Source organism: Crinia signifera, chromosome 3, assembly GCF_055691185.1.
Source record: "Crinia signifera chromosome 3, ASM5569118v1, whole genome shotgun sequence".
NCBI classification, from domain to species: Eukaryota; Metazoa; Chordata; class Amphibia; order Anura; family Myobatrachidae; genus Crinia; species Crinia signifera.
The window spans coordinates 182378155-182450243 of record NC_139219.1 but is presented as its reverse complement, the minus strand read 5'-3'; the positions used below and the strand labels follow the sequence as shown (position 1 = coordinate 182450243).

General features: G+C 42.8%; 2 protein-coding genes and 1 long non-coding RNA gene across 4 annotated transcripts; all 3 read left to right on the top strand.

The window, feature by feature from the left end:
• Positions 1–38652: 38652 nt before the first annotated feature.
• LOC146062945 (uncharacterized) lies at positions 38653–47993 on the top strand. Its single transcript, XM_083174956.1, has 5 exons — positions 38653–40261; positions 45496–46024; positions 46304–46381; positions 47680–47748; positions 47881–47993. The coding sequence occupies exons 2-5, from the start codon at positions 45511–45513 to the stop codon at positions 47991–47993; spliced, it is 774 nt and encodes a 257-aa protein (XP_083031082.1). The 5' UTR covers positions 38653–40261; positions 45496–45510.
• Positions 47994–48754: 761 nt separating this feature from the next.
• On the top strand, positions 48755–51675 carry LOC146064022 (uncharacterized). Its single transcript, XM_083177029.1, has 6 exons — positions 48755–48843; positions 48972–49040; positions 49119–49199; positions 49285–49428; positions 49508–51466; positions 51577–51675. Exons 2-5 carry the CDS (start codon positions 48980–48982, stop codon positions 51457–51459), a joined length of 2238 nt encoding a protein of 745 aa, XP_083033155.1. The 5' UTR covers positions 48755–48843; positions 48972–48979; the 3' UTR covers positions 51460–51466; positions 51577–51675.
• Positions 51676–57504: 5829 nt separating this feature from the next.
• LOC146062621 (uncharacterized) lies at positions 57505–60155 on the top strand. 2 transcript variants are annotated; one of them, XR_014471424.1, is made up of 5 exons: positions 57505–57739; positions 57906–58008; positions 58175–58288; positions 58735–58838; positions 59836–60155. It is a non-coding gene; the product is annotated as an uncharacterized LOC146062621 (long non-coding RNA). The 2 variants fall into 2 exon arrangements; XR_014471425.1 differs by lacking the exons at positions 57505–57739; positions 57906–58008; positions 58175–58288 and adding an exon at positions 58513–58570.
• The last annotated feature ends 11934 nt before the right edge of the window (positions 60156–72089 follow it).

Below are 72089 nucleotides of genomic sequence, written 5' to 3'. Positions count from 1 at the left end.
CGTGATGCGATCCAACCAATGGCTGTGTCTTTACAGGGAGATTGTAGTGTTGCCAAGCAATCTGAAACCTAATATATACACAAAAAACGTCAATACATTTAAAACATTGATCCGTATAAAATATATAAAACACAATGATTATCGAAAGAAAGGGTAGGGATTGTCAAAGGTGTGGTGCACCAAATAGAAAAAATAATTTTAACACATAAAATATACCTTTTATTGGTTTCTTTTAAAACTGCGAAATATACAAACTAACATGTAACATGAAACAGTGAATACAGTGATTTAAAAACTGCACGTGCGGTGTCAACATGCAATGCCTTCTACTTTAAGGAATCACTCTCCTAATATTTTGTACACATATGTATCCCTTTAAAGTATCTGATGACTTATATTGGTCTTATTGCAGATATCCGCGGGTAGGTGTATTAATAAAAAGAATATTGAGTGATCTATATGATTGTCACTGGTGTCTCTTATGTTAATAAAGTAATGTCCCTGGATCCGTGTGTGGGATATATGGTTATGGGTGTTATCCGGTTGAGCCAATCTCCAAATCTCTTGATGTGTATGATATTTTTAATAAATGCGGTGTTTGGTATACACTCAGATAGGGGATCTGGTGCTGGTCTTAGGTAAGTATGATAGACCAGTATTATTAGGGGGGATAGTGTCCCTATTGGGTCTGTGGTGGCACACCTCTGCACCCCCAAGTGTTACATAAACACACACTAATACCTGCAGAGGGCCTATGTAAAAACTATTACAGATTTGTAATTTTCTAAATCTTGTGCGATTGAACCACCCAAAACCCTATCTCGTAAAACACAATGATGTCTGCTGGTGTTATCGCTTATTTTTTAACCTAAATACATGCTGCAAGAAAATACTAAACATGTATATGCTGTCAGCGACGGACTTTGTAATAACTGCAAAATATACAATATTTAATAATCAATAATCTATAATTGCAATGCTCACAGCTAAAGGAATAAGTTCACCCATAAAGCCACAAAGGCAGAGACAAATGACAATACATGAAAAAGCATGAAAAAACATGAAAAAACATGAACCATAAAAAAACATGAAAAATCATGAAAAAGTTGAAACCAATTTGACACAGAATGAAAAAGGGTAGCTAACACTTGTAACACACGCTGAAAAGATACACAATACTTAGCGGTGGTAAGCAGAATAACAGCACACATACATAGTGGTTACAGAAAGCACTGAAGACCCAAATTCTCGTTCAGGCCATTAGGCGCCACTGTCCCCAAATAATGGATCCAGCGGCTTTCTTTCATCAATAGGGCTTTATTCCTATCACCACCCCTAAGATTGGCAGGGACATGGTCTATTATTATGGATTTCATACTGGCTACACTGTGTCACATCTTTAAGCAATGTCAGGGGACTGGTTGTTCTGCACTCCCCTGATTTAAAGCTATGTGTATCCCTGACCTATGTGCAGCCATGCGTTCTTTAAAGGTCCGTTGGGTTTTCCCCACATAACTTAAGCCACAGGGGCAAGTTAACAGATATATAACATAAGATGAACTACATGTTAGTGGAAAATTAATGGGGACCCTTTTCCCTGACTGAGGATGGCTGAATGAACTACCGGTGCTCATGGCGCGACAAGTAGTGCACCCCAAGCACCGGTAACATCCATTTTTCCTAGTCAGGAAATGACTGCTCTGTTTATTGTCCCAACCTGTAATGTCGTATTTCACTACTGAGTCTTTAATATTACGACCCCGTGTGAAACTGGGCAAAATCCTAGAATTTAACAGCAAGGGGAGGTCAGTATCAGAGGATATTATTGGCCAATATCCCTTTACTTGCTTAGTGTTACGTGTGGAATAAGTCGAATACCGATTCACCCATGGGATGACTTTGTCACCCAATGGTTCTTTAGATTTGTAACATAGAAGTTTCTCGCGTGGAATCGCCAATGCTTTTTCCTTAGCCGCCTGTAGCTCAATCACAGGATATCCCCTCTGTTGAAATTTAGTGACTATAGTATTCAGAGTGGGTTCAACCTGTTTAGGATCTGAAGTAATCCTTCTAGCCCTTATTAGCTGCCTTTGTGGCTTTATGGGTGAACTTATTCCTTTAGCTGTGAGCATTGCAATTATTGATTATTGATTATTAAATATTGTATATTTTGCAGTTATTACAAAGTCCGTCGCTGACAGCATATACATGTTTAGTATTTTCTTGCAGCATGTATTTAGGTTAAAAAATAAGCGATAACACCAGCAGACATCATTGTGTTTTATATATTTTATACGGATCAATGTTTTAAATGTATTGACGTTTTTTGTGTATATATTAGGTTTCAGATTGCTTGGCAACACTACAATCTCCCTGTAAAGACACAGCCATTGGTTGGATCGCATCACGTGGCTGAAACCCCGGACGTGTGCGCTGTGCAGTGAAGTACCCGGAACCATTATACAGCTTTTAGGTTCCGTGGGGAGGCATTGCGGTGCTGCACCTCTGGATGATGGTTGACAGCAGTGATGGACGCCAGCGGTGATTGTCTGGACAGGTGAGTAAGGCGTGTCCACGCCAGTTCTGGGTGTTTGGTGGCGGGAATTTTATGTATAAATATGTTATGCAGTTGTATTTTGAGTGTCTGTCCTTGAAAACGGGGGTTGTTACCTCGAAACGCCGTTGGAGAATAAAGGCTATTTTATTTCACACTGGAGTCCAAGTCTGATTGAGTGCCGCCCACCACACTGGTATATATATATATTTTTTTTTTTTTTTCTTTTCTTGAAGATGGGATTTCCGAGGATGCCTGGCCGGTTGCCCTGGTAATGGGAGGCACCTGACGTCATCTGCAGTATGGCCTAACAGGTCTGAATCTGACTCTTTCAATGGAAAACACTACCCCTGACACCTCGCCCAGCACACAGTGCTGTGCAATGCTGTGTGCTGGGAGACCTGAGCATTCAAAAACAATGTCCCTACACACGTCGGTACGTGTTTAAGGCCTATTACCGCATTAAGTTGGCACTGTACATACAGTATAGCCTGCTATGAATAGATATAATAATAATAATTATATTATTATTATTATTATTATTATTATTAATAAATCCTTATAGCAGCTAATTGCTCCAGCGACATAATCCTTACCTATAAGTTTCCTATAGATATCAGTCCCACATTCTTTCTCCTTCTTTATAACTTGTTTGCAACTATATAATCAAACCAGACTTACGTGCTTCTAAAATAATTTTTACGGTTCTTAAAGTTTTTTTCTTTAGATAATAAAAAACTGTCTTACAAAAGAAATGTTTTAAATGCCAAATGCAAGTAAATATCACATGAATGTGTAGAAGCCATTTCAATGTTTTGCTGGTACAGTCTGTTTAAATAAGATGTAATGATTAAAAAATAAAGCTAAAGCAAGGGGTTAAAGGCATATCTGAGGGAACTGATTACCATAAAACTGTTTATCGAGTGAAATAGAAATTTACAAAATAGAGCTAATCTGTTTAAGATGGTGGTTTATGTCCTAGAGGCTTCTAAATGTATTCAGACAACAAAATGCAATTAAATCACACAAGGCAGGTGAAATAGCATTTCAACAGATTGTTACCTAACTGTGGGTAAACAGGGAGGTTTTACAAATCCTATAATTTGTTTAAAACTTTTTTTTATTACATTGATGCAATTTGTATCCTGCCAGTAAGAAATTTAAGTTTGTGATGTGATTGTGCTTCAACTAAAAATACATTGGTTTAATGCACTTATTATACAAAAAACTGTAACATCAGCTTTGGAGAATTGAGATAAGAAAATTAAAGTGCACTCTGAAATAATACTTGTTTTTAATTGGCTACACAAAAATACTGTCTAAGGACTATACTTAACATCTGTTCTCGAAATGATTACTCTTTTAAAATTTGGGATGTAATGCAGAGTTTGACCCATCATGATCTGATACTGCCTGTGCATGAAAAAAGTACATATATGGGTGTAATATAGGGTGTCATCCCCTTACAGTGGCCTTTATTCAGATCTGATCGCAGTACAAATTTGTTTGGAAAATGGGAAAAACCATGCAGGTTGGGCAGATCTAACATGTGCAGAGAGAGCTAAATTTGGGTGGGGTGTGTTGAAACTGAAATCTAAATTGCAGCGTAAAATTAAAGCAGTCAGTGTTTACCCTGCACAGAAACAAAATAATTCACACAAATCTAACTCTCTCTGCATATGTTACATCTGCCCCACCTGCAGTGCACATGGTTTTGCCCATTTTCCAAACAAATTTGTACTGCGATCAGATCTGAATAAAGGCCAGTATGTGTACTCTTGGTTTGCTAAGAGTAAGCATGGTTATACTTGTTGTAAATAATGAACCTACAAAAAGGCATGTACAGTATCATATGCATACAACTCTGTTTTGTCTGAACTCATGTATGTTCAGTTCATGCAAAATGCCTTCCACAAACAGACACATTCTACTCATCATTAGTCCGTTAATCTGTTTCATCCCTTTTTGGTGTGGTGTTACTATAAGGAGAACGTCTGTCCTCTGATTAAATTACTTGTTTTGACCTACTACTATTGGACAGTTGATAGCTGTACATTAATGCTTAATACATTGCTAGTTTGCTAGATAATAGGCTACAGAAGTAATGGCCATTTTTATCCTGTTGGTGTTCATGAAGGAGCAGTGACATATGCAAACAAAGTAAAGAAACCCCTGATTCTAACATTTACTTCACAATACTTAATTTGTAATTTGTTAATCTTTTCCCGTTTTTTTACCCAGGTTGGAGACTCTGGTATGCTTCACCCGGTAATTTGCCTAGCAGTGGGAACAGGTGTCCGATGCTGCAGTTCCTTGCATTTAAATGCTGGATAAAAGCCGTGTTGTTCACACTGGCAGTGAGAACATGGCATTATTTTTTACCTGAAGCTAGTAGTAGGATTAATTTGATAGTGAATGTGCAGTGATACTAATACAATGTTCTCCAACCAGGGTCTCCAACCAGGGTAAAAATTAGGGTTGAAGACCCAGGAATTTTGACCTGGTTTGTGCCATTCACAATAGAAAAAAAACCCTGTTGGAGAGACAATTACCGGGTCGACATGATTGACCCGTTAATTTCCTTGGCAATGAAAATGTGGTATTAGAGATACTCAGTGGAGTTATTCAGGACAAGGTAACTGAACAGTGTGGTATAAATATCTGGGTAGAGGGGTAAGAATTTTACTTGCAGAAATACATTTCTGGAGATGAAGCAAAACCTTTACCAGAAGTAGTATGCGGCTGAAGATGAAACAATCTATTTGAAAATGAGGAATCAGAAACATTTTGAAAATACAATACTATGATCAGAATCGGGGGCACAAAATGCTGTAAGGAAGACCAGAGGTACTTTGGAAGTGCAGACACAAGATACTGTGAGCAGCATGAGAGACACTTTGGACATGTAGAATTAAAATAGGTTAGGTCAGAATATTAACTGCTCTAAGTAATTAGTGAGACCTGGCATTAAAGTCCTTAATTATAACACCTGGCTCATTGCCATCTGTCTCTGTGCTGGGGTTGGGGTATCTGGTGTTAGCTGGAGGGAGGGACAACCAATGTTAGGTTAGCTAGCATGGCCCTTGAGTATGCAAGTGATCTGGTATGTGATTTGGCATTATAATGATCAGCCCCTATGTTCTTACCTCCTGACGCAGCCACAAAGGGTTTTTGCAGGTGGTGAATGCATGATGTTGCAGCTGTCAGCACAGTTGGCATCTTCATGGAGGTAATCTCATGATGTTGTAGTCGATGGTATTTATGGCTGAATCAGTGTTCAGTACCTTTGACCATCTCCTTAGTCCTCATTATCCTGCTGCACATAATTCAGGGCAGTAGCTGTACAATATCCTGGGAGCCTCAAAATGGCACCAACAGGAAGCTAGGGTCAACAGGTGGAGCAGCATCCAGGAGAGGTAGAGTTGGATGCTGCTCAGTGTTGGGAAGAGAGGAGAGGTTTACAGAATGGGGCTCTGGTGACTGGAGAACTGACAGCAGAGGACATCGGTAACAGCGTACATAGCAGTTCAATCAGGTGTTCAGAACAGTTGCCAGGAGAGGGGAAGCCAGAGGCTGGGCTGAGGTATTAAAAGCTTCTGGGACTGTAGCTCAGGTGCTTCTTGGAAAGTCTGCAGTCAAGGTCAGCAGTGGTGGGAGGCAAGGGCACTTTAAGAAAGAACAGGGGTTGTGTGCAGATTTTGATTGGGCGCCCTCCTCTGTGGTGGTGCAAAGACTTTGGCATTGTGCATTGTGCTAGAGTCTATGGTACATGTGCATATCTCTGAGGAAAATGGCACCCACGTCATGTTCCTGAAGGCACCTCTATTGCATATGCATGAATCACTGGAAAATGGTCACAGTAGCCATTTTACCATTGCTTTTTGTGCTGAGGAGCCAGTGCCAGACCATTGGAGAGGTGGTCTGGGGGAAGGGTGTGTAGTGTGTGGGCCACCCCTGGACCCAGGGGTCCAAGTGCACCGCACACCTTGCACCCATTATAGATGCACCCTTGGTGGGATGACAGTGTGTGCTTTAGGGTTCGTAAGATCCATAAGAAGTAAATAAAACTCCACCAGATATCATAAATTCAGACTGCAGTTTATACTGTATATATACTGTAATTCAGCCCAGAATCCATTGTATTTACCTGCAATGAAAGGAGGATAATACAAAGTCACATAACAGAACAGCCTATCAATACATAGCCACTATGTTTATCCTGAAAAACCCTGACCAGCCTAACAGGTTTTCTTAAGAAGCTGATTGCTTTCTATGGGCCATTTCTCTACTTTATTGCTTTCAAAGATTTGAGACGTTTCCCCCAAAGTGTAATCGATTCATTACACAATATAAATCAAGCAATCTTTTTCCTTTTATAGCGGCTTGGACATTTTTAACAGTCATAAAACATTTATGCACCAGAACTTCTTCCAAGAATGTGGTCACCTATGTAGGACAAAAAAGTAATTTGATGAGACTCGAGTGCTTGGAAGTCAGCCAGTAAAGTGCTCAAATAAGACTAAACATATCATTTTAACCCTGAGGCTTTTTACAGCAGAATAAATACATCTTATTTTAAATGAAGAGATAAATCTATTAATACTGTGGATAGCAGCATTTTCAGGATTTTAGAAAAAAACTCATAGTAGGATTTAATAAAACATAGGTTTATAAATAAAGGAATGAAGATACTCATATGATAAAACACATTGCGAGCATTAAATGCCACTCAAATACTGGTTTAATGTAAGAAAAGTTTTCTCCACTCCAACTATCAAATAATTGCTTAGTTATGGATATTTAAGATGGGTTTCTAAAGCTACAGTTTGCATTCTAAACAGTGGCCAATTGATATAAGTAGTGCCTTCTGTAAACTAATTTCTCCACATTTGTAATGTGCAGAGATCACTTGAAGGTTCTATGTATTATCCTCTCTGACCTCTCTCATACTCACCAGTCCTCACTTCAGTGTTTATTTTCCTTTCTCTCCATACAGTATCAGCCTATCTCCTCTGGAGTCAGCTTTAGAATCCTATTGAAACTTCACAGTCCTAGCCCTCCTGGTATGACCTGCATCTACTGCTCTCTCCACTCATCCTGTCCTACACCAAAAGTTTGCTCATTGCACTCACCCTCCTCACAAATTCACTCCCTCGTCTAGTTAAACTTTGACCCAGCTTTATTGTATCCATAATGCACACCTTTTTGTCAAACTTAACAGCCCACCTCATAACTTAAGACTTCAGGTAAGATCAGGGGGTCAGGACTGTTTGAGATGTTTTCCCCCCTCAGACACAATAATTGTAGGATGAAACAATACATAACAACAAGATATTAATAATACTTTCTCTTCCCCTCCAAAGGGGATTTGCATCAGCATATTCTTGTATATATAACCTAGTGGCAATTTCTTAAACTTTGTGAGCTATGGAAAGCTATGGGTAAGCCAAGCACAGACCACTACCAAGCGAAATAGTGCAGGGAGATTGCCTCAAGAGTTATCCAAAGGTCCAGTGATAAGAAATTCAGCAGTGGGTATGAAACTGGCCATTATCCCCATTTTTCATGCGTTTCTCTGTTATGTTGTGGCTGGCATGGGGAGGGGGCAATTGGCAATAAATTGTGATGCAGGAAGAGGTGGCACAGTGGTTGGTCTGCTTTGGTGGTCTATAGGCATCAGGAATGGCCAGTTAGGAATGTAAATGTATTTTTACATATGCATTTGTATACACATTGTTCTCTATTTACAGTTGGTCTACATGATGCACCTACTTAAAATGTAATTATTTGTATAAATTTAGGTATAAGTTTGGTGAAAAATTACTACATTTGTAGCGTACAGAGCTGTGAAAATATAACATTCTTATTGGATATCAATAAGAATATATCACTTAGTTGCACTCCTAAATACACAGTTTCATTATGTCTACACTCATTTTTCTTTTAGGGCAAGTAGGAGAGAATAGGACCAAGATAAGGTAATTATTATGCTGTTTGCATAAATGTTCATTCCCTTTTCAACTCCTACAGGTGGAGACTTCTTCAAACTAGCCTTCTCTGGAGAGCCATGGTGAGCCATGGCTCATCAAGACTTATTATCATCTATTGTTCTCAGCTGTAATACAATACATAGAACAATACAATAGGGGATAAGCAGAGGATTAAATATGTCAGCTCTGGCTAATTTAATCCTATTAAAAGGCTAGATGACAATGGCTTTATCTGTATATGGGCAGGATGCCAAAGAAAACATTGATGTGGATTAAGAAGTCTAAAGGCCCCCATACATTAGTCCGACTTGTCCTAAGGACCTGATTTCCCCCTGCAGCTCCCCGGGAGGGGGACACACGATTTGGCACTTGATGTTTTGCAAATGATACAACGTAAGCGATGTATCATTTGCAACTCCTGGGGAGCTGCAATGTGGAGCGAGTAGGGGGGCCGGGGACATCGAGGTGGCGGGCGGGGGATGCTGCAAGGTGGCTGGGGGGATGGACGCACGCTGCTAGTAGTGCCGGCGCTGCGGGGGACACAGGCGGCAGTAACATAGAGCCGGGCGGGGGGAGCCAGGAGCTGTCAGTACTGCAAAAAAAAAAAGCCCATACAATGAATGGGCAGCCTGTGATTGGCTGAGCGCTCTCTCAGCCAATTGCTGACAGGCTGAGAGAGCGCTCAGCCAATCACAGGCTGCCCATTCATTGTATGGGCTTTTTTTTTTTTCAGTGCTGATAGCTCCCGGCTCCCCCCGCCCGGCTCTATGTCACTGCCGCCTGTGTCCCCCGCAGCGTCCGCACTACTAGCGGCGTGTCCCCTCCCACCCGGACGGAGCATGACAGCTCCCTGCTCCGGCTCCCCCGCCGCCCCCCTCCCTCGCCGGCGTCTCCCGCCCCCCTCCCTCGCCGGCGTCCTCAGAGTCCCTACGGCTGCACATAAGATTTATCTTATTATGGATAGTGTTCTTCTATCCATAATCCTAATGCTAATATGAACTCAAACGAATATTAATCTGGATACACAACCAACATTTTCATAACATCAACACTTTTTTTCCAGGTATCAACAATTATGATGTTGACATTTTGACATGCTGACAATATTGTGGTGCAGACATTAGGAATTGTAAATGTCAACTTAATGACTGCATATCTTCTTAACTCCTAGTTATAGTTATGTTGGATTTACAGTAAGTTACCTCTTATATTTTTCTCAAAGACATATATTTGGGAATGTAAACATATCATGCCCCTTTTCTATCAAACCCCTTCCCACAACAACCCAAATGCCACCTGGGTAACTGAAAACACACTGTCACAGCAGCTTGAAACCCCATTAACGCCATAGGCTGGACCCAGGTCATTCCTGGGGTTTGTCTCTGTAGGTACTTGCAGTTGACATAATCTCCAAGCACCGGCTAGCTGTCTCACCATATGCTTTTAGCATGACCCAGATCTGATGACCGGGTTTATATGTTCACAGTGCAACTTTGCCTGGTAAGTACCAGGTACCATACAACAATAGAACCATAGAACTTGGCAACAGATAAGAACCACATGACTCATCTGTCCTAAATACCTTTACATGTACACAATACAGTCTTTGCTGAGACACAATAATCCTAATGTAACATTAGGCGAGCTCAAACAGTTGGAGCCGTGGTGCACCTGACTGTGCACAGTTAGGTCTGTGTAGCTACCAGGGCTGGATTCCTTTTTTCATTTTTAGGGTTATTTTACTTGGACCATTTTCCAACAAATCTTGACCAGGGTTACCTTCAATAACCCAGTTTATATATCTTTTATGATAGTGTGTATAAGATAAATCTTATGTACTGTATATTTAATGATCACTTTATATTTGTAATTTATAATATAAGACAACTGTATTTAAGCAATGTTTGCTTGATAGAATGTATGAATATTCCTTTAATAGCTACATTTTCCATTATTGCAAACATAATCAAAATCAGCAATAATTGTATATAATTAACGGCTGTCTGTTAACTACTAGCCAGTTATTTGAATTTTGACAAACATATTGTTACTTATTTACTGTTGCAATGAATTAACCTCCCATTCAAAAACTTATTTAGCATAGACAGTCCTGATTTACAGCCACAGAACTGGGCACGGCAATCCTGACATCAATGAGGATCCTGACAATGGAATCCCAACTGCTGGCATCCCTAACATAAGTATGCAACAGGCTGTGTGTGGGTTAGGTTTAGTAGGCACTAGCGGGGCACATAGGGTTAGGCTGCTGAAGGGGGAGGTTAGTGTTAAGCAATTAGAAGTGGGAGTTTGCATTAGGTGATGGAGGGGGGGGGGGGTTAGGATTAGACACTTAGAAAGTGGGGTTAGGATTATGCTGCAGGGTTGGAAGGTTAAGGATAGGCACTAACAACTGTTAGAGTTAGGCTGCAGAAGGGCGAGGGTTAGGGTTAGGCTGAAGGAAGGAAAGGCTTGTAGGGGTAGAAAAAAAGGTAAGTACACTTACTGGACCCTGTCTGAATTACTTTTATCAGGATGCCAGCATCAGTATTTTGACCGCTGCCATTCCGTCCACCGGTCATCCATATTTATTCCCATAGACAACACATAGTAGTATTTGCATCACTATAGAATGCAGGCTTGAATATTATTTCTTATGTTAGTTATACAAAATAGTGTATTTACCTATTTTCCATATGTTTGGCTCTAAGACTCACTGACAGCTAAATATAGACTATACAGGGGATAATTATCTAAATTATAGGACAGAAAATATCTGGAGACACATTTTCTAGCTCTGAATTATAAAGGGAACAGGTGCAGAGTGATTCCTGAATTCTAAGGTGCTCATTCTACCATTTTATTATTCATTTTATAGTCTGCATAGATGTTAATTTAGAAGAAGAAATGGTACATATTCTGTAATATCACATCAACATAGCTAAAACAGGGAGTTGCTAGCAAATAGATATGACATGTATATTTATGAACTTGCTTCCTGAGTAGGAATGCTGAAATCTGACACGTTGCATGGGTTATTTAATAAAAATATGGATGGAATATGTCAATGTTTTAGTTTCAGAGCAGCTTTAACATTTGCATTTGGTTTGAAAATCTGAAATAGATCTTCCTAATATCTTCAATATACATCTTTATATATTTGCCAGCTTTTAACATTGTAGTAGAAGGTGAACTGCAATATAGGGTGCTGGATGACTGACCGGTAGTTGGGATTCCGGCAATCATTACACAAACGTCGGAATCCCGACTGCTAAAACCCAGACAGACGGGCAGTCCACAACTCCCATAGAAGGAGATAAGAATATGTGGTGAGCATAGCATACCACTGTGCCCGCAAAGGGGCTTTGTTGCACTCACCCCGGTGAGTCCCGGCAGTTGGAATTCTGACGTCAGGCTTTTGACTTTCGGAATCCCGACTGTCAGTGTGTTATACCACACCCGCAATATATTGAAGGTTATTTACAGTAGCAAGTAGCTGATCAGTTGTTTGCCTTGACCAAGACAATAAAATGAAGCTGTGCAAAATTATTCAAAATTCATAGGAGGAGTCTTGCGTAAAAAGGTGCAAGATTCAAACTTATTGGATCTGATTTTGTGATTGACGGTGTGACCATCAGACATCTTAGTAAACCTGTCTTGTGTAATCATTCTGCAGAGGCCAGAAAATCTGGGTCAGAAGACACAGACCCTAGCTTTATCATGCATATAAAACAAGGCTGATATGCCCCCATTTTGTCAAAACAATCCACCGTCCCTACCCCCAACTGTACAGCATCCATTTCACTGTAAACAATGTTGCAGAATGACATCTGCACATGCATAGAATTCAAACAATCAGACATGTACTGTACGTTGACATAGTTGGCTCAAGTTTAGAACATGGGACCCCTGGGCTAATAGTTTTAATATCCACGTGAACATTTGATGGGAATAATAACCTGCCTGAAGTGTGGGGAAAAAATCGAGCCCGTGAGGGTACACTTTTTAATGTTCTGAATAAGTTAATGATGTTCTGAAGCAGATTAGTTACGTTAATCCAGTGGGTTTCATGTTCTGATCTTGAACCAACATTGCTAACATACAACTCTGAATCAGGACCAATGTTAGTAATTCTTATGTTGAGAACTGATAATGACCTATGTATCTGCCTACAAAACTGAATATACTGACTCAATTATGGCAACCATTCAAATTACTGCCTACTTTAAGGTACATTGTTGCTAATGCCTAACTTTACAATTAATAGCGTAAATGACTGAGAATATTTTAATTCTCACCATACACATAAAAATACTGTCACCTAAAAATCAATTATAAATTATGACAGCATAGCGGTTTTCAGTAATTCTATCTGTACGGTATATTTAGTTATACTATCTTATATCTCTAAGTTGAATGTACACAAATAAAAGGCTGCAGTTCCATTTTCCCAGGTTAAATATAGAGATAGATTATATTACAGTCACTTTTTACTGTAGGCATCTGCTCCCAATAAGTTTGGTTACTTAATATTTTGAAAAGGAGACATTCACAGCAACACACATTGAGGGGGGTTTATTTACAAGGAGTCATATTGGAAGACCCAACACTTCTGAGCTTGTTTATAATCAATATTTCAAAGATCAATGCTTTAACTAACTGTGTATTTCTAGTAAAATAATTTCCCTTTTAAGAAATTGGGCATAAACATGCTCAGAGGTGTTGGATATTACAACCTGACTCTTTGTAAATAACCACAGAGGAGCTTACAAATAGACTGCCTAGTAATGGAGCATGGGAAGAACGCACCTAAATAAATTCTGTGTTTGCTCTCTTTGGCCTGTACTTGGGTATCACCTGCTTTTCGGAGGAAAATCTCCATTTCATATAAGGTTATTAAATCTTTCCCTGCTGAAAGGTTTTCTCATCCCTCTGCCAAATATTGATGGTAATGCTAGTCACATGCCAATTCAAAATGTTAATGCCGTTTTGACCAAAGCTGACATGATTAACCACCACAAATGAAACCCAGGCAGTAACCAAAGAGCAGTGGTAATGGAGATTTCCACTTGGGATTACATACTTGAGTCCTGAGAGCTTTAGAAGTGGCAGCAAGTGGGCTACCTGTCTTGAAGTCTAACTACTATCCTTCTGGAGTTGACTTTGGCTTTGTGGGTGGGCTAGACGATGGAGCATGAATCACAGGAGACTTGCTATCTTTGCTGAGTACAAGTGCTGACATTAAAGTGTTAACATGGTCAAGTCTGATTCAGGTGGAATATAAGTGAATCAACTTGGTATTGTTGAAGGGAGGGGGGTTTGGATTATTCACTGCCAATTCCTATGTGCTAAACATTATATAAAGACTTATCAATCCTGAGGGATCTCACTTTCAGGTTTCATTCTAATGGGGTATACACATGGTTGACTGCCAATTTTGACTATGATTTTTAGCTGTCGGCGATAGATGGCAGGAGATTAGATGGCTAATCCCGAGCCACGTAGGCCAAATAAACTGTGTGCGTCTGTCTTAATGAAAATTGCCTTGCCTGCCCAGTCTATTTGGCCGGGTGATAGTGACACCGCGCATTGCTATCGCCCACAGTGTACATATGGGCGTTTCTGCCTTACTTGCTAGGTGATTTTGACTATGTAGTCAAAAGTGCCTGTCCAAATCGCACTGTGTGTATATCCCTTAAGTTTCAGTGTAAGTAGTCCAAAATTCTAGACCACAGGTTCTCAAACTTGGTCCTCGGGAACCCAGACAGGGCATATTTTCCAGTTCTCAACACAGAATCAAGTTAAATAATTAGTTCCACCTGTGGATATTTTAAAATGTGTCAGGTAGTAATGAATGCACTTGTTCACCTGCCGGGTGCCCTTGAAAAAGTGAACTGTGTGGGTCATGAGGACCAAGTTTGCGAACCACTGTGCTAGACTAATTTAATTCTGTGAAGTCTGAGTATCGGTAATAGGGTAAAAGAGGTGGATATACTGCGCTCACCTGGTTGGTAGGGTTTTAGGCACTGCCTAACCTCATAGGTGTCCCCAACCCCCTGTTGGTCATAAATGAAAAAGCATGAGATTGGCTGAAGCGCTGCCTCTGTTGCAGTATGGTGTTATGGGAAGGAATGGTGGTGTGGACTAAATGGCGTAATTAACGTTTTTATAAGAAAGCGTGAGAAAATGGTAAAGTAAATTCAGTGGTGTTTATTAAGCTAAAAAATGTTGTACATATGATCAAAATCTGAAGTGGTATCGCACATGTATGCCCGTGTATGTTGTTTTGCTGCGAGCCCCTAGGGGACTGAGGGCATCAACAGAGCCCTTTCTACCATAAACCCGGACTGGGTTTATGTCTCTTAGCAAATACCTATAACACTGTCCTAGGGCTTTTGATGAAATGTCTTTCACTTTTGAGCAGGTATGGGGTATTAAAGTCTCCATCTGTGGGCAAATGGTGACTGAGAGGGTTAAGCAAGGAGAGGCAGCGCTTCAGCCAATCCTTTCCTGAGTATGGGTAATATTTAAGTACAAATTAAAGGCCATTTCTATAGCCCTGGCTCATCTAGCAGTTGATAGTAGAGTCAGACAGTCATAATATATGCAGAGCAGTATTCTAATGGAAGACTAGAGGGAAACATAAGATGTTTCAAAGGCACTGAGTACATTTATGTGCATGGTGGAATACACCGATCCCAAACTGTCATGTCAATGCATTTAATTGGAAACACTGTGAGGCCAGGAAGTCTGAATGGAAAGAGTTCTTGTCATAGTGTTAAAAAAAAGGTGCATGCAGTACTGGCAGTCACCTACATCACACACCAATGAGGAAGGAGCTACAATTCTAATTCTGATTCATCCGAATAACTGATTGAATGATTCATTCAATAACTGATTCATAACTCAAAGGAGAAAAAGGATGAATTACAAGAGTCAGCATTGTGCAAAGTAGTGATACTGTATGTTGAGCAGTAACATAGATCTTTCTCCAGTGTACACAGTGCGAGATATTTAGGCCCTCAGAGCATTTCCTGTTCTGATACTCAGATGTGTGTGTAAACATAGTTACCAGGTGTGAATTAGGTACTGTTAGAACTCAATGAACAAATGCTAAGTATGAAGCCTAATTGTGTATGCAGTGATTGTAAACAGTAATTTATGGAGTTAGAGGGTAAGCTACTTATTTTAAAAAGCCACGTAAAAAAGAAGCTGGATGATTAACAAAATGTTAATTGCCATATGTGGTATGTAATTGAAAATGTGATAATTGCCTTATAATTTCAGACATTAGTGCATCATTCACTCCCGCTACAACTGTGTGGGTTTTTCTTTAGGGAAGATTAAAACTTGCTGTAAATTAACAGTTCTACGTTTGCAGACACAATTAATGTTTCTTAGCTTAACTTCACCTCAAACAAACACTGTGTTTCAAGGTTCATTTTAATCTAAACACAAAAAACTTCTTAAAATTTTTCCACAGCGAAGAGGCAAATATAACATGAAGGTGTAGAAGTTTTACTCATGATAATTATATTGTGATTCTAATTGTAATTCTAATGGTTTCAGTCTTTTTAGGACCTGTCACAAAGTTATTAAATATAAAGTTTGAGAATGGCTACACAGCTGGTATCTAATAAACATTGTTGCACATAATTTAAATCACATGCATATTCTTTATATAGCACCAGCACCATAACAGGGCTTTACAGGACACAGTGATGTCATGCTGAGGCCACCAGGAAGAAAATCACTGCCTTGAGCATCCTCGGGACACTTGGAAGTACAGTACAGGATGGAGTGTTCATGTCTGGAGTGTGCAAAGGATGGCACTGCAGTAGTAATACTGGCTGCAGGGTGCTGAGACCATGGCAACACACTCATAGTTACAGCCCTGTATAGCACTACCTAGGACATTTTTATTTGGTTTTACTGCCGCGTGAAATTTATATCACAACATTTGTAATTCAAAAGATGACTTCACATGGGGGCCAATGCAGAATTTAATGCAATTCATAAGTAATTGCTCTCATGTCTTGTGCATTAAACTAACTTTCTGCTGCTGGACTGCCCCTATCTGTATGCTTGGTGTTATCATCATCAGTGAGCATTTTCAGCAGGCCTATCCTTGTTACTGTACATATCACAAACAATATAATGGTTAGCATTACTGCCTCATAGCACTGAGGTAATAGGTTCAAATTCCAACATGGCCCTAACTGTGTAGAGTTTGTATATTCTTCCCATGCTTGTGTGGGTTTCCTCGGTGTACTCGGTGGGTTTTCCTCCCAAAATCCAAAAATAAACTGGTAATTTAATTGGCTCCCAACAAAATTAACCCCAACGTAGGGAATATAGATTGAAAGCTCCAATGGGGAAGGGACTGGAATGAATTGCAAAATATGCTCTGTAAAGAGCTGCAGGATCTTTGTGCTATAATAATAATAATAATAATAATAATAATAATAATAATAATAATAATATTAATATGCATGACAACAGATGCCGTTTTCTGACAGCTCTGCATAGTATGAACAAGTAAGTATATATTAAACTCTGCATTAACCCCAATGCATGCAAAACTTTTTTATTCCCATAAATATTTGTTGATGTAACACCATATAACGTAGAAGAAATTGAACTTCTTTTTTCAATATTTAAATCAGTTTTTGAAAGCTTAATTACAAAATAATTTCAGCATTGCCAAATAAGGAAAACCTAAATGTCTGTGCGGTGTACTCAGTGAGGCTTATAGGGAAGGCTGAATGTGACATTGTTCCACAGCAGCATGATAGATCAGATTACTGTTTCCGCAGCTGGAAGAGTATTAAATGCTAACTACATCCATTGCTGTGATCATTCTACTGTGTCTAACTACACCCAGCCAATTCTGACATCTTAAACAGTAAAATACTTTTTTTTTTTCTTTCAGGTAAGACAATAATAAGTGTATGCCTTTTTCTGCCAATTATCATTCTAACTTTCATCGCTACAGTCTTATGTCTTGTTTCATCTTAGACTTTATTTAAAATGTTACATAACTGCATTACATTCTGGGAAAAATTTTCAATAATTCACATCAATGCTGATTTTGAGTAACAAGCGACGTGGCTGTGAGCAGCCATGGAAGTCAAATTTACTACTTTATATGTGAGAATATGTAGGATTAAATCGATGGTTGGTGCATGTACAAACAAAAAAGCTGTTCCAGACCTTGTTTTTATTTCAACTGCCACAGTTGTCATCGTAAGTATTCAGTGGCTGCTTGGGAGAGCAAGCATCAGTGGGGTCTGTGTGGGCACCAGCACTCACTCAACGCACTGACATGCTGCTGCCTGCCATTGCCTGCTGGCTGAGCACCGGAGGCGAGTCAGCCATGACAGAGATGACAAATCCCCCCCATTGATTCAATTGACTGTACACAGAGCCGGCTATTAGCTACTTTGTACAGGATGGGCGTGCTGGGGCAGGGGAAGCAGAAGTGTCTGCTGGTCTCTCTGCTTCTCTCCTGCTTCAGCTTCTCCGCTGAGGAAACACGCTGGAGAGGAGTCCAGGGGGCGCCACAAACTTTTTGGCAGGGGGAAGCAAAATTTATAGTTACGCCACTGTAATGGCTCTAGCAACAGGCTTCTTTTCACCATAAGGGAGATCAGCGGCGTAACTATAGCACCGCAGCCCCCGCCACCGCGGGGGGGGGGGGGCACTGTGCATGTGGGGGCGCCGGGGGCTGCGGTGCTATAGTTACACCCCCCCAATCCCCCGCAGACTTACCTATCTCGCTGGTCCCAGTTCTCTGAAACTGTCTGCTGAATGGGGGCGGCCATTTTGTGGTGGTCCTCAGCAGAAGAACGGAGCCGCCGGGACAAGCGAGATAGGTAAGGCTGCAGGGGATTGGGGGGGTTTGCATGGGCGTCGGGGGGGTGCTTTGCAGGGTGGGGGGGGGGGTGGCGCTTGGCAGGGGGGGCACCCAAAACGTAGCTACGCCACTGAGGGAGATGGATCAAGTCTTCGGGCCAGATGTACCAAGATTGAAAAGTGCTAAAATGGAGAGTGGTAAAGTACCAGCCAATCAGCTGCCAACTGCAATGTTACAGGTTGTGTAAAATGACATTTAGGAGCTATAGCACTTTCCACTTTATCACGTTTCAAGGCCTAATACATCTTGCCCTTGGAGAGAGAAAAGGTGGTGAAAAATAAAGCGCAATCAGCAGCTATGGTTTACAAATGACAGACGCTGATTTGTTAGTAATTTATCTCTCTATAAGCTTTGATACTGTATATCTCCCTTTATTTTATGAATAGCACAGAGCTTCAGCTGCATGCATAAAACACCCCCCACAAGTAAGGGTGGATTTGTGATATCACATTGTTCCACCCAATTGCCACCCCAAAATGCCCACTTTTAGAATTGGACAGCGATACGCTAAAATGTGAGCAACGTATATGTTACACTGTGTGCAAAACGTCCTGTTTGCATCTGTGAATAGAGATCCAATTCAGAATCAGCCCCTTACATCTAATTATATGCCCTGTTTGCACGTGTCCTGACCAGAAACAGAACAAAGAAAGAAAACATGAAAATTGCAAAAAAAAAAGTCATCACATATTCCAGGGACAAGGCTTAAGATGAATGAAATATACCTTAGACACTTCTTGAATCAAATAGTTCACAAGGTTATTGATCTACTACAACAATACTCTGTAAAGTCAAGGAGATGTAAACACGGCACAGAGCAAACACACAATAGAAGGTGACAATGAAAAAGATGATTTCTTTGTTTTTCCTTTGCTTTCCTCCAATGAATACATTACATACACCTTTTTCTTTTCTTTTTCTTTTTTATAAATAGACACGTTAAAAGTTGAACATTTGCATCTGATGCATCCGTCTTTATAAGACATATACAATTAATATTATTGAACAGAAATAAAAACTTGACAGATACTGTAATAACGCCTCCCATGTTCTCTCCAGATAGCATGGAACCTGTCATATTGAGTTGATGGCCTTAATGTAGGAAATATTTTGCATTTATTTTTTACTTTTTGAACTCAAGTTGAAACTCAAGTTTCAGCAAAGATTTTTGTTATGTGAATATTTGCAACTGAGACTAATAACAGTTTGAAGTGCATTTTTACTTTGAGCCAAAAGTTTTCATCTATTAAATGTAATAATATTCACAAAATTTGCAGATGGAATGCTGCCAAAAGATCAGCAAACCTCTATGTGCTGAAACCAAGTGGAAGATAAAGGAGTTTACAAAGAGTGATGGCTGCATAAGCGTGAAGCAATGATACATGCTCTAAAGCTCCATACACATGGGGCGACTTGAGCCCCATGCTGAGTGAAGTGCTTAAGCACAGATTGCTCAGCACACATCATTGCACACATGCGATGCATCTGCGATGTGTACTGAGTGATCCATGCTGAGTAGTGTTTTGCCTATGCTAATAGCAAAACACTGCAATCTACAGTAAGCAGGATAGACAGTGCATGCACTCTCTATCTCTGCGGGCGATGGCAATGTGCGGGACCACGCATCGCCATTGCTATGGGGTGTGCATACAGATCGATCCGTCCTTCATTTCTTAGCGATCTCGTCAGATTGCTTTAGGAATAGATGTGAAAAATAGAACTATGCAATATCAGGGAGATAGTTAATCAATAATATGGCATTTATTAATATTTGCCTCCAATAGATGACATATTATCATAAAATCACATCAAACACATACATACAATAATATAAAAGGAAACAATTATTATAAAAAAGAGGAATAAGCACAACCGGTTATGGCTATATGTAACACATGAAATAGCATATTGATTACAAATTAATTAGGTTAGTTAAGCATGCATTTTCCTAAGAACTGGTGATTAGTCAATGAGTTACAGTAGGATGACTTTGCTTAGCTGCAGCCGCTTATTAGTAAGCAGTCTATTATCGATTTAGTGTTAGAACTTGGTTAGAACCAATGAGATTTTCAGATCTTGGTTGATGTGAACTATACTGAGAACTGTCCAGTTTTATATGTCTGGCCAGGCACTTATACCAAGGGTACCTTTCAGATGCCACCTGTCATTTCTCAGGCCTCCCAGTCGATGGTGCTGGATAACCTTTGTAGTACAACTTTATCCGGAGTAGCCTTGAGATGTGTGATATAATTGCGTTAGGTATGGTATCCGTCTCATGCACTCATAGAGTAAAACCTCTGACGCGTTTCCCCGCCTCTTGTTATGGTATCAGCGGCTTTATCAAGGAGAAAGATTGTAGCAAGCTTCGGGCTCGGTGGCTCGCTGCACTCGCCACATTATATAAACTCAACTCCACGCTGGATAGTGGGGGTATGAAAAGGTCGGAGGACGCGTACCGCCGCCCCTCGCGGGCTTGCTGCGCTCGCCAAGTTTCGGGTTGGCGTTAATAGTTCCGGTGGCGTTAACAATGGGTGTGCATATAACATACTAATCAGGGTGCATGTACAATTAAATCATCGTTTTGATTGCATCAATTGCATCACATGCCATTTTAATGGCATGCAATGCGATACGATTTTAAAATTGTACAGTGCAGCTCTTAGCACCCGAAAATCGGGTCCTATCGCATACCACTAATTAAGGCATGCGATGGTATGCGATGGGCGCCGTGCAAGGAAACAAGTACCCAAAGTAATTCTAAAGAAAATGCATGCTTAACTAACCTAATTAATTTTTAATCAATACGCTATTTTATGTGTTACATATAGCCATAACTGGTTGTGCTTATTCCTCTTTTTTATAATAATTGTTTTCTTTTATATTATTGTATGTATGTGTTTGATGTGATTTTATGATATTATGTCATCTATTGGAGGCAAATATTAATAAATGCCTTATTATTGATTAACTATCTCCCTGATATTGCGCAGTTCTATTCATCAGTTCTATTCATCCCCAATAGAACAGCTGCAAATAGACGGGAAGGGATATATTCCTAATCAGTCTGGTCATATTTTACTATTGGTGTGTATTTAGTCATTTTATTTGCAGCGCAGGACTTTCTGCTTTGCTTAGGAATAGGACTTAAACCGCCCCATGTGTATGCCCTTTAGACATGTGTCTAAAGGTGGGAATACACATGGGGCAGAACTAATGACAGTGATTGTGTGCAGCCTGTGCCAAGAGAAGGCTGCAGGAAGGAAACCAGAGCCTGCCACCGCAGACTTTAAAGCAGGTAATTTTGCTGCCACTGCTGCTGGGGGAGTAGTGTGGACATTAAAAGTGCTGTGGGGGAGTTAGTGCTGTTTGATGGCCATTATAGGCATTGGCTTCCTCACATTGGGGGGGGGGATAAAAATAAAAAACAAAATGAAACTTATGTGCAAAATGTGCTTATGCTAGTGCCACAAAGAATCCGCTCAGTCAGGCCCTGGTCCCACCCAGTAAGATCCAGTCAAGTTGTCTTGTACGACACTAATATGGGAATTCTGTAAGGGGCACTACTGGGGGAATTATGTGTAAGGGACATTACTGGGGGCATAATATACAGTATAGTGGATATTATGTGCGTCATCATGTGTAATGGGCATTCCGGGTGAGGCATTGTGTAATGGGCATTGTGGTGTGCGGCAATATGTAATGATCATTACGGTGTATGGCAATGTGTAATGGGTATTATCGCGTGCAACAATTTGCAATGGTCATTACAGTGTGCGGCATAATGTGTAATGGGCACTACAGTGAGGTACTGCAGTGTGTGACAGTGTGTAATTGGAATTATATTGTAAGACAAAGTGTAATGGGCATTACAGCATTAATAATCCTGGCTCAGTGTGTCTAATGAGCTCTTTCAGATCACTATCCCAGGTTGTACCCAGTATTTTGATCCCTGGTTGGTTTAACCCTTCTTATAACCTGGGTTGAAATGCCAGGCAGGTCAACCCTGGTTATTCAGTTTGGTGCTTTAACAGGTTACAAATGCAACCTGAAGGGGGTATGAGGGGTTCTACATGGCACAATTGGCACTACTATTTAGTGTAATGTGGACACTACTGCGACACTATTATGTGTCCACACATCTTCCTCTTAAGGTATGCCCTAAATTTTTGGGGCATCACCTTCAGCAGACACTGTTCCTATTTGAGTATGGGGGGCAAAGTATATTTGTTCACTTGGGCCCACAACTTGCTAGTTCCACCTCTGGCATACACCATACTATTATCTGGAAAATAATCTGCCAGATCTGGTGAGTTGGATTGAAAATCTTGTAATAGCTGAGAGAGCATATGACGATTTGACCTAAAAGTTTTGGCCTCTTTTATTCCAAAACATGGAAGTGAGGTGAGGGCTACACCATTTTCTGATGACCTTCTTCTCTATATTATTGACTCTAAATACTCTCTGTCCCATAACCTACACATTTTTTTACTTGCATGACCAGATCTCTGCATTAGATTCAGTAAATCCATAGCAATGGTCCTTGATACTCATAAAAAGTGTCCACTATGAGGTGGGAACTTCTCCCCATAATGGTTACTCACTAGTTTTTAAATTTGCAGCATTTTTGTTGAAGAACATTGCAGATGTTTATATGTTAAATGTTGATCCAGCTGATGAGTTGAGGGATGTGACCACCTACAGTACATTTGGTGTATCTTGGTAGAGCAAAATCAATTCACACTGCTATTGTCCCAGCTCTATTTTTATATTTAATTTTCTTAGAAAGCAGAATACAGAATTAAATGATATCTGAGATCACCTAGATGTTTGATGGTTCACTGATGTGTGACCTATGTTCACACTGTACTTACTGTCTTTTGTACATTTGAGGCAGATTTTAGATGCTGAAAGTGGGAGTCTAAGTCATTGCAGCTGTGAATGTAATTTTGTGCACCTCTGAATCAGGACATTTGGCATAAATGGGAAGTTCTTACAATATATAAGTGTATTTCAGTGATCTGTGGTGGATTTATCATTAGACATGAGGCACGTAGCCAGAAGCACTATACTTTTTTATAGCATTTAACTTCCCTGGGAATTCATTCTGCATCTCTCCAGGTATCTCAGCACCAATGAATGAGCACCCCCTCTGTAGCTCATTACCCCTGAATGAGTCCTGATAACAGTGCACTTAGCCATAGTCCATGTATTGTGTTTAATATATTTATATTTTTTAACTGGCTATGTGCTATATTTGCCTTTTTATTTTCATGTACTGTATTAAGGATTTTAAGTACTCCCTTGTTCTAAGAGCTTTAATTAGTCATAACTTTAACACTGTAGTTTTAGGGTCTGATTTGTATGAGTATCTATTTTGTTGGTTCATAAACAATTACCTGTGTATTTATTTGGCTTTTTTTAATTTAAAACTAGTAAATATTTTTTTTACTGTTTAAAAGTATTATTTATATCGTTATTGCGCATATTTATTTGGATCAACATATGTGGATTATCTACATCAGATCCACAATTTATATGCACCTGACATATCATGTATTTAAAGTTCATCATAAAAAGTATTTCATTAATTTATGATATCACTATTGACAAACTTCAGCGAAATTGCAATCATTTACACTCCCACACAGTGGGATTTTGCAGTGGGATTATCGCTTTAAAAAAAAATGGAGATTTCTTACCAAATCTCTCACTTTCTGATTCTCTCGCCCTATTACATTTCACCTTTTACTTTCTATTGTGTTTTCTGGTCTTTTCTAAATATCTTTGACTTTTGTATTTTCTTTTTGTTTAACTTTATATCCCATTAGACTATATAACTCTTTAATTAGCTTGAGACATTCCTGAGAGGTCAGTCATCATCCACAGTTTACCTGGAATCTGATGTAGTCTACTTTTAGAGAAAGCTCATTAAGATTAAGATCAGTATACCCTATAATTAAAGGTAATATTCATTCAGTAAAACCTAAAGTTTTCAAAATTTTGATGAACATACTGTTTTGTGCATCAAATTAAAAAGTATTTTTTCGAAGACCTGCACACATCTTTAAATTATTTGAACTTAAAGATGGTTTCAGAGTTAATGACAAAGTTAAGATATTTGTAATATTGAGAGAAAGAAACATACAATACATTTAGTGATGTCACTGAATGGCTGTATGGAGCATCTGCTTTCTTGGTTATAATGTTTTAGTTTAGCTGGACTATATTCACATATTAAATTGTTTTTCTACTTTATTTAAGGGTACAGGTTTCAGTCCCTGACACAGGTCTGACTCATAGGTGCCGATTTATGTTTTTTTCTGGTGGGTGCTCAAACCAAAAATATAGAGGAGTGGTTTCATGGGGAAGGGGTGTGGCCACAAATTAATACCAATTTATATTATGGAGCACAGTTGTCTCCAATATTCAAATTACGGCAACAGAGTTCCACATACATACATGTCCCCACAGTGCAGGTACATAAATGCCCCCACAGTGCAGGTACTCCGCAGACAGAATACACTCTTGCTGGCATACTGTTTCCCAGGTGTCATGTCCGGCGATGTGGGTGCTGCAGCCGCAAATTAGCAAGTTAATATGGCGGCCCAGCAGCGGGACTTGGGCCCGTGGGTGCTCATGAATTTCCGTGGGTGCTCGGGCCCTTGAGCACCCACAGAATCTGCACCTATGGTCTGACTCAAGCTATCCCCTGTCAGCACCTAAGGACAACTTTCAGAACTCTTGCTGGCATACTGTTTCCCAGGTGTCATGTCCGGTGATGTGGGTGCTGCAGCCGCAAATTAGCAAGTTAATATGGCGGCCCAGCAGCGGGACTTGGGCCCGTGGGTGCTCATCAATTTCCGTGGGTGCTCGGGCCCTTGAGCACCCACAGAATCTGCACCTATGGTCTGACTCAAGCTATCCCCTGTCAGCACCTAAGGACAACTTTCAGAACTTCTAGATCTCCTTGCAGTTGAAATTAATTTCTGCCCACGGTGACCATTCTGTGCATTGCATGCTCAGTGCATCTCGGACACATGTACATATTCAAAACATCGTCCATTTGTGCCCAATGTTTAACTTACATCCAACTACAGTATGAATCAGTCCCTATGTGCCTCTCCTAGGAAATGCCTTGTTTAAATGCTTGTCACTTCCTTTTAACTAATTTATAAAATTGCATCCTATAAGGTGAACAAAACTAAATGCTCATCAACCACTCATCCAAACTGTCCCATATTATTTAGGCTTGATGCAGGACATTGAACGGAGAGCCTGATTCAGGGATGGTAACAAATTAAACAGTTAAGAGATTATCATCAAAGTCGCACTGTGCATATACTACAATGGTCTTGCAATGAAAGTGGCAGTGAGCATTTATTCTTAAAGTGATAACGTCATGGAGCACTTGTGACTGGTAATGGGTGGAGGGGTGATTACTCAAATGCAAGTATGTTATGACCTTTATTTTGGGGGTGTTTGAGGCTATGACTGCAATCGCGTACACAAGTTTAATGCTGCTGCTCGACCACTTCAGTATTCAATTTATCTAGATTTGAACATCCAAGATGGCATCACAGAGGGCTGTCTCAGCGCTGCTCTTGTATGTATGTATGTATGTATGTTGTTTGTTTCCTTGTATATGGGTGTATACTTGATCATTAAAGTTAATTCTGATTTTTATTCTAATTTGCGATGGATGTGGCATCTTTGTACACAGTCTCTGGATTTGTAAAGCAGCCAGATGAGGCTTCAATACAAATACAGGCGACAGTAAAATTTGCTTATATTTTCACAACCGCTGTTTACAAATTTGCATCCACATATGCCACAATTCTACAAACAAACATACTACTACTCAATATATCACACCACTGGTTACGCACTGGGCTGCTTGGTAAAATTGGAAACACTAGTGTATACTGTTACTCTGCTATTACCATTGCCAATAGTACACCTACATTTTAACAGGAACAATTTCATAAGGAACTTATCACTTATGAATTCCTGTGCAAAGTGTGGGTGAATTATCAGAATCAGCCTTTATGTCCTTTATAGAAGTACAGGTTTCCTCCACTTCTGTTATGTGACTACCATGTCTCATGATACCTGACTCTAGTAACTTTGCTTTCATCATGGTATCCTCCTAGCATTTCATCAAAAGTCATGCTAGTAGCTTTGACACTGTGGGAGCTATATCTCTGTACCTGTATTGAAATGAACGCAATGCGTTATAGGGCATGGCTAAGAACAATGACTATCTGATATAGATATATATATATCTATATATATATATATATATATATACATAAAACTAATTATCTAATTTAACTTTTATAGAGGAAAAAACAACTATTCTGGACTGCTGCTTATTTAACTTGATATGCTTTGTATACATATACATTATATGATTATAATAATTATTTGCAAATACTGTAAAAAGCAGTATATCCACATTTATTTTTCTGAAAAACATTTAGGAAGATGAAAATACATCCAGGTCTGACCTCATTACATTGAAGGAAGGGCAAGGTTAACTCTTCCTTTTGTAACAGGGATATAATACTTCCAGTTGTGTTCACATACAGTAGACCTTGGAAAGGATTAACCACTAATGTCACAGAGGTAACAACTACAACATTAAGTGCAAGTATACTACTTTCCCTCTGTTTATTATTGCTTAATTTGAAGACAGTCCATCTTTACTTTTCTTTACTATCGTATACCAATGTATAAATATGTAGAACAGATAATCTACAAACAAAATTAATATTTCAATTAAATGCCAAATATTTCGACTTTATGGTATTCAAAATGTTGGTCCCTAATGCTAAGCTGGGTAGACACAACATAATATAATGGCCAATTTTTATTGTTCCACAATGCATTGAAACAACCATGATATTGGGCCTAATTTTGACTTGATCGCAGGACAGATTTGTTCCCAAAACGGACACAACCATGTGCTCTGCAGGTGGGGCAAATGTAACATGTGCACAGAGAGTTAGATTTGGATGGGGTGTGTTCAATTTGAAACCTAGATTGCAGATTAAAATTAAAGCAGTCAGTATTTACACTGCACAGAAACAAAATAACTCACCCAAATCTAACTCTCTCTGCACATTCTACTTCTGCCCCACCTGCAGTGCAACATGGTTCCCTTTCATCAACTGATACCTACTGTAAAACTACCTCATGTAAAGAAAATATTTAATGTAAGTACACTTATCCCTCATCGAACAGGGTAATCACTCATTTGTGGTATCAATGTGTGACTAATATACTTTTCTCTGTATCATGATATATCGCCATATCATACCAGGACATTGAAAGATCACTAGATCGTTCATGTATGCACCCACCCTTAGACACTTTATTTAAACTAGACCTTGTTGACCCAAAATAAGGAGGCCCTAATATGTATATATATATCTATATATATATATATATATAGATATATATATAGATATATATATCTATAATACAAAGAAGATCAGGGTGCGCTAAGGTAAATTACACAACTTTCTCATTAAAACATAAATATTTAATAAAAAGCCTCTGATAAGGCTTAGAATAAATCAAATCAAAAAGAGTTACACAGCCATTTCATAGAATAATTTAACAATCCACAGTATGGAACAGGCCCAACGCGTTTCGTCACCCACGTGACTTCATCAGGGGCGCTTTGGATGTTGATTGAAATAAGGTGCGATAGCACTTCTAGGGGTGTATCCAATTGGTCAAACCATAGATATTGTATTCAAGCAAGACCCATACAGATATATATCTTCTTGGAGCGTCTCTAAATGACCAAATAAATAGCTGTGTACTTCAGCTAAAGTTGCACAGATGTAAATATATCGCCAAATATCGGAACAAAAAATGCAATAGTCCAGGCGTATGTCACCAAGGATCACGTTTCTCACACCTTTTATATCGGTGTTACCATCAAGGACCAATGAGCAGCTTCAAAAAAATATAAGGCTGGGAGGCCAGAAGTTCACTCTAGTGGATCCAAATGCAGAATTGGATCCACTAGAGTGAACTTCTGGCCTCCCAGCCTTATATTTTTTTGAAGCTGCTCATTGGTCCTTGATGTTAACACCGATATAAAAGGTGTGAGAAACGTGATCCTTGGTGACATACGCCTGGACTATTGCATTTTTTGTTCCGATATTTGGCGATATATTTACATCTGTGCAACTTTAGCTGAAGTACACAGCTATTTATTTGGTCATTTAGAGACGCTCCAAGAAGATATATATCTGTATGGGTCTTGCTTGAATACAATATCTATGGTTTGACCAATTGGATACACCCCTAGAAGTGCTATCGCACCTTATTTCAATCAACATCCAAAGCGCCCCTGATGAAGTCACGTGGGTGACGAAACGCGTTGGGCCTGTTCCATACTGTGGATTGTTAAATTATTCTATGAAATGGCTGTGTAACTCTTTTTGATTTGATTTATTCTAAGCCTTATCAGAGGCTTTTTATTAAATATTTATGTTTTAATGAGAAAGTTGTGTAATTTACCTTAGCGCACCCTGATCTTCTTTGTATTTTTGTCCGTCCCGGGTCTCAGCTAACAGGGATCCTTCAGAGGTGCAGCTTTGGGCTAATAGGGCGCGGTGTTGGGTACCCCTTGCCTTTCTTATATATATCTATATATATATATATCTATATATAGGGGTGAGCTTTTATAATACAAAGAGAAAAATGAAAGAGGAGAACGTGTACATTTTATAACAACTTTTAATACTCAGGAACAGAACATTACAAAGATTTTAAATAAACACTGGAGCATTTTACACACAGAACCAATTTTAAATAAAATCCTCCCAGAAAGACCCAATTTGGTGTTCAAAAAAGCGAAAAACCTGAGGGACACTTTAGCACCAAGTATGCTTCCACAGAAAAAAGCCCAGATGAGGAACCCATGGGATCAGACAAAAGGCTTCTTTAATTGTAACAAGTGCAAAGTTTGTAAGTTTGCACATTCCGATTACAGGAATTTTAGTAATTTTAATGGAACAAAGAATTTTAAATTGAGAAGCCTGGTAAACTGTAATACCACCTGGGTAATTTACATGCTTGAGTGCCCATGCAGCCTCAAATACATAGCAAAAACAAAACACCTTTTAAAACTTAGGATACAGGAGCATGTTAGAGGAATAAAAAATAAAGTGGAGAGCCATACGATACCCAGACACTTTAGACAATATCATGAGAGTAGCGAAGAAGGTCTGAAATTCAAAGTCCTTGAACATGTGACTCTGGGTCCCAGAGGAGGAGACAGGGAGAACCTCCTGTCAAGACGGGAGATGTTCTGGATCCATGAATTAGGAACCAAATGGACTTAATGACAATTATGAATTGGCCCCCTTTCTATAAACCATTCTTGATGTGTTTTAAAATTTTTTTTAGCCCTCTAAATTTTTAATGGCGCTGGGTTATTATATGTAGATCCATTATGATTGCTATTTGCTGTTTTACTCTACCTTCACTGACAACTTTTAATCTCTCGGTCCTATATTATCAATGATATATTAGTGCTTTTAGGTGCCTTTTAAGTATTTATGAAAATATGTGTGCTTTTGAATTTCTAATAGTAGTGTATAATTGCGTACTAGAAGCGGTACAGTTCAGATGCATTTTCGAACAATTTGGTACACTCCAATGGACATAGAAAGGGAGGTGAGGGAGCGCATTCTCAGATTGGCATTGTGACCAATAAGTCTGTGGTTGCAGCGACCTCACATCCCGAACTAAAGTATAACAGCGTAGCCAGATGCGCCGGTGGGAGAGGTCGCCATGGTAATTGAGCTACAACAATCATGTACAGACATGGAAGTTACGGCGGAATCCCAGAAATAGTGTGCGCTCCACGCGCTTCCGGAAGTGACTAAATGTGCGGTTTAGGAACCAGAAGCCGCATGTACATCGCGGCCATTACACTCTGCTCCGGGAAGAGTAGATTTCATAGGGTGCGTTCCAAATACCGAAAGCCACGTGGTTCACGGGCTCCCAGCAGTAAACTTTTATGCATTCCAAATACCGGATGCCACGTAGGTCACGGGCTCCCGGCAGTAATGTGCGCTCCAGCAGATGAAACCAGAACTAGGTCCCGGGGAAGTTTGGGAAACTTAGGCTAATTATTCAATCAGTCTCACTGGTATAAATGGAGGGTAAGAAGCCCTCGCAAACCTTACTCCTAAAAAAGTCCAGAGGGATGAAATTCGTTGAGGGGGATCTATTCCAAACTCTAGTGCATGGATGATGAAAGCATCTGAAACACAACCAGATAAGCCTTTTTATTTGTGAACATTGTACGAGTTTTTAACTGTGTCATTTGCGGTGACAATAAATTGTGTTAGCATTATTGCACTAGTCTGCTTTCTTTTCACTCTCTCCCATTGTATGTACATTTTGATGCTGACCACCGGGAAGAGGATCAGTAAGAGTTGAATTGGGATTGGAAAAATTTCCTGAAAGGCCTGTGGAACTGATATTGAAACACGCTCATAAAATAGTGGTGAATACCACTAGAAATGGTACACCTTTTAATGTTGGGGTGCCATCTTGTCTTCTTGTGGTGAAGGGAGATTAATGAGTTATTAAAATACTATACTAGGAGGCCCCCATCTCACCCTTTTTTTTCAGATTTTTATGCACAGGGTTCCCAGGAACAGGAACCCATAGGAGAAGGAGCAGCCACCCCAGAAAAGGAGGGGAAGTGTACTTGAAAGTCAGCACAGGACAGTACTATCAAGGACCGATAGATCCCAATAGTGGGGATAATATCAGCGCTAGTACCACTACAATCGATATACACAGTTCCTTTTGGGTACGTCTAGCAGCAGATATCTCCCTGATGATATTATCGGGAAAAGAGATTGACAGAACGACTTCAGCAGGGATAAACAAAAGGAGACCTTAAAGCGAGGTCTATACAATAAGGAAATGTTCTACATATAGTTTGCAACTTTATAATTGTCTCGAGACAGCAAGACAGGGACTATGGTAAACCTAGCCTGTGACAGGCGCTCTTTAGGACCGAAATCCTAATTCTGTATCACACCAGTATCTATGGAGACCTCTCACTCCTCCACTGCCTTGGCTTTCAAGGCAGTGGAGGAGTGAGAGGTCTCTATAGATACTGGTGTGATACCTCCAACTGGGATTCTTTTCAGAATAAGGAAGATTTTGGTCCTAAAGATCGCCTGTCACAGACTAGGTTTACAATAGTCCCTGTTTTAGATTCTTTCTTGATGAGACGATTATAAAGTGCCAAACTATATGTAGGACATTTCCTTATTGTATAGGCCTCGCTTTAAGGTCTCTTTTTGTTTACCCCTGATACCATAGTCGTAGCTAGAAATTAAATGCTTGTAATGTCTTTATGTAATATATGTAATGTCTCCCCCCTTTTCATCCCTGCTTGATGCTGCACTGTAATCCACAAAAAATGCGCAAGCACACATGGCCAATAAAGTTGATTCTATTCAATTCTATGAAGTCGTTTTGACGAAACGCTTTATTTTATCCAAGGATTGGATGATCACGTTATGGACTTTGTACCACCTAGTCAATTAAACAGCAATCACTGAAATACATCATTCACACTTCATATGACAATTCCTTGTCCCCTTCCAGAATGACACGTGAGAATCGTTCAGGATAAAAGTTCTTTATTGAAATTGGGGTTTCAATAAAGAACTTTTATCCTGAATGAATCTCACGTGTCATTCTGGAAGGGGACAAGGAATTGTCATATGAAGTGTGAATGATGTATTTCAGTGATTGCTGTTTAATTGACTAGGTGGTACTAAGTCCAGCGCTCTCCGATAAACCCATCTTTTTGTGAATTTTTGCTGTCAGACTCTCACTAACAGGAGTGCCTTATCGGAGTAGCAGCTTACAAAAATCATTTAGAGCAAGACGAAGGCCATATTGTATTTATATACACACATATATATAGTTTGCTTTCTTTGGAGTAAGGTTGTTATGCAGAAAAAATAAATAAGGCTGATGATCTAAAAGAAACTTTGTAGAAGTTAAATTTTGATTTTCTTTTTATCTGTAATTACATGAAACAATTATAATCTGACACTTAGACAAATAGTTCTCTGAGGCAAGCAGAGATAATAATAAAGCTGAGATTTCCTATGGATTTTAGTCTTATGGATGTTTAATTGTTCTGACAGCTTTTATCTTAACAGTACTAATAACCAGCAATGGAAAGCTAAAGGTATGGTTTCACATAACTGCATTCATTTCATTTTGCAATCAAATAAGAAATGATCTGCACTGTGCTCTAATCTGTCTTCAAAGCAAGTTGTTGGCAACTTTAAAGAATCAACATGAAGAAAGTCACAGCAATTATTGAGGAAAAGGTGCAGTTTGGCAAAAATACATAACAACTTCAGTAAGTGAATTAAAATGTAATTTTTCTGGCAGAATATTGCTGAGGCCCTTGATAGCTTCTTAATGGACCTGTATATCAATAAAGTGCATTTCTATGGTGGGTGCAGGAACTCACTGTTACACTAGTTGAGACAAAAAGTGGTGTGAGATCTGACAGCTCATTAGACAGTGATATCCTTTCACACCGCACAAATAACCCAGGTCTGACTTGGGTTGTTGCCCGGGTCTCTGTGCTGTGTGAGAGAGCCATTTGAAAAAAACTGCATCCAACAATCCGGCATTCTGACCCTGTTTAAAAGAAGGGTTTTATCCGGGTTGCTGGGCAGTGTAATTGGGTAACCCAGATCGAGCTAACCTGTTCACACTTTATGGAGGAGGCAGCATCAGCTACAAGCACTGCCTCCTCCCATGCCCCCGATGATGTGCCGACACTCCGCTTCACCCCCTTTTTTGATGTTAATGTCCCAGCTTATTGCCGAGTCATTGTGGAGCTAATCATTGCAAATGCCAGGTCACTCCCAGGACAGACCCGTGTCCATATCCCCGGTGCTACCAGGCCTTTGCAATGTGAAAAGAGTATAACTGTCCTATGGATAGCAGCACACGGTGCTGGAATAGCAGTATCACAGAGTAAAAGCAGCAGTTATCTTGTAGCTAAGGGGAGATATGCATTTACCACTATGCCACTCTACTCAGTAACAAGAAGTTATGGCCATTTTCATAAGGTAATCAAGCATCATCCCCAGTGGAACATATTGCAAAGTGTGCAGCAGCACTCTCCCATTCTAACATGTTGTGCACAGGCTTTTGAATCAGGGGGCAGATTCAATTAGCTGTCATTTGCCAGCGAAGAGGCGCTCCATCTGATGGGGATGCGCAAGCATCTCAGACGCTTGCACATCCCCATCACTCAGCGGAGAGGAGCGGAATCCCTGCCTGTCTCCACTTCAGGGAGACAGGCAGGGTTAGGGGGGGGGGGGGTTTGCAGCGGGCAGCAATGGGGGAGTCGCAGAGGGCTTCATCGGGGGAGTGGCATCTCGTGTGCACACGCCCCCTTCCTGGTGGCTGGCGATTGCCAATTTGATCGTCAGGCGCAGCTGCTCCATCTCTATTTGGAAAGATAAACACTGTGCAATAGATTGCAAAAACTCTGGCACTATATCAGAGCCAATGTAATCTTCTATAAATGTATCATCTTTTTAAAAATATCACCTGAAAATTAAAGAAAGGATAGAGCCCATTGCATGGGCCCATCCTGCCCATTAATCTTTCTGAAATAAATCTATGCTTTTAGTCTACATCTATTTGTATTCCTCATAGTATGCTACTCTAGATGCAAAAGTTATAATCATAGTAACTCACTAACTTCAGGAATTATATTTTTAAGTGTGCATTAAAAATTAAGTAACTACAGTATATACAGTACACATAACCGCAACACATATACAAAAACACTGAAGGGAAGTGTGTTTCAGACCCAATCTCCTTTTGTGATGACATTGGTGACGCACTACTGTTGACATTACAATTACAGGTGCATGTCATGTTTCATTAAAGATAGTGATAACATACAAAACTAACGTATATTAACATAAAAACATACAAAATTGTAAGAGACAATATAAACAATAAATAATAGAATGAAGAGATTGGTAGAAGTATTTCAAAAGATATAAATCATTCAATTAAGTTGACATGGTACATTTGCATAATGGAATTGTGACAACATTCAAAATGAAAAAAGATCTTAACAAAATAAGAATATTCGAAAAATATGTAACTGCCAATTGCCAAAGCAGGTCATGCTACTACCTCAACCACTTCCCTCAGCAGATGGATTTACCCCCATACGTAACACATTTACAAATAGAGTGCAAAGCAGAAGCAGAACATTTAGATTGCATTGCTGGAACTTTGCACCTTAGGAAATTGCTCTGTTCCACTGCTAAGTTCTATGATGGTATGAATTTACAGCTACTGCTCTACAAAGACCTCTTAAAATCATATTTAGTCCAGGAACAAAAGCTATATTACTTGCTAACTCATTACATTTTCTGGCGGTAAGTCGGGATATTTAGCCATGTGGATATAGCTACTAAATGTAGTCGGAATGGGATCATACGGTCGACGCGAATAACATCGACGGTATTTAGGTCGAAACCGTGAGTCCGACAGTACGGTGTTATCGAAAATTTATGAACAGACAGTAGCAGTAGGTCGAACATAGTTAGGTCGAAATATGCAAGGTCGAAATGAATAAAGGTAGACCGCTATTAGGTCTGCCAGTATATAGGTCGAACTGTTTGAGGGCGAACTAACCATAGGTCGAACTCTATTAGTTCGACCAGTACTATGTCGATATTAATTAGGTCGACCGTTGTTAGGTCGAACTAAAAATAGGACGACCAGTTCAAGGTCGAAAAATACAAGATCGAACCTTTAATGGTCGTCCGCTTTTACATCTACAAGTACAAGGTCGAAACTTAATTGGACGACAGCTATTAGGTCGAACTGTATATAGGTCGACCGTGACAAGGTCGATAAGTAAAAGATCGAACCTAATTTGGTCGACCGCTTTTACATCGACAAGTACTAGGTCGAAAATTAATTGGTCGACTGCTATTTGGTCGGCAAACGCAAGGTCGACTGTTTATAATCAGAGCGCATTTCGCTTGCCTTACTCAAGGTCCACCGTTAATAGTTTGATATCTTTCTACGCTGCACCACCCCTAAGTCCCCCTATATTTGTCAAAATCTAAACGCCGCAATATCCCCCTAGTCACCCATCAGTCAGTCAACATGTACACCACGTTGAGCAGCAGTATTCTGACCGTGGCACCAGAAGTGCCAGAATGACTTGCCACTGTTCAGCGCCCAACACCCCCAATAAACCATCACCCATGAAGGTCTCCACCCCCGGGATCCCTCCTTCTCCCTTGCTGCACCCATAAAATACGGCAACCCCCGTTCCCGGCTAAATGCAGACTCCCCAAGCCTCCCCATACAGTCACGCAGCCTCCCGCCTACATTCAGTCGCCTAGCTCCACTCTAGCGTATTGCCGGGGCATATCATCACTGTGGCACCACAAGTGCCAGAATGACCTGCCACTCTTCTGCGCCGCACACGCCCATTAAACCCTCACCCAGTAAGGGCTCCACCCCTGGGATCCCTCCATCTCCCTAGCTGCACCCCTAAAATACGGCACCCCCATTGCCGGCTAAATGCAGACTTCCCAAGCCTCCCCATTCAGTCACACTGCCTCCCGCCTACAATCAGTCGCCTACCTCCACTCTAGCCCATTGCCGGCGCCTATCATGACTGCCGCGCCCAGTAGGCAGCTGCCTAGGGTGCCGCGATCTCGTGGGGCGCTAAAGTCGGACTTTCCAAAATACTAGCATGTCCGTGAGCATCCCTGTTGTACTTAATGCAGATGGCTGCTGTGCAACATGTGAGACCTCCCCCACACTTTCCCTAGAGGCATACTTCCCTACTTTGGTGCCTAACATGACTCACACCGGCCCTGCTGGCACCACAAGTGCCACAACGACCTGGCACTGCTCAGCGCCGCACACCCCCATCCATGAAGGGCTCCACCCCCGGGATCCCTCCATCTCCCTCGCTGCACCCATAAAATACGGCACCCCCATTGCCGCCTAAATGCAGACTTTCCAAGCCTCCCCATACAGTCACACAGCCTCCCGCCTACATTCAGTCGCCTACCTCCACTCTAGCGCATTGCCGGCGCCTATCATCACTGTGGCACCACAAGTGTCAGAATGACCTGCCACTCTTCAGCGCCGCACACGCCCATTAAACCCTCACCCAGTAAGGGCTCCACCCCTGGGATCCCTCCATCTCCCTAGCTGCACCCCTAAAATACGGCACCCCCATTGCCGGCTAAATGCAGACTTCCCAAGCCTCCCCATTCAGTCACACTGCCTCCCGCCTACAATCAGTCGCCTACCTCCACTCTAGCCCATTGCCGGCGCCTATCATGACTGCCGCGCCCAGTAGGCAGCTGCCTAGGGTGCCGCGATCTCGTGGGGCGCTAAAGTCGGACTTTCCAAAATACTAGAATGTCCGTGAGCATCCCTCTTGTACTTAATGCAGATGGCTGCTGTGCAACATGTGAGACCTCCCCCACACTTTCCCTAGAGGCATACTTCCCTACTTTGGTGCCTAACATGACTCACACCGGCCCTGCTGGCACCACAAGTGCCACAACGACCTGGCACTGCTCAGCGCCGCACACCCCCATCCATGAAGGGCTCCACCCCCGGGATCCCTCCATCTCCCTCGCTGCACCCATAAAATACGGCACCCCCATTGCCGCCTAAATGCAGACTTTCCAAGCCTCCCCATACAGTCACACAGCCTCCCGCCTACATTCAGTCGCCTACCTCCACTCTAGCGCATTGCCGGCGCCTATCATCACTGTGGCACCACAAGTGTCAGAATGACCTGCCACTCTTCAGCGCCGCACACGCCCATTAAACCCTCACCCAGGAAGGCCTCCACCCCTGTTATCCCTCCATCTCCCTCGTTGCACCCCTAAAATACGGCACCCCCATTGCCGGCTAAATGCAGACTCCCCAAGCCTCCCCATTCAGTCACACTGCCTCCCGCCTACAATCAGTCGCCTACCTCCACTCTAGCGCATTGCCGGCGCCTATCATGACTGCCGCGCCCAGTAGGCAGCTGCCTAGGGTGCCGCGATCTCGTGGGGCGCTAAAGTCGGACTTTCCAAAATACTAGCATGTCCGTGAGCATCCCTCTTGTACTTAATGCAGATGGCTGCTGTGCAACATGTGAGACCTCCCCCACACTTTCCCTAGAGGCATACTTCCCTACTTTGGTGCCTAACATGACTCACACCGGCCCTGCTGGCACCACAAGTGCCACAACGACCTGGCACTGCTCAGCGCCGCACACCCCCATCCATGAAGGGCTCCACCCCCGGGATCCCTCCATCTCCCTCGCTGCACCCATAAAATACGGCACCCCCATTGCCGCCTAAATGCAGACTTTCCAAGCCTCCCCATACAGTCACACAGCCTCCCGCCTACATTCAGTCGCCTACCTCCACTCTAGCGCATTGCCGGCGCCTATCATCACTGTGGCACCACAAGTGTCAGAATGACCTGCCACTCTTCAGCGCCGCACACGCCCATTAAACCCTCACCCAGGAAGGCCTCCACCCCTGTTATCCCTCCATCTCCCTCGTTGCACCCCTAAAATACGGCACCCCCATTGCCGGCTAAATGCAGACTCCCCAAGCCTCCCCATTCAGTCACACTGCCTCCCGCCTACAATCAGTCGCCTACCTCCACTCTAGCGCATTGCCGGCGCCTATCATGACTGCCGCGCCCAGTAGGCAGCTGCCTAGGGTGCCGCGATCTCGTGGGGCGCTAAAGTCGGACTTTCCAAAATACTAGCATGTCCGTGAGCATCCCTCTTGTACTTAATGCAGATGGCTGCTGTGCAACATGTGAGACCTCCCCCACACTTTCCCTAGAGGCATACTTCCCTACTTTGGTGCCTAACATGACTCACACCGGCCCTGCTGGCACCACAAGTGCCACAACGACCTGGCACTGCTCAGCGCCGCACACCCCCATCCATGAAGGGCTCCACCCCCGGGATCCCTCCATCTCCCTCGCTGCACCCATAAAATACGGCACCCCCATTGCCGCCTAAATGCAGACTTTCCAAGCCTCCCCATACAGTCACACAGCCTCCCGCCTACATTCAGTCGCCTACCTCCACTCTAGCGCATTGCCGGCGCCTATCATCACTGTGGCACCACAAGTGTCAGAATGACCTGCCACTCTTCAGCGCCGCACACGCCCATTAAACCCTCACCCAGGAAGGCCTCCACCCCTGTTATCCCTCCATCTCCCTCGTTGCACCCCTAAAATACGGCACCCCCATTGCCGGCTAAATGCAGACTCCCCAAACCTCCCCATTCAGTCACACTGCCTCCCGCCTACAATCAGTCGCCTACCTCCACTCTAGCGCATTGCCGGCGCCTAACAGGACTGTGGCACTACAAGTGCCAGAATGACCTGTCACTGTGCAGCGCTGCAAACACACCCGCTACACACTCACCCATCACAGTCTGCACCCCTGGGATCCCTCCATCTCACTAGCTGTACCCCTAAAATACGGCACCCCAAAGCACCCCTATACCCGACTTAATCCACACTCCCCAAAGTCACACTGCATCTCTTGTACATGTAGACGCCCAGCTCTACGCTAGCGCATTGCCGGGGCCTATCATGACTGTGGCACTACAAGTGCCAGAATGACCTGTCACTGTGCAGCGCTGCAAACACACCCGCTACACACTCACCCATCACAGTCTGCACCCCTGGGATCCCTCCATCTCACTAGCTGTACCCCTAAAATACGGCACCCCAAAGCACCCCTATACCCGACTTAATCCACACTCCCCAAAGTCACACTGCATCTCTTGTACATGTAGACGCCCAGCTCTACGCTAGCGCATTGCCGGGGCCTATCATGACTGTGGCACTACAAGTGCCAGAATGACCTGTCACTGTGCAGCGCTGCAAACACACCCGCTACACACTCACCCATCACAGTCTGCACCCCTGGGATCCCTCCATCTCACTAGCTGTACCCCTAAAATACGGCACCCCAAAGCACCCCTATACCCGACTAAATCCACACTCCCCTAAACCTCCAACTAGTCAACCCGCAGTTAATGTTTATAACCCCAACAAAACACTGTTAGAGGTTTTATGGACACTGTTTTTAATTGTGGTACTACAGGTCCCATAATGGCCTGGCAGTGTGCTGCGCTATGCTAGCGCTGACGCTCCGCCTCCCATCATGTACTGTGTCATATGTGATTTATTTGGCAGTTGGCAGGTGTGTGTAACCTTTTTAACTTTAAAACGTAATGGTTCTGGCAGCACTTCATAAACAAACTAACAAACATCACAGTTTCTTCGCGCCAATATTCCACCATTCAGATATGCGCTCCAAAGGCATCATTTAAATGAACAAATCAGGATGCCCTCTATGTATTGTGTTGCCACTAAGCTGTCCAATGAAACCATAGCAATGTTATTTTGAAGGAGGAGCTATGTTTTGCCGCTCTTTTACACAATAAAAACTGTCCCCTCCCTTGCTTAGGCGCCATTTGCTAGAGATTGCTGCCTTGCTGCGTAAGTTTGGCTGGCTTCTCGTTATTGGCTTTTGGATTACAATCACCGGCAGGAGAGCTTTGCTGAGCCGAGTAGTGTTCTGACGACGCCTGGAAGGAGTGACCGTAAGGCGCAGAGGAGGAGACCCACCGGCAGAGCAGGAGACCCATTGGACCGGAACCTGTGGAATTTCTCTTCTTCACTGTAAGCGCAGAACTCCCTCCTCCTCTCCACCCATAGACACTGTGCTGTATCTAGTCCCCCCCCCCCCACTCCGCTTCACCTTTTACAATTATCTCCATTACACCAACCTCTGTTCCCCCTGCCCCCCACACCACCAGAGGGTATTCTCCCGGTCCCACCTCCCTACCACCGGCCCCCCTCATAACACCACAGGGTATTCTCCCGGACCCGCCTTACACCCGCACCCCCCATACTTAATCAAACTGCTCCCCTACACCACAGGCTTAATCTCCGGGTCTGCCCTCATTACACTCTCACACACTAACCCCAGCATCCTCTACACACTTAGTATGAATTTTTATATACAGACTATATAGTACCGTTAGGTAAATGTCTTGCTTTATGTCTTTCAATTTAGTCCTAACTTTTTATATGTACTGTTTAATGTGTCCTGCTTTAAAACAGGTGTTGTCAGTGAGCATGACTGGAAAATAATGCAGGTGTCACTATGGCTGACTTTGCATCCATGGCGACGCCTGTCTTATTCCTCAGTCATCCCCACTCACCAGTCGCTCATGCTGATTGGTCTGGATTAGGCCTTGCTTTTGATTGATGGATTTTTTTTACACAGGTGTTGTCAGTGAGCATGACTGGAAAATAATGCAGGTGTCACTATGGCTGACTTTGCATCCATGGCGACGCCTGTCTTATTCCTCAGTCATCCCCACTCACCAGTCGCTCATGCTGATTGGTCTGGATTAGGCCTTGCTTTTGATTGATGGATTTTTTTTACACAGGTGTTGTCAGTGAGCATGACTGGAAAATAATGCAGGTGTCACTATGGCTGACTTTGCATCCATGGCGACGCCTGTCTTATTCCTCAGTCATCCCCACTCACCAGTCGCTCATGCTGATTGGTGTGGATTAGGCCTTGCTTTTGATTGATGGATTTTTTTTACACAGGTGTTGTCAGTGAGCATGACTGGAAAATAATGCAGGTGTCACTATGGCTGACTTTGCATCCATGGCGACGCCTGTCTTATTCCTCAGTCATCCCCACTCACCAGTCGCTCATGCTGATTGGTGTGGATTAGGCCTTGCTTTTGATTGATGGATTTTTTTGGACACAGGTGTTGTCAGTGAGCATGACTGGAAAATAATGCAGGTGTCACTATGGCTGACTTTGCATCCATGGCGACGCCTGTCTTATTCCTCAGTCATCCCCACTCACCAGTCGCTCATGCTGATTGGTCTGGATTAGGCCTTGCTTTTGATTGATGGATTTTTTTTACACAGGTGTTGTCAGTGAGCATGACTGGAAAATAATGCAGGTGTCACTATGGCTGACTTTGCATCCATGGCGACGCCTGTCTTATTCCTCAGTCATCCCCACTCACCAGTCGCTCATGCTGATTGGTGTGGATTAGGCCTTGCTTTTGATTGATGGATTTTTTTTACACAGGTGTTGTCAGTGAGCATGACTGGAAAATAATGCAGGTGTCACTATGGCTGACTTTGCATCCATGGCGACGCCTGTCTTATTCCTCAGTCATCCCCACTCACCAGTCGCTCATGCTGATTGGTCTGGATTAGGCCTTGCTTTTGATTGATGGATTTTTTTTACACAGGTGTTGTCAGTGAGCATGACTGGAAAATAATGCAGGTGTCACTATGGCTGACTTTGCATCCATGGCGACGCCTGTCTTATTCCTCAGTCATCCCCACTCACCAGTCGCTCATGCTGATTGGTCTGGATTAGGCCTTGCTTTTGATTGATGGATTTTTTTTACACAGGTGTTGTCAGTGAGCATGACTGGAAAATAATGCAGGTGTCACTATGGCTGACTTTGCATCCATGGCGACGCCTGTCTTATTCCTCAGTCATCCCCACTCACCAGTCGCTCATGCTGATTGGTGTGGATTAGGCCTTGCTTTTGATTGATGGATTTTTTTTACACAGGTGTTGTCAGTGAGCATGACTGGAAAATAATGCAGGTGTCACTATGGCTGACTTTGCATCCATGGCGACGCCTGTCTTATTCCTCAGTCATCCCCACTCACCAGTCGCTCATGCTGATTGGTGTGGATTAGGCCTTGCTTTTGATTGATGGATTTTTTTGGACACAGGTGTTGTCAGTGAGCATGACTGGAAAATAATGCAGGTGTCACTATGGCTGACTTTGCATCCATGGCGACGCCTGTCTTATTCCTCAGTCATCCCCACTCACCAGTCGCTCATGCTGATTGGTCTGGATTAGGCCTTGCTTTTGATTGATGGATTTTTTTTACACAGGTGTTGTCAGTGAGCATGACTGGAAAATAATGCAGGTGTCACTATGGCTGACTTTGCATCCATGGCGACGCCTGTCTTATTCCTCAGTCATCCCCACTCACCAGTCGCTCATGCTGATTGGTGTGGATTAGGCCTTGCTTTTGATTGATGGATTTTTTTTACACAGGTGTTGTCAGTGAGCATGACTGGAAAATAATGCAGGTGTCACTATGGCTGACTTTGCATCCATGGCGACGCCTGTCTTATTCCTCAGTCATCCCCACTCACCAGTCGCTCATGCTGATTGGTGTGGATTAGGCCTTGCTTTTGATTGATGGATTTTTTTTACACAGGTGTTGTCAGTGAGCATGACTGGAAAATAATGCAGGTGTCACTATGGCTGACTTTGCATCCATGGCGACGCCTGTCTTATTCCTCAGTCATCCCCACTCACCAGTCGCTCATGCTGATTGGTCTGGATTAGGCCTTGCTTTTGATTGATGGATTTTTTTTACACAGGTGTTGTCAGTGAGCATGACTGGAAAATAATGCAGGTGTCACTATGGCTGACTTTGCATCCATGGCGACGCCTGTCTTATTCCTCAGTCATCCCCACTCACCAGTCGCTCATGCTGATTGGTCTGGATTAGGCCTTGCTTTTGATTGATGGATTTTTTTGGACACAGGTGTTGTCAGTGAGCATGACTGGAAAATAATGCAGGTGTCACTATGGCTGACTTTGCATCCATGGCGACGCCTGTCTTATTCCTCAGTCATCCCCACTCACCAGTCGCTCATGCTGATTGGTCTGGATTAGGCCTTGCTTTTGATTGATGGATTTTTTTGGACACAGGTGTTGTCAGTGAGCATGACTGGAAAATAATGCAGGTGTCACTATGGCTGACTTTGCATCCATGGCGACGCCTGTCTTATTCCTCAGTCATCCCCACTCACCAGTCGCTCATGCTGATTGGTCTGGATTAGGCCTTGCTTTTGATTGATGGATTTTTTTTACACAGGTGTTGTCAGTGAGCATGACTGGAAAATAATGCAGGTGTCACTATGGCTGACTTTGCATCCATGGCGACGCCTGTCTTATTCCTCAGTCATCCCCACTCACCAGTCGCTCATGCTGATTGGTGTGGATTAGGCCTTGCTTTTGATTGATGGATTTTTTTTACACAGGTGTTGTCAGTGAGCATGACTGGAAAATAATGCAGGTGTCACTATGGCTGACTTTGCATCCATGGCGACGCCTGTCTTATTCCTCAGTCATCCCCACTCACCAGTCGCTCATGCTGATTGGTCTGGATTAGGCCTTGCTTTTGATTGATGGATTTTTTTTACACAGGTGTTGTCAGTGAGCATGACTGGAAAATAATGCAGGTGTCACTATGGCTGACTTTGCATCCATGGCGACGCCTGTCTTATTCCTCAGTCATCCCCACTCACCAGTCGCTCATGCTGATTGGTGTGGATTAGGCCTTGCTTTTGATTGATGGATTTTTTTTACACAGGTGTTGTCAGTGAGCATGACTGGAAAATAATGCAGGTGTCACTATGGCTGACTTTGCATCCATGGCGACGCCTGTCTTATTCCTCAGTCATCCCCACTCACCAGTCGCTCATGCTGATTGGTCTGGATTAGGCCTTGCTTTTGATTGATGGATTTTTTTTACACAGGTGTTGTCAGTGAGCATGACTGGAAAATAATGCAGGTGTCACTATGGCTGACTTTGCATCCATGGCGACGCCTGTCTTATTCCTCAGTCATCCCCACTCACCAGTCGCTCATGCTGATTGGTCTGGATTAGGCCTTGCTTTTGATTGATGGATTTTTTTGGACACAGGTGTTGTCAGTGAGCATGACTGGAAAATAATGCAGGTGTCACTATGGCTGACTTTGCATCCATGGCGACGCCTGTCTTATTCCTCAGTCATCCCCACTCACCAGTCGCTCATGCTGATTGGTCTGGATTAGGCCTTGCTTTTGATTGATGGATTTTTTTGGACACAGGTGTTGTCAGTGAGCATGACTGGAAAATAATGCAGGTGTCACTATGGCTGACTTTGCATCCATGGCGACGCCTGTCTTATTCCTCAGTCATCCCCACTCACCAGTCGCTCATGCTGATTGGTCTGGATTAGGCCTTGCTTTTGATTGATGGATTTTTTGGACACAGGTGTTGTCAGTGAGCATGACTGGAAAATCCATTCAGATGGGTGACATGGCAAAGACCAGTTATGTTAATTCTATAATAGAGAATTGATTTATTTTTCCGGTACTTGTGTAATAGCACGGCGCCCTGATAATGGGTCTCACGATGTCTTTATCGCATCGCATGCCATACACGCAACGCGATATCGGGCGTTATTTGCCATGCAATGGGATGGCATGTGATTATACATTGTATAAGCACCCTAATGGGTGCTTAAATGCACCTCCATGCCAACCCTCCCCCCCCCCCCCCCCACACCCAGTATAAACGTGAACCCGAAGGGTTACGAGCGCAGCGACCCCGCGAGGGGACACACGGATATCTGTAAAGGTATCCGCGTTCCCTTGCGGGTGTCGCTGTGCTCGCCACACTTTCTATTCTCAACTCCACGTGGATAGTGGGGGTATGAAAAGGTCGTAGGACGTGTACCGCCGTTTATACTGGGGTGGTGGCATGGGGGTGCATTTAAGCATTTTAAGCACCCGTGAGGGTGCTTATATAATTTATAATCGCATGGCATTGTATGCCATATACAATGGCATACAATTTTAAAATTGTATGCCATCGTATACTATAGCACGAAATAGCGTCGCATCGCATACCATCGCATGTGAAATGGTATGCAATGCTATGGGCGCCGTGTTAGTACACAAGTACCATTTTTCCTAAACAATATGTATGTGTGTGTATAAATATATACATGGATGTTTATCTATACATAAAATATCTATATATAATCTAAAACATTGCTTTTGTCCCTTAAGTTTATTTTTTTAGAAATGTCCCAGGAAGAAAGAAGCAGGCTTTCTCTCTCCTCAGAGGAAGAGCAGGCATCGCAACAGAGAGAAGAATTGGATTTACCAATGGCTCAACAAGAAAGAGGTAGACTTTCTCTCTCTTCACAGGAAGAATCAGAGCAGAGACAACCATCACAGAGTGCCAAAGAAGATGACGCTGGAGAAGCAATCGGCAGAGGACCCAATTTCACAGATGAAGAAACTGAGACCCTCATCACTCAGGTAATACATCACTTTGTTAAGCTGTTTGATCCACAGGAAAGGACTTCACAAGCCAGGTTGCCAAGCACGGCATGGGATGAAGTTTCACGTGCAGTCAGCGGAGAGGGGATTTTCCACCGAACACAGGAAAGCTGCAAGAAGAGGTGGCGTGACTGCAGAAGAGCAACCAGTCTGAAGATGCAGAGTGGCCACAAGCTGAAGAAGGATTGGGAGAAGAAGCTAGAAGAGTTCTTGAAGGTTGTCCCAGAAGAAAGGCCTGGAACCAGTGCACAAGGTATAATTTCTTTGGGTGTTTGTTTTTATGCATATGTAAGGGTGTCTATATGTTTGACTCTTAAAGCTTGCAGCTTAAGGAGTCAGAGGGCCTGCAACATAAATTATATAGACATGCACTTGCATTTTGCTGTTAAAAATCATTCAATATGCTTTACATGATTTCTCAAGGGCATGAAAGTAAAACTTAATCTTTATACAGACTTATTTAATTAAATTTAGTGTAGACTACCTTGTAATGCAATTACAAATATATTAACTCTAACATAATTTTTTTAAGGTGCTACAAAGGATGCAGCAAAAAAGAAGACGGCAAAGGAAACCACGCCACACAAGCAGGCAAAAAAATCACAAACAGGTGAGGAATGCCATTGCTAATTTAGGATGTACCATTTGAAAGAGCTGAAATATTATCTCTTATATATTTGGCTACATGTGTCAATCATCCTTTAGAGTGTCTATAACGCTGGGCGGGTCACACATGAAACGCCGCCACCCCCCACCTAGCCTTATACACACATAAACATACACAAGTAGCCAAAGATATAATACACACATTGGCCTCTGCCTGCACCACTCCCCCCGCCCCCCCCCCCCCTCCCTGCAGCTGTAAACCTGAGGAACCACAAGTCAGGTCAGTAAAAAAAGCAGCGCATACCCCCTAAGTGGTGCGTCCCCAGTTGCCCCCCAACCCTGCGCATCTCCCGCAGGTGGCACCAGACTGAACACCACACAACAATCTCTCACCCGTGTACATCCGCAGCAATGCCACCAGCACAGCAAACCACCTCATCTATGGACAGTGTCCCCGCACCACACAATCTTCCAACAGTGCCCACAGCCCTCAGTCTCCCAGCACCATCGCCAGCCGCACCGCCCCCAATACGCCCCCCCCCCACATCTCAAGCACAGTGTCCCCACCCATCAGACACCTGCATTCCCCCCCAAGTACAATCTCCCACCAGTGTCCACACACCTTGTCCCACTCTAGAATCACCAGCCCACCATGCTCTCCAGACAGCGTCCCCAGCTATCAGTCTCACACCAGCCTCACCCCACCACCCCCAGACAGTCTCACCATCCGTCAGTCTCCAATCAGCATCACCAGCTGCCCTCCCTAAAATGTTTCCACAGCCTATCGCCCAACCACAAGACCCGGTGCACCGCACTCCCTAGTTATCCTGCCACTGTCCCCAGTCATCAGTCCCCCGGCAGCATAACCAACCAAAACAAACAGCCCTCCTCATCCCCCCCCCATCACAGCCAATCTCTGGACAGTGCCCTCAGTCCCTCTACACCTGCACCCTCTCCCACTAATCTCCTGCCACTGTCCCCACAGCTTAATCCCCCAGCAAGCATCAACAGCCCCTACACCACCCACATGCGGCCATGGACCTAACCAAACCACAAAACCGTCAAGGCTCAACCCACAGCCTGCAACTACACAACCCACATTATCCACAAACCTGCCACTTCCATTCCCACACCAACCCCAAAGCAGCTACACCCACCCATAGAACCCCTGCAATAAATAACTACACAGGTTAAGGGGGCGCAGCCCCTTACGACGGTGTGAAGGGCGCGATGAATCACCTAATAAGCAATAATAACAATTGTATAATGGTTATCTTTTTTTTACATAATGATCACCAACAGATTCCACATTTGAGGATCCAAAGGCGGAAAAGATGACGCCGCTGAAGAAGTCGAAAACTTCGCACACAAGTGAGGAATGCAATTGTTCATTTATGTAGTACTAACATTTTCATTTAGGAAGTAATATTTGAAAGACCTGAAATATTAGTGCTTATTATAGAATAGTTGTTTAAGTATTGGTTACCTTTTTTTCCAAAAAAGGATCACCAGCTGATTCAACACCTGAAGATCGCCAGACGGAAAAAGGGATGACGCCGCTGAAGAAGACTAAAACTTCGCACACAAGTGAGGAATGCAATTGTTCATTTATGTAGTACTAACATTTTCATTTAGGAAGTAATATTTGAAAGACCTGAAATATTAGTGCTTATTATAGAATAGTTGTTTAAGTAATGACCTTTTTTTATAAAAAGGATCACCAGCTGATTCAACACCTGAAGATCGCCAGACGGAAAAGGAGATGACGCCGCGGAAGAAGTCGAAAACTTCACACACAAGTGAGGAATGCAATTGTTCATTTATGTAGTACTAACATTTTCATTTAGGAAGTAATATTTGAAAGACCTGAAATATTAGTGCTTATTATAGAATAGTTGTTTAAGTATTGGTTACCTTTTTTTCCAAAAAAGGATCACCAGCTGATTCAACACCTGAAGATCGCCAGACGGAAAAAGGGATGACGCCGCTGAAGAAGACTAAAACTTCGCACACAAGTGAGGAATGCAATTGTTCATTTATGTAGTACTAACATTTTCATTTAGGAAGTAATATTTGAAAGACCTGAAATATTAGTGCTTATTATAGAATAGTTGTTTAAGTAATGACCTTTTTTTATAAAAAGGATCACCAGCTGATTCAACACCTGAAGATCGCCAGACGGAAAAGGAGATGACGCCGCGGAAGAAGTCGAAAACTTCACACACAAGTGAGGAATGCAATTGTTCATTTATGTAGTACTAACATTTTCATTTAGGAAGTAATATTTGAAAGGACTGAAATGTTAGTGCTTATTATAGATGAAATGTTAGTGCTTATTATAGAATAGTTGTTTAAGTAATGTTTACCTTTTTTCCAAAAAAGGATCACCAGCTGATTCAACACCTGAAGATCGCCAGACGGAAAAGGAGATCACGCCGCTGAAGAAGACAAAAACTTCGCACACAAGTGAGGAATGCAATTGTTCATTTATGTAGTTCTAACATTTAGGAAGTACCATTTGAAAGCCAAAATATTTGTGGTTATTACTTAAATATTAACAAAGTCTGAAATGATTTTTTTTTTATTTTTATAAGAATCACCAATGCATTCAAAGACAGCAAAGGAAATAACATCGCAGAATACGTCAAAAACAGAACAAACAGGTGAGGAATGTGATTTTTAATAAATGTTTTACTTTAAAAATGACAAACGTACCATTAGTTTATGTTTGAATATTACAGCTGCTGTTGAAAAGGTCAAGAGAAGGGTTTCTTTTGGAGCATTTCAGAAAGAAACCACAGCACCAACCGGTGAGCTGCCTGGTAAGCCATGGTCAAAAATAAATTAACCTTTTCATTACAAATATTACAAACATTATCAAATTATTTTGGTATTTTTCAATTATAGCAACACTAATGGAGGAAATGGAAAGTGTCCCTCTGCTTCAAACATCGTTGCAAGACGTTACAATGCAACAGGAAGCTGAAACACAGAGCCAAACTCTTGAGGAACAGCATGTTTCACATAAAATACCGGAATCTGCACAACAAGGTTAGAATTCAAATTTGTGAATATGTTTGATGGAAAAATGAATATTACATAAAAAACTAAACTGATTTTTGTATTATAGATTCACATCAAACTGCCATTCTGGAGGCTTTGAGGCAATTGGAGGAAAGAAGAGCTGAAGATGCTGAAAGGAATGCAAGTCGTTTTGACAAGATGGAACAGAGCATCAATCAGATGAATGCAACCATCAGTCAACAAACAGAGGCAATGATATCGATTGGTCGATACTTTGATGAACTTGTGGCATCAAATGTATCTCTGGCTGGACATGTACAGACAATGCAGCAGAAGATTGATAACATGACCACAACACAGAACCAAGAGAGGGAAGGACAGGTGACTCTGCAACAAATGAGTACACAACTGACTGACTTCCAGGCCAACCATTCAGTGCAATGTCAACACATGGAACAGATTCTACAGTGCATGCTTATGTGGCAGCAGCAGTGCAATGCCAATAGCAGCATGATCTGTACAAGCCTTCAGCTGATGACAGAAGAAAGATCTTCAGCCGCACAAGTTCGTGGACTCCGACAAACTTCACCATCAACATCATTGATTGATCCTGGTTGGTATGCTCGACAAGAGGAAGCTGAAAGGGCATACCAAAGCCATCAAAGACGGGATCAAATGGAGCAGGCTAGACCACAAGGACAGTTGATGCAGTCCCTAACACATGACCGCCGTGTTTGGGATAGAGCACTTGATCTGGTACGGGAAGATGTAGCGGCGGAGGAGCGGCTCAAAAGAGAACAACAGGAGGCTGAGCGTGCCAGAGCCGAAGAGGCTGAGCGTGCCAGAGCCAAGGAGGCGGAGCGGGTCAGAGCCGAGGAGACTGAGCGTACCAGAGCAGAGAAGGAGAACTTTGATCGATTAACACAAGAAATGTGGAACAGAGCAGCGAAGGAAAATGAGGAGAGAGTACAAAGCGAGAGAGAGGCAGACATAACCCAGCAGAAGAAGCAGGCGGACATGGGCCAACAGGAAACGCAGGCGAGCTTGTGCCTGATGGAGATGCTGATTACAGCACGGCAAAAAGAACAGCAGCAGCATGTTGCCACAGGAAGTGAGGAGCAGCAGGTGTTCAAAGGACCAAAGGACAAGGTTCTCAGATCCACAAAGGAGGTCATTGCTGCAAGAATGGCAAATGAGAAGGCTGACGGAGCCAAGGAGGAGCATTCTTGGGGAGTGGTTAAAGGAAACCAGAACAAAGGCCAGCAGAAGGAGCAGAAAGACACGGCACAACAGGAGACACCGGCAAGCATGCGCCTGACAGACATGTTGACGACAGAACAACAAAACCGGGCAAGTTTAAAGAAGCAGCATATGGCCACAGGAAGTAAGGAGCACAAGGTTGTCAGAGGAACAAAGGAAAAGGTGGTTAGAGCCATAAAGGAGGGCAAGGCAGGAAGACAAAAAAGGACAAAGGCTGGCACAGCACAGGAGGAGCTTCATTGGAGAGTGGTGTATGACAAGAAAGAGACAGAACAGCTGAAGGAGCAGGCGCTCAAAGCTCCAAAGGTCAAGGTGGTCAGAGAACCAAAGGAGGTGAAGCAGGCCAGAGAACCAAAGGAGGTGAAGCAGGCCAGAGAACCAAAGGAGGTGAAGCAGGCCAGAGAACCAAAGGAGGTGAAGCAGGCCAGAGAACCAAAGGAGGTGAAGCAGGCCAGAGAACCAAAGGAGGTGAAGCAGGCCAGAGAACCAAAGGAGGTGAAGCAGGCCAAAGAACCAAAGGTGGTGAAGCAGGCCAGAGAACCAAAGGTGGTGAAGCAGGCCAGAGAACCAAAGGTGGACCAGGAGGGCAGAGCCCCAAAGGTGGACCAGGAGGGCAGAGCCCCAAAGGTGGACCAGGAGGGCAGAGCCCCAAAGGTGGACCAGGAGGGCAGAGCCCCAAAGGTGGACCAGGAGGGCAGAGCCCCAAAGGTGGACCAGGAGGGCAGAGCCCCAAAGGTGGACCAGGAGGGCAGAGCCCCAAAGGTGGACCCTGAAAAAGAAAAAGATGACCAAGCCTAACCTAAAGGTAACTTTAATTATATTTTATTTACTTTTGTATGTTAAATAAATCTGTTGAATAATGCTTATGCATGATGATTTTATTTCCATTTGAAAATAACTTTGTTTTCCATCAAGGCACTACAACAGAAGGCTGCCACACTATCAAGCATCAAGGGGTCCAGTCTGCAAAGAGACGACGGGCTGTCATAAGGCTTTCCAGTGCTGCGGCAGAGGGTAAGTTGCCTCATGCTTTCTTCGCAGGGTTAGAGTGATGTAGGGTAAGGGACAGATAGCAGAGGGTTGAAAACTTTAGTCAATAACTCACACTTTCTTTCAGATATAACGTCCAAGAAGGCTCTGCACCTCTGCCACACTGAAGATTCGTCAAGCACCAAGGGGTCCAGTCTGCAAAGACGACGGGCTGTCATAAGGCTTTCCAGTGCTGCGGCAGAGGGTAAGTTGCCTCATGCTTTCTTCGCAGGGTTAGAGTGATGTAGGGTAAGGGACAGATAGCAGAGGGTTGAAAACTTTAGTCAATAACTCACACTTTCTTTCAGAAATAACGTCCAAGAAGGCTCTGCACCTCTGCCACACTGAAGATTCGTCAAGCACCAAGGGGTCCAGTCTGCAAAGAGACGACGGGCTGTCATAAGGCTTTCCAGTGCTGCGGCAGAGGGTAAGTTGCCTCATGCTTTCTTCGCAGGGTTAGAGTGATGTAGGGTAAGGGACAGATAGCAGAGGGTTGAAAACTTTAGTCAATAACTCACACTTTCTTTCAGATATAACGTCCAAGAAGGCTCTGCACCTCTGCCACACTGAAGATTCGTCAAGCACCAAGGGGTCCAGTCTGCAAAGAGACGACGGGCTGTCATAAGGCTTTCCAGTGCTGCGGCAGAGGGTAAGTTGCCTCATGCTTTCTTCGCAGGGTTAGAGTGATGTAGGGTAAGGGACAGATAGCAGAGGGTTGAAAACTTTAGTCAATAACTCACACTTTCTTTCAGATATAACGTCCAAGAAGGCTCTGCACCTCTGCCACACTGAAGATTCGTCAAGCACCAAGGGGTCCAGTCTGCAAAGAGACGACGGGCTGTCATAAGGCTTTCCAGTGCTGCGGCAGAGGGTAAGTTGCCTCATGCTTTCTTCGCAGGGTTAGAGTGATGTAGGGTAAGGGACAGATAGCAGAGGGTTGAAAACTTTAGTCAATAACTCACACTTTCTTTCAGATATAACGTCCAAGAAGGCTCTGCACCTCTGCCACACTGAAGATTCGTCAAGCACCAAGGGGTCCAGTCTGCAAAGAGACGACGGGCTGTCATAAGGCTTTCCAGTGCTGCGGCAGAGGGTAAGTTGCCTCATGCTTTCTTCGCAGGGTTAGAGTGATGTAGGGTAAGGGACAGATAGCAGAGGGTTGAAAACTTTAGTCAATAACTCACACTTTCTTTCAGATATAACGTCCAAGAAGGCTCTGCACCTCTGCCACACTGAAGATTCGTCAAGCACCAAGGGGTCCAGTCTGCAAAGAGACGACGGGCTGTCATAAGGCTTTCCAGTGCTGCGGCAGAGGGTAAGTTGCCTCATGCTTTCTTCGCAGGGTTAGAGTGATGTAGGGTAAGGGACAGATAGCAGAGGGTTGAAAACTTTAGTCAATAACTCACACTTTCTTTCAGATATAACGTCCAAGAAGGCTCTGCACCTCTGCCACACTGAAGATTCGTCAAGCACCAAGGGGTCCAGTCTGCAAAGAGACGACGGGCTGTCATAAGGCTTTCCAGTGCTGCGGCAGAGGGTAAGTTGCCTCATGCTTTCTTCGCAGGGTTAGAGTGATGTAGGGTAAGGGACAGATAGCAGAGGGTTGAAAACTTTAGTCAATAACTCACACTTTCTTTCAGAAATAACGTCCAAGAAGGCTCTGCACCTCTGCCACACTGAAGATTCGTCAAGCATCAAGGGGTCCAGTCTGCAAAGAGACGACGGGCTGTCATAAGGCTTTCCAGTGCTGCGGCAGAGGGTAAGTTGCCTCATGCTTTCTTCGCAGGGTTAGAGTGATGTAGGGTAAGGGACAGATAGCAGAGGGTTGAAAACTTTAGTCAATAACTCACACTTTCTTTCAGATATAACGTCCAAGAAGGCTCTGCACCTCTGCCACACTGAAGATTCGTCAAGCACCAAGGGGTCCAGTCTGCAAAGAGACGACGGGCTGTCATAAGGCTTTCCAGTGCTGCGGCAGAGGGTAAGTTGCCTCATGCTTTCTTCGCAGGGTTAGAGTGATGTAGGGTAAGGGACAGATAGCAGAGGGTTGAAAACTTTAGTCAATAACTCACACTTTCTTTCAGAAATAACGTCCAAGAAGGCTCTGCACCTCTGCCACACTGAAGATTCGTCAAGCACCAAGGGGTCCAGTCTGCAAAGAGACGACGGGCTGTCATAAGGCTTTCCAGTGCTGCGGCAGAGGGTAAGTTGCCTCATGCTTTCTTCGCAGGGTTAGAGATTCGTCAGAGAACCTGGCAGGAGTAGATATGAACTTACTTTTGTTTTTTTTTCCTTTTGCTTCACGTCCATCACGACAAAACCAGAGGGAACAGGAGAAGACGTCGGCACAGAAGCGTGCAAGGGTCCAGCCTGGGAAGAGAAGACAATAAGGAGGCTGGCATAGGGCTATCAAGGGAGCTGAATCGGGTAAGTTTGTTGCATCAACACACAAGCAAAAAGGGTACACTTTTTGTAGGAAAGGGGGCTTGGCAAGTATAGAGGGTCAGAGGTAGAAGAGAACCTGGCAGGAGTAGATATGAACTTACTTTTGTTTTTTTTTCCTTTTGCTTCACGTCCATCACGACAAATCCAGAGGGAACAGGAGAAGACGTCGGCACAGAAGCGTGCAAGGGTCCAGCCTGGGTCCAGCCTGGGAAGAGAAGAAAATGAGGAGGCTGGCATAGGGCTATCAAGGGAGCTGAATCGGGTAAGTTTGTTGCATCAACACACAAGCAAAGAGGGTACACTTTTTGTAGGAAAGGGGGAGTTAGGGAAAGGTAAAAAGAGATGGTAACAGGGACAAATTTTTAAACAAGATACTATAGTGCCCATAAATAACTTAGATTTTGTTTGGGGGGGTTGCATCCTTCAAGCCAAGACCATCCAGAGGGAACAGGAGAAGACGTTGGCACAGAAGCGTGCAAGGGTCCAGCCTGGGAAGAGAAGACAATAAGGAGGCTGGCATAGGGCTATCAAGGGAGCTGAATCGGGTAAGTTTGTTGCATCAACACACAAGCAAAGAGGGTACACTTTTTGTAGGAAAGGTGGCTTGGCAAGTATAGAGGGTCAGAGGTAGATGAGAACCTGGCAGGAGTAGATATGAACTTACTTTTGTTTTTTTTTCCTTTTGCTTCACGTCCATCACGACAAATCCAGAGGGAACAGGAGAAGACGTTGGCACAGAAGCGTGCAAGGGTCCAGCCTGGGAAGAGAAGACAATAAGGAGGCTGGCATAGGGCTATCAAGGGAGCTGAATCGGGTAAGTTTGTTGCATCAACACACAAGCAAAAAGGGTACACTTTTTGTAGGAAAGGGGGCTTGGCAAGTATAGAGGGTCAGAGGTAGAAGAGAACCTGGCAGGAGTAGATATGAACTTACTTTTGTTTTTTTTTCCTTTTGCTTCACGTCCATCACGACAAATCCAGAGGGAACAGGAGAAGACGTCGGCACAGAAGCGTGCAAGGGTCCAGCCTGGGTCCAGCCTGGGAAGAGAAGAAAATGAGGAGGCTGGCATAGGGCTATCAAGGGAGCTGAATCGGGTAAGTTTGTTGCATCAACACACAAGCAAAGAGGGTACACTTTTTGTAGGAAAGGGGGAGTTAGGGAAAGGTAAAAAGAGATGGTAACAGGGACAAATTTTTAAACAAGATACTATAGTGCCCATAAATAACTTAGATTTTGTTTGGGGGGGTTGCATCCTTCAAGCCAAGACCATCCAGAGGGAACAGGAGAAGACGTTGGCACAGAAGCGTGCAAGGGTCCAGCCTGGGAAGAGAAGACAATAAGGAGGCTGGCATAGGGCTATCAAGGGAGCTGAATCGGGTAAGTTTGTTGCATCAACACACAAGCAAAGAGGGTACACTTTTTGTAGGAAAGGTGGCTTGGCAAGTATAGAGGGTCAGAGGTAGATGAGAACCTGGCAGGAGTAGATATGAACTTACTTTTGTTTTTTTTTCCTTTTGCTTCACGTCCATCACGACAAATCCAGAGGGAACAGGAGAAGACGTTGGCACAGAAGCGTGCAAGGGTCCAGCCTGGGAAGAGAAGACAATAAGGAGGCTGGCATAGGGCTATCAAGGGAGCTGAATCGGGTAAGTTTGTTGCATCAACACACAAGCAAAAAGGGTACACTTTTTGTAGGAAAGGGGGCTTGGCAAGTATAGAGGGTCAGAGGTAGAAGAGAACCTGGCAGGAGTAGATATGAACTTACTTTTGTTTTTTTTTCCTTTTGCTTCACGTCCATCACGACAAATCCAGAGGGAACAGGAGAAGACGTCGGCACAGAAGCGTGCAAGGGTCCAGCCTGGGTCCAGCCTGGGAAGAGAAGAAAATGAGGAGGCTGGCATAGGGCTATCAAGGGAGCTGAATCGGGTAAGTTTGTTGCATCAACACACAAGCAAAGAGGGTACACTTTTTGTAGAAAAGGGGGAGTTAGGGAAAGGTAAAAAGAGATGGTAACAGGGACAAATTTTTAAACAAGATACTATAGTGCCCATAAATAACTTAGATTTTGTTTGGGGGGGTTGCATCCTTCAAGCCAAGACCATCCAGAGGGAACAGGAGAAGACGTTGGCACAGAAGCGTGCAAGGGTCCAGCCTGGGAAGAGAAGACAATAAGGAGGCTGGCATAGGGCTATCAAGGGAGCTGAATCGGGTAAGTTTGTTGCATCAACACACAAGCAAAGAGGGTACACTTTTTGTAGGAAAGGTGGCTTGGCAAGTATAGAGGGTCAGAGGTAGATGAGAACCTGGCAGGAGTAGATATGAACTTACTTTTGTTTTTTTTTCCTTTTGCTTCACGTCCATCACGACAAATCCAGAGGGAACAGGAGAAGACGTCGGCACAGAAGCGTGCAAGGGTCCAGCCTGGGAAGAGAAGACAATAAGGAGGCTGGCATAGGGCTATCAAGGGAGCTGAATCGGGTAAGTTTGTTGCATCAACACACAAGCAAAAAGGGTACACTTTTTGTAGGAAAGGGGGCTTGGCAAGTATAGAGGGTCAGAGGTAGAAGAGAACCTGGCAGGAGTAGATATGAACTTACTTTTGTTTTTTTTTCCTTTTGCTTCACGTCCATCACGACAAATCCAGAGGGAACAGGAGAAGACGTCGGCACAGAAGCGTGCAAGGGTCCAGCCTGGGTCCAGCCTGGGAAGAGAAGAAAATGAGGAGGCTGGCATAGGGCTATCAAGGGAGCTGAATCGGGTAAGTTTGTTGCATCAACACACAAGCAAAGAGGGTACACTTTTTGTAGGAAAGGGGGAGTTAGGGAAAGGTAAAAAGAGATGGTAACAGGGACAAATTTTTAAACAAGATACTATAGTGCCCATAAATAACTTAGATTTTGTTTGGGGGGGTTGCATCCTTCAAGCCAAGACCATCCAGAGGGAACAGGAGAAGACGTTGGCACAGAAGCGTGCAAGGGTCCAGCCTGGGAAGAGAAGACAATAAGGAGGCTGGCATAGGGCTATCAAGGGAGCTGAATCGGGTAAGTTTGTTGCATCAACACACAAGAAAAAAGGGTACACTTTTTGTAGGAAAGGGGGCTTGGCAAGTATAGAGGGTCAGAGGTAGATGAGAACCTGGCAGGAGTAGATATGAACTTACTTTTGTTTTTTTTTCCTTTTGCTTCACGTCCATCACGACAAATCCAGAGGGAACAGGAGAAGACGTCGGCACAGAAGCGTGCAAGGGTCCAGCCTGGGTCCAGCCTGGGAAGAGAAGAAAATGAGGAGGCTGGCATAGGGCTATCAAGGGAGCTGAATCGGGTAAGTTTGTTGCATCAACACACAAGCAAAGAGGGTACACTTTTTGTAGGAAAGGGGGAGTTAGGGAAAGGTAAAAAGAGATGGTAACAGGGACAAATTTTTAAACAAGATACTATAGTGCCCATAAATAACTTAGATTTTGTTTGGGGGGGTTGCATCCTTCAAGCCAAGACCATCCAGAGGGAACAGGAGAAGACGTCGGCACAGAAGCGTGCAAGGGTCCAGCCTGGGAAGAGAAGACAATGAGGAGGCTGGCATAGGGCTATCAAGGGAGCTGAATCGGGTAAGTTTGTTGCATCAACACACAAGCAAAGAGGGTACACTTTTTGTAGGAAAGGGGGCTTGGCAAGTATAGAGGGTCAGAGGTAGAAGAGAACCTGGCAGGAGTAGATATGAACTTACTTTTGTTTTTTTTTCCTTTTGCTTCACGTCCATCACGACAAATCCAGAGGGAACAGGAGAAGACGTTGGCACAGAAGCGTGCAAGGGTCCAGCCTGGGAAGAGAAGACAATAAGGAGGCTGGCATAGGGCTATCAAGGGAGCGGAATCGGGTAAGTTTGTTGCATCAACACACAAGCAAAGAGGGTACACTTTTTGTAGGAAAGGTGGCTTGGCAAGTATAGAGGGTCAGAGGTAGATGAGAACCTGGCAGGAGTAGATATGAACTTACTTTTGTTTTTTTTTCCTTTTGCTTCACGTCCATCACGACAAATCCAGAGGGAACAGGAGAAGACGTCGGCACAGAAGCGTGCAAGGGTCCAGCCTGGGTCCAGCCTGGGAAGAGAAGAAAATGAGGAGGCTGGCATAGGGCTATCAAGGGAGCTGAATCGGGTAAGTTTGTTGCATCAACACACAAGCAAAGAGGGTACACTTTTTGTAGGAAAGGGGGAGTTAGGGAAAGGTAAAAATAGATGGTAACAGGGACAAATTTTTAAACAAGATACTATAGTGCCCATAAATAACTTAGATTTTGTTGGGGGGGTTGCATCCTTCAAGCCAAGACCATCCAGAGGGAACAGGAGAAGACGTCGGAACAGAAGCGTGCAAGGGTCCAGCCTGGGAAGAGAAGACAATGAGGAGGCTGGCGTAGGGCTATCAAGGGAGCTGAATCGGGTAAGTTTGTTGCATCAACACACAAGCAAAGAGGGTACACTTTTTGTAGGAAAGGGGGCTTGGCAAGTATAGAGGGTCAGAGGTAGAAGAGAACCTGGCAGGAGTAGATATGAACTTACTTGTTTTTTTTTCCTTTTGCTTCACGTCCATCACGACAAATCCAGAGGAAACAGGAGAAGACGTCGGCACAGAAGCGTGCAAGGGTCCAGCCTGGGAAGAGAAGACAATGAGGAGGCTGGCATAGGGCTATCAAAGGATGACACATTGGGTAAGTTTGATTTACTTCCTATAATTTTTTTTTCTTTGTTGTATTTAAAAAAAACACACATATATATTTATTTATTTAGCAATGTCAATGTGAGCACATTTAGGGCCTTATTCAGATCTGATCAAAGTACAATATTTTTCCAAAAATGGGTAAAAGCATGTGCAGTGCCGTGGGGCATATGTAACATGTATAAATTTATATTGGTGTTTTGTTTCTGTGCAGGGTAAATGCTGATTGCATTATTTTTAATCTAAAATTTAGATGGCATTTCCAAAACACTCAAATCAGATCTGAATAAGGGAATTAATGTTAATTTTTAAAACCAGTGTTAAAATACAGTGGTGTGTCTAGTGCCAGACAGGATAATGGGCCTTCAGATCAATATGGTACTGCGTGCATTCACACGCATTATCAATGATAGTCGTCTGTGGGTATCTGCGCATGTGCAGGCGTATGATGCGTGCACGCACCCTGGGGGGGGGGGTAGGAGATGGGCGGGGGCATGGGTGTTCTCATGGTAATGAGGCAGTGATGCGGGTGTGGGGGGCGGGTAGCTGACATCACTGTGTCAGCTGCCCGCCTATATCCACGCCAGTGTGCACACAAATGTAAGTAACTGAAGTCACTTCTATATGCGTGCACGCTAAACATCATTCGATAGTCGGTGACCATCGAAAGATGTAGGTGGTTACCCGAGCCATACGAATTGATGTCTATGCAAAATGTAAATTCACAGCTGATCGGATGAAGACTCAGTTTAAGGGGGGGGGGGCTTTCGCCGGGCGGGGTTTGGTGGACTCGCAAGGCTGCGAATTCGCAGTCTTGCAAATAAACATGAGTAAACCACCCATCTGTAAGGGACTATCACAAAGAAAACTGCCTGAAAGATTGGTCCTCAGACGTACCATTTATATATGCGTGTAGAAATTTGGGACAAGAACCATCAAGTATTAATGCACAAGTTAAGCAGTAATTTACTTTCTCTTTTGTTTTGCAGCTCATACATTACAGAAGAAATGAAGTATATGAAATACATGATGCCAAAAAATGATTGAATATAGTTTTGAAAGCAAATGCCGAACCATAATTATTATTATTATTATTATTAACACTTTGTTATATAGCGAGTACTTATTCTGCATGTCTCACATTAATGAGAATGAAACAATGTTTATAAATATGTATGTCTTTAGCGGTTTATGGTTAAAGGTTACACAACAAAGATGCCATAATTGATTTCAAATGACTTGAATATAATAAAATTGCACCCATATTTGATATAAATGTAATATAATAAAAAGCAATTCTATCAATTTACATGTGTCTGGGTATATTTTTGATTATTGTAAGTGATTGATATGAGATATATAATGTAAAAAAGTGGGTTATTAAGTTAATATTAACTATATAAAAATTTTTGGGATTATGATTATTGTACACTGTGTGATTTACTTTCTCTATATATTAAGGTGTACTGTCATTACATAGATCAGGGTTAGCCAAGTATATGAATCGAAAGCTAACAATAGTTTTGTTTCCAGACCAGATGGTTGCTGCACAGGTGTAGTCATTACTCAATGATATATAGATGACAGTTTCCTGCATCTATATATCATTATTAGACAACACTTAGGTGGACAATCATTAGGGAGACCACTGAAGGTCGACCGGGTTAAAGGTGGACATGGTTTTAGGCCGCCAGTCATTAGGTCGACATAGGTTTTTTGTGCCTACAGGCGGTATTTTATGCCCTACCATCCACTATGGCGTGGCGGGAGAATCAAAGTGTGCCGAGTGTAACGATGCACCGTGTCCGAATCATAGAAAGCAATTGCAGGGGCTGTGGTGCAACTCCAACTGTGTACATGTCGACATTTGGCTTTAAAAAACACATGTCGACATACAATAATTTCGACCTTGGCCCATGTCTACCTTTTCCCATGTTGACTGTCTACCGAAGTGTGGTTTAACAGTTGTACGGTAACCCACTGACTGATGATAGAATTTGGAAAATCTAGATTGGTAAAGAACATAAAAACTACAAACAGATTCTAACTAATTTAAATACAGTTGTCCAAATTAAAAAATATATACATTTAAGGGTAAATAGATACCACCTTAAAAGGTTATTTAAATACATCATACTGACCAATTGCAAATCAAATATTTAAGTTTGGATCAATACCATCATAGTAGAATACTTGGGGATTTTACAATAGTAAAAGTTAATGCAGATTATTTTCTTAGTGGGGGGGGGGGGGTTTAAAACATTCATATTTTACTATTGTTAAAGGTGAGAAATGTAATGTATAAGTATATGAATTAGAACGTTTACTTACCATAAATTTGAATTCACTGTAATGGCTTGGCTTCCTTTTTAACTTCAGAACTTTAAAATTAGAACTTGAACTTGATGAAGATTAACTTGAAAAATAATTATCCAAACATATAAACTTGTAGAAAAAATTTGAAAAACAATGTCTTTAAGGGAATGCTAAGTGATGTCCAATGGCACCAAGATATTCCAGTACAGGGACATGTCCATACTGTGAAACACAACGCTGAATTGCCTCCTCACGTTCTTTCAAGTCTCTCCTTGGGGGTGTTCTTGCAACATTCAGAACTACCTTCTGGATAAAACTCGCTGTGACTTTCTGTTCTTTATGTAAAAACGTGATGAGCTTGTATACACCGAACTTTTTTTCGCTAAGAATTATGTTCCATCTGCGATGCCAACCCTCCAACCTATTTTGGGTTCGGGGTATTCCAGCTAACATTGAGTCATAGATGGACCATATTTTTGGTGGAAAAAGAGGTGGTGACCGGGTAAGGCTTCGTGTGCGATCTCTTGGACGTCCCAATACATATGTCTCCTCAAAATAAGTTAACACGGGGGAAGCAATTGCAGGCATTTCCCCTTTCAAAACTTCAAAAGCAGCTGGAATGTCATCTTCCGGTAGAAAAGCAAGTGCTTGTATGCTCTTTAATTTCAATGCAAGTGCATAATCCTTTGCATAATCACCTGCAAGTCCATGTGCTTGAATCTTTCTCCAAATGTTTTGGGAAAGATGAAAGAGGCAACACTTGTGTGTGCTGCTTGGAAAAACATTCTTTGAAGCTCTGATTGCTGAAAGTTCGAAATCCGTTATTATATACGTTGGGGAAAATGGCATTCCCAAATCAGTTGCAATCTCTTGAAGTTCTTCAAAAAATCGTAAATAGCATTCCTCATTCTTGCTGCTTAACAGTCCATAAACAAGCGGTAAAAAGCGCTGTGATGTTTCATGTGTGCCAACCATTGCATGTATGGAATAGATCTGGCGAAATAATGTCGGGCAAGTCTTGAAAGTTCCGTCCATTACCCAATACTGTGCTTCATGGAGCTTCCGCAAGTTCTCTTCTGTACTAAATAAAAGTACCCTTTCATCACCAACTGTACTGTCCCTTAACAAAAATTTGGTATCCTCGATGTATTCCAAATTATGAGGAACATTAATGTCCTCCAGGATGGTGGGTTCGGCAGGGCAATCTTCCCTCCTTACCCTTTTTACTAATTGACGAAGGGATTCCCGGTTGGGCAAACACATAGCACTTGTAGAAGGCATATCCGCTGTTACATTTTGGATAATTTGTGATGGTTCCTCGGTGGTATCCCTGGCACGTTGCTTTATCGCTGCCTTAGCAACGGCCACAATTGTCTTCTCCGGTCTGGGAGCATGAGTATGCTCACCGTGCCTATTAAGTTGGTGAACTCCGGCCACAATCGTGGTTTTGGCGTAGGCTGAACAAGGGCCTGTTGTTCTTTCTGTGCAGTGCCAATAGACGACGTCTCCCTTCTGCTTATTCTTGGCAAGTAGATAGCCGTTTACGTTGAGTAACATTCCTCTCCGGGACGGAACAAATGTAAATTCGGGCTCGGGTGCTGGTGCTGGTGATATTATTGCTGCTGCTGCTGCTGCTGCTGCTGCTGGTGCTGGTCTAGATTCATCTGCCATCTTAGAAAAAATAGCTGTAGCTGTACCACAGAATACTTGATCCAAAATTTCAAATATGAATCCAGGACATTGAATGTAGGTATTTTTATAGTGTTTGAAATGGGCGTTAGTCTTTCGAAGTTAGAAAAAAACCTAACCCAATGAAAAGGCTTCATTTCAAAAAGTGGGCGGGTTTAAAAAGTGGGCTGGTTTAAAATTAGCCGTTACGACTTGAACAAGTACTGTAAATTGGTTTGAAAATAAAATACGAAAATGCTGAAAATGTTTGATTTTAGTTTAGAGGGCAACTTTAGGGTGCAACATGGGTGAAGGAGGATGCCAGGTGCTAACCCAATGAAGGGGTGATAATGCGGGTATCAGTGCTAGCATAGAGGTGAGCGGTACCGCTTCATTATGCTACTTGTGGTACTAAATTACAAGGGACAGTCGGGGGAACACTGGACATCTGTAGGTATCGGGCGCATCTAATATATACAGAAAAAGGGATGTCAGGGTAGAAATTTGTGGTGTCTACATGTACACAGCTATGGGTACACTTAGGGGTGCAGCATTCAAAGTGTTGAACTGTGGTGAATGCGGATGCCATGGAACCTATTACCGGATAAATCCAGCCTCCCCAACGTCTCACAGCCTCCCGTCTACATTCAGTCGCATAGCTCCACTCTAGCGCTTTGCCTGGCTCTATCATGACTGTGGCACTACAAGTGCCAGAATGACATGGCACTGCGGAGCACTGCAAACACCAATTACACCGTAAAGCATGAAGGATTGCACCCATGGGATCCTTCCATCTGCCTAGCTGACTCCCCAAGCCTAACACTAATGAATGGGTGTGCGGGTATCACTGCTAGCATAGCGGTGAGCAGTGCTAGGGCATTATGTTACTTGTAGTACTATATTAAAAAGTAGAATAGTTTCTGAGGTGTAGATAAGTCTATATATATAAAATGGGGTGTACAGGGCAAGATTTGCGGCGTCTAAATGATTCTCCGAAACAAAGAAATCAAGGTGTATTGTAGGTACAGTAAACATGAATACAATTCGATTATAAAAATTCAATTAGCAGATGAGAAAATTATGTGAGCCCAGTAGATATGCAAAAGACTGAGGCGCCAGGAGTATGACACATGCTTTGTTTAAGCTACCTGTGATTACACTTTGATTACAATAATGATATTACCAAACTCAAAAGATATCTGACCAAGATATAAAATATTTCTTTGAAGATATCAAAAAGACTAAGGCACCAGGGTTATGACACATGCTTTGTTTAAAGTCACCGTGAATACACAGATTAAAATAATTATATTAGCAAAATCAAAAGACATCTGACCCCAGTGTCAAGATATAGAACCGATTTAGGCGCCAGGAGAATGACCCATGCTTTTAGGAGACATGATTTTATAGATAAATTGGTGTAGGCTGGCACAAAACATTTTTATTTATTTTTAAATTTCTTTATTAAAGCGCGCACATATTCCGCAGCGCTTTACAGAAAATATATGAACATACAAATCAGTCCCTGCCCCAGTAGTGCTTACACTCTATATTCCCTTCCCCGTGTGCACAAACATGACATCACATCAGTCCCTGTCCCACTGTATTCCCTAACACATGTAGGCAAACACATTTGGATCAAAATAGGGGTAGCGGGCATATAAATGTAGACGGGAGGCTGTGTGACTGTATGGGGAGGCTTGGGAAGTCTGCATTTAGCAGGGAATGGGGGTGCCGTATTTTATGGGTGCAGCGAGGGAGATGGAGGGATCCCAGGGGTGGAGGCCTTCCTGGGTGAGGGTTTAATGGGCGTGTGCGGCGCTGAAGAGTGGCAGGTCATTCTGGCACTTGTGGTGCCACAGTGATGATAGGCGCCGGCAATGCGCTAGAGTGGAGGTAGGCGACTGAATGTAGGCGGGAGGCTGTGTGACTATGGGGAGGCTTGGAAAGTCTGCATTTAGCCGACAATGGGGGTGCCGTATTTTAGGGGTGCAGCTAGGGAGATGGAGGGATCCCAGGGGTGGAGCCCTTCCTGGCTGAGGGTTTAATGGGCGTAAAGCATGAAGGATTGCACCCATGGGATCCTTCCATCTGCCTAGCTAACTCCCCAAGCCTAACACTAATGAATGGGTGTGCGGGTATCACTGCTAGCATAGCGGTGAGCAGTGCAAGGGCATTATGTTACTTGTAGTACTATATTAAAAAGTAGAATAGTTTCTGAGGTGTAGATAAGTCTATATATATAAAATGGGGTGTACAGGGCAAGATTTGCGGCGTCTAAATGATTCTCCGAAACAAAGAAATCAAGGTGTATTGTAGGTACAGTAAACATGAATACAATTCGATTATAAAAATTCAATTAGCAGATGAGAAAATTATGTGAGCCCAGTAGATATGCAAAAGACTGAGGCGCCAGGAGTATGACACATGCTTTGTTTAAGCTACCTGTGATTACACTTTGATTACAATAATGATATTACCAAACTCAAAAGATATCTGACCAAGATATAAAATATTTCTTTGAAGATATCAAAAAGACTAAGGCACCAGGGTTATGACACATGCTTTGTTTAAAGTCACCGTGAATACACAGATTAAAATAATTATATTAGCAAAATCAAAAGACATCTGACCCCAGTGTCAAGATATAGAACCGATTTAGGCGCCAGGAGAATGACCCATGCTTTTAGGAGACATGATTTTATAGATAAATTGGTGTAGGCTGGCACAAAACATTTTTATTTATTTTTAAATTTCTTTATTAAAGCGCGCACATATTCCGCAGCGCTTTACAGAAAATATATGAACATACAAATCAGTCCCTGCCCCAGTAGTGCTTACACTCTATATTCCCTTCCCCGTGTGCACAAACATGACATCACATCAGTCCCTGTCCCACTGTATTCCCTAACACATGTAGGCAAACACATTTGGATCAAAATAGGGGTAGCGGGCATATAAATGTAGACGGGAGGCTGTGTGACTGTATGGGGAGGCTTGGGAAGTCTGCATTTAGCAGGGAATGGGGGTGCCGTATTTTATGGGTGCAGCGAGGGAGATGGAGGGATCCCAGGGGTGGAGGCCTTCCTGGGTGAGGGTTTAATGGGCGTGTGCGGCGCTGAAGAGTGGCAGGTCATTCTGGCACTTGTGGTGCCACAGTGATGATAGGCGCCGGCAATGCGCTAGAGTGGAGGTAGGCGACTGAATGTAGGCGGGAGGCTGTGTGACTATGGGGAGGCTTGGAAAGTCTGCATTTAGCCGACAATGGGGGTGCCGTATTTTAGGGGTGCAGCTAGGGAGATGGAGGGATCCCAGGGGTGGAGCCCTTCCTGGCTGAGGGTTTAATGGGCGTAAAGCATGAAGGATTGCACCCATGGGATCCTTCCATCTGCCTAGCTAACTCCCCAAGCCTAACACTAATGAATGGGTGTGCGGGTATCACTGCTAGCATAGCGGTGAGCAGTGCAAGGGCATTATGTTACTTGTAGTACTATATTAAAAAGTAGAATAGTTTCTGAGGTGTAGATAAGTCTATATATATAAAATGGGGTGTACAGGGCAAGATTTGCGGCGTCTAAATGATTCTCCGAAACAAAGAAATCAAGGTGTATTGTAGGTACAGTAAACATGAATACAATTCGATTATAAAAATTCAATTAGCAGATGAGAAAATTATGTGAGCCCAGTAGATATGCAAAAGACTGAGGCGCCAGGAGTATGACACATGCTTTGTTTAAGCTACCTGTGATTACACTTTGATTACAATAATGATATTACCAAACTCAAAAGATATCTGACCAAGATATAAAATATTTCTTTGAAGATATCAAAAAGACTAAGGCACCAGGGTTATGACACATGCTTTGTTTAAAGTCACCGTGAATACACAGATTAAAATAATTATATTAGCAAAATCAAAAGACATCTGACCCCAGTGTCAAGATATAGAACCGATTTAGGCGCCAGGAGAATGACCCATGCTTTTAGGAGACATGATTTTATAGATAAATTGGTGTAGGCTGGCACAAAACATTTTTATTTATTTTTAAATTTCTTTATTAAAGCGCGCACATATTCCGCAGCGCTTTACAGAAAATATATGAACATACAAATCAGTCCCTGCCCCAGTAGTGCTTACACTCTATATTCCCTTCCCCATGTGCACAAACATGACATCACATCAGTCCCTGTCCCACTGTATTCCCTAACACATGTAGGCAAACACATTTGGATCAAAATAGGGGTAGCGGGCATATAAATGTAGGCGGGAGGCTGTGTGACTGTATGGGGAGGCTTGGGAAGTCTGCATTTAGCCGGCAATGGGGGTGCCGTATTTTAGGGGTGCAACGAGGGAGATGGAGGGATAACAGGGGTGGAGGCCTTCCTGGGTGAGGGTTTAATGGGCGTGTGCGGCGCTGAAGAGTGGCAGGTCATTCTGACACTTGTGGTGCCACAGTGATGATAGGCGCCGGCAATGCGCTAGAGTGGAGGTAGGCGACTGAATGTAGGCGGGAGGCTGTGTGACTGTATGGGGAGGCTTGGAAAGTCTGCATTTAGGCGGCAATGGGGGTGCCGTATTTTATGGGTGCAGCGAGGGAGATGGAGGGATCCCGGGGGTGGAGCCCTTCATGGATGGGGGTGTGCGGCGCTGAGCAGTGCCAGGTCGTTGTGGCACTTGTGGTGCCAGCAGGGCCGGTGTGAGTCATGTTAGGCACCAAAGTAGGGAAGTATGCCTCTAGGGAAAGTGTGGGGGAGGTCTCACATGTTGCACAGCAGCCATCTGCATTAAGTACAAGAGGGATGCTCACGGACATGCTAGTATTTTGGAAAGTCCGACTTTAGCGCCCCACGAGATCGCGGCACCCTAGGCAGCTGCCTACTGGGCGCGGCAGTCATGATAGGCGCCGGCAATGGGCTAGAGTGGAGGTAGGCGACTGATTGTAGGCGGGAGGCAGTGTGACTGAATGGGGAGGCTTGGGAAGTCTGCATTTAGCCGGCAATGGGGGTGCCGTATTTTAGGGGTGCAACGAGGGAGATGGAGGGATCCCAGGGGTGGAGCCCTTACTGGGTGAGGGTTTAATGGGCGTGTGCGGCGCTGAAGAGTGGCAGGTCATTCTGACACTTGTGGTGCCACAGTGATGATAGGCGCCGGCAATGCGCTAGAGTGGAGGTAGGCGACTGAATGTAGGCGGGAGGCTGTGTGACTGTATGGGGAGGCTTGGAAAGTCTGCATTTAGGCGGCAATGGGGGTGCCGTATTTTATGGGTGCAGCGAGGGAGATGGAGGGATCCCGGGGGTGGAGCCCTTCATGGATGGGGGTGTGCGGCGCTGAGCAGTGCCAGGTCGTTGTGGCACTTGTGGTGCCAGCAGGGCCGGTGTGAGTCATGTTAGGCACCAAAGTAGGGAAGTATGCCTCTAGGGAAAGTGTGGGGGAGGTCTCACATGTTGCACAGCAGCCATCTGCATTAAGTACAAGAGGGATGCTCACGGACATGCTAGTATTTTGGAAAGTCCGACTTTAGCGCCCCACGAGATCGCGGCACCCTAGGCAGCTGCCTACTGGGCGCGGCAGTCATGATAGGCGCCGGCAATGCGCTAGAGTGGAGGTAGGCGACCGAATGTAGGCGGGAGGCTGTGTGACTGAATGGGGAGGCTTGGAAAGTCTGCATTTAGCCGGCAATGGGGGTGCCGTATTTTATGGATGCAGCAAGGGAGAAGGAGGGATCCCAGGGGTGGAGCCCTTACTGGGTGAGGGTGTAATTTGGGTATGCAGCGCTGAGCAGTGAGAAGTCATTGTAGCACTTGTAGTGCCACGTTAGAATAGTGCTTTACAACGGGAGTATAGCGGCGTGTAGATTTAGACAGATATGGGTGGATTTAGGAGTGGTGCAGCGTTGACAGAGTGGTGATGTAGGGTATTGAGCAGGGTCTCATTACCATCATGAATGGGTGCAACTACAGTACAGTAAGATGTTAAGCTATTAACGGTCGACCTTGTGTTCGGCGACCTAAATAAGTTCGACTTATAAACGGCCGACCTTTCACTCGTCGATGAAATAGCGTTCGATGTAATGCGGGTCGATCTTATGTTATTCGACCTAGTTGTTGTCGATCAAATAACTGTCGATACTTTATTTTTCGATGAACTGAGTTTCGACCTAATATTTATCGATGTTTGTATGTTCGACGTTTTGCGGTTCGAACTTCGTTGTATCGACCAAGTACTTATCGATATAAGGACTTTCTATGTACTGTGTGTTCGATGTTCAGTGTTTCGACCTAGATGTATTCGATGTAAGTTTGTTCGAAGTAATGCATTTCGAGCGTCCGTTAGTCGACCTAGACGAAGTCGATGTAAGCTTGGTCGATGTAAGGTAAGGTCGGCCTTGTTAGTTTGGCGATCATGTTAATATCGATGTTATGTTCAATTCGACCTAATATCTTTCGATGTAAAGTAATCGTCGACCAATGGAGTGTCTGTCCAGTGGAGTCGATCAAAGTAAGTTCGATCTTCCAGTGTTCGACCATATGACCGTATACCATGTAGTCATGTATAATCAGGTTCCTCTAGAGTAGCATTTGGCCACTAACTGGGGTAACTGTGAAGGGAATTATGTCATACAGAATGTGAAAATATACACATATGAATCCACTGCACATCTATGGGCAACTAGTAGGCCATGTTATGACATAGTAAAATACTGTTTTATCACTGTGTTTACTATAATGACTCTATTATGGATTTATTCTTATTTTATTTTACGATTTGTTGATGCTGCATTGTTTTAATTAAATAATTTAGCAGTAATAAATAACAGTTTTATTGCACAATTTTCCATTTAGATGGCTTAACATTCTATGCTGAAAATCTTTCTATGTTAAATTGAGATTTAATCACAGAATGTATTTAGACTAATCACATTAGAGAACAGTCATTAAAGGTTTGTTCAAAAGCTCAAAATGGAAACAGTACAATATTGGTTTGATTGAAAACACATTTCTATAATTTGGAACAGTATGACAGAAAATAAAAATGTGTGTTAGTAAACTTATGAAAAATAATGAATCCTGTAAATATTGAAGGATCTGCTGGGAGAACGATAATATAACATTCATAAAGCAAACTTTAATTGTTTGAATCTCTTTTTTTGCTGATTATGCCAAGGAAGCGCTATTACTGTTGTGGGATTTCTCCAATTAGTATGTTATAAGAAACTGCTCCAGTTCCCTTTTTAGAATCCTCCGGTGGTAGTGAAGGAATTAGTACCAACTCTGAAATTTGAAACGTCTTAATATTATTTCATATATGCAGCACTGAGCTCACTGCACAATTATTTTGGAAGGCTACCAAAGCATCCTTATTTCTTGGAAAAGGCAATTTCCTCCACGTAGGTCTCATGGGTCTTTCAGGCAAACTCCAAGTCTTCTATCTGCACTTATGGACCAGACTTCTTTATCAAAAAGGGGAAAAAAAGGATGCTAAAAAGAGAATGGATAATGACTTCATAATCCTTTCTCATTTGAAGTGCTACTTGCTTAAAAAAAAAATTCTCATTGATACAGACTGATTGCAATATGGTTCTAAGAGTTAGGGTGAAAGGGCACATGGGCATGAGGACACATACAAATGGAATACAATATGTTCTACAAATCTTAACCTAAAATCACTTAAACTGAATTTTATTTATATAAATTGTATTTCAAGAAACTTGCACTAAATATTCTAATCTACTGGAAAACAACATCATTAACTTTGCGTGCAATAAATTATTTCTACTTAACACATCCAGTATTATTAAAATGCACAAAGTAAAATCCAGGTAGAGCATGATGCCTTTCATTTGTAGACGGATATGCAAATTAATGAATTAATATGAGTATATGTCTGAGTATCTGATTTTATATAGTATTTCCATACTATTTTATACTGTATGTAAGGTAAAATAACAAAATATAAAATTAAACAAATAGAACATGGCTGGCAGAATAGAAAGAAAGTGCCTTTACCCAAGTTTTATTACTAACAATAGGACTTAGGAGACCCATACACAAGCAAATGTTTAGCAAAACCACCCTCAAACCACCCTCATGTGTTTTGGTTTGGATTTTGGCAAGGTTTTGCAACCCTTCAAAAAGAAAAAAACAGAAGAAAAAAAACAGAAAAAGAAAAATGTTAAAAACAACTAAAATTGTGTAACATGTTTACATACATTCCAGAATCTGAGCTTTGTTTTTAAATCCAAGTTCCAAACTGAAAACAGACCTGAGCCAGGACTTAGTTCCACATAGAACCCCATGGTGATACTGAACCGCCAAATTTGTTTTATTTATATTTCAGGAATAACGAACATGCCTATCTCTATAATGCATGTAAGACAAAAATCACTTTACTACAGAATATCTGTTTTCCATTGTACTAATTTAACATGTAGTTTGCTCCTCCTAATCTTTCAGATTATGGAGGATATCTGTTACGAGGCATGAGAGCGTAGAACATGCATAATCAGTGACATAGTGCATACACACTAGCAACACCATTGGGAATTGGGCAAATTTGGCCCCAATCTGATGGTGGGGGTCTGCACATGCACAAAAGCACATTTGCTTTATCATTAAGTGCCATTTTTCTGCATGGTTTCTAAACCATATTAAGTGTATCTGACCATACACTTAATATGGTTCATAAACCACGCAGAAAAATGGCACTTAATGAAAAACAAAATATATATATATATCCGCTATATAAAAACCGGACAGAAATCATATGCTATATATATATATATATATATATATATATATATATATATATATATATATACAGAAACATCCGGGTGAAGTCCGGGCAGAAGTATGACCAGCCTAGAGCACACACAAGTGGAGAAGAACATCAACTACAGGTCATCTAAAAAATCATCAATTTTTATTAATATTTTTCTGCAGTCCATGAATTGAATTATCATTTTCCTGTTTTATATGTTTTTTATGCAATTTTTTTAAAGTCATTGTTGAAGAGATCAATAAAGGATCATTTATTTAACAAACACCAAGGTTTGGTAATTATTTAAACTACACTCAAACCATTTTCACTAGTGATTGAGAGCACAGAGTGACACCACAAGGTGTACCTCTGTCCTTTCCCTCTGTCCTCTGTTAGGTCTCTCTTCAGTAGTTCTGATAGACCTGATACAGATTGACAACTTCCTTCTGCTGTATTTTCTGCTTTTCCCCCACACTGTCAATCTTTCTGTGACAGGGCAAA

What these genes read in the sequence shown, in the direction of transcription:
- LOC146062945 (XM_083174956.1), top strand. Translation starts at nt 45,511, where the DNA reads ATGTCCCAGGAAGAAAGAAGCAGGCTTTCTCTCTCCTCAGAGGAAGAG. An exon ending in GGCAAAAAAATCACAAACAG is followed by an intron (nt 46,382 to 47,679) that starts GTGAGGAATGCC and finishes GATCACCAACAG; the next exon opens with ATTCCACATTTGAGGATCCA. An exon ending in GTCGAAAACTTCGCACACAA is followed by an intron (nt 47,749 to 47,880) that starts GTGAGGAATGCA and finishes TTTCCAAAAAAG; the next exon opens with GATCACCAGCTGATTCAACA.
- LOC146064022 (XM_083177029.1), top strand. Translation starts at nt 48,980, where the DNA reads ATGCATTCAAAGACAGCAAAGGAAATAACATCGCAGAATACGTCAAAA. An exon ending in GTCAAAAACAGAACAAACAG is followed by an intron (nt 49,041 to 49,118) that starts GTGAGGAATGTG and finishes TGAATATTACAG; the next exon opens with CTGCTGTTGAAAAGGTCAAG. An exon ending in ACCGGAATCTGCACAACAAG is followed by an intron (nt 49,429 to 49,507) that starts GTTAGAATTCAA and finishes TTTGTATTATAG; the next exon opens with ATTCACATCAAACTGCCATT.